Source organism: Eulemur rufifrons, chromosome 1, assembly GCF_041146395.1.
Source record: "Eulemur rufifrons isolate Redbay chromosome 1, OSU_ERuf_1, whole genome shotgun sequence".
NCBI classification, from domain to species: domain Eukaryota; kingdom Metazoa; phylum Chordata; class Mammalia; order Primates; family Lemuridae; genus Eulemur; species Eulemur rufifrons.
Genome location: NC_090983.1, coordinates 73,389,932 through 73,462,020, shown reverse-complemented (window position 1 = coordinate 73,462,020; position 72,089 = coordinate 73,389,932). Strand labels below are relative to the sequence as shown.

Below are 72,089 nucleotides of genomic sequence, written 5' to 3'. Positions count from 1 at the left end.
GCCGGGCGCGGTGGCTCACGCCTGTAATCCTAGCACTCTGGGAGGCCGAGGTGGGCGGATCGTTTGAGCTCAGGAGTTCGAGACCAGCCTGAGCAAGAGCGAGACCCCATCTCTACTAAAAATAGAAAGAAATTATATGGACAGCTAAAATATATATATAGAAAAAATTAGCCGGGCATGGTGGTGCATGCCTGTAGTCCCAGCTACTTGGGAGGCTGAGACAGGAGGATCGCTTGAGCCCAGGAGTTTGAGGTTGCTGTGAGCTAGGCTGACGCCACGGCCCTCACTCTAGCCTGGGCAACAGAGTGAGACTCTGTCTCAAAAAAAAAAAAAAAAAAAAAAAAAAAAATGACATGTCACATACATATGCAGTTATGCAGTTGAGTGGAGAATGGAAAGGGACTGTAGTACAAAAAAAATCAAGCAATGGTGTTAGGATAGGGTGGAAATTTTCTGCTCATAAATTATAGGAGAATATAACATTTAATTTGAAAGGAAAAAATACATCTTTATTTTCATTCTCTTCTAATGAAACCATAATAGTATTATTAGTACCTGTGACTTTGTCATCAATAGCAATTCAAAATATTTTCATAGAACCTCACAGCTGTTGCCGACATTTCAAATGTCCTCAATGCTGCTCAAAATTATAATTGTTAATAGTACAACCCCTAGAGCTTGGTATTTAATGTCATAATAAAGAAGCACATATATGACTATGTAATTGAGTTTGTGTATTTTAGTGTTTTGATACTGATATTTACATATAATTGGTTTCCTTTGTAATCCTATGGATTTTACTTTATGCATTTAGTAACATCATTTTGGGAAAGGGTCCATAGGTTCTGTTAGACTGCCAAAGGGATCCTGCCCCCCAAAAAGGTCAAGAACTTATGGGATATAGGGACAGTTGGGGTGAACTATGGGCCTGGAAGATCAAGTGGAAAAAGATATTCCAAAATACAGAGAAAAATATGTAAATAAAAATATATGAATAAATAAGAACAGAACAAAAATAAAATATAAATATAAAATTATGAATAGGTATATAGACAAATAAAAATAAACAAACAAAATCATTAGAGGGACGTTAAGAGACTGGAAGGACAGTCTAACACTCCCCAACTGGGACGAACAGAATCCTTCATAATAAAAGGACAAATATTCCCAATAAAGGGTGGTTGGGAACACTATGTCTAATTTGGCTTTTGGCTTTTATTGTTGCTTTATTTGTATGTTCTTCTTAAGAAAAACACAGCATTGGCAAAGCTTTGTTGGACCACAGTTTTTTGTTTTCAAGTTTTCTTTTACCGGTCCACAAATCACCCCCTGTCTAGGACACACGGATGCAGGCCAAGCCTTTGCTGTGTAGGTGGAGAAGCCGGATGAGTGTCAGGGGGGAACAGCTGGTTAAGGCTAGAGCCAGGACTGGTGCACCCCCACCCCCAGTGTCCTGGTCCTTCACCTCAGCCCCAGTGCCCTGGGAGTGGGACGTCTCAGCACAGTGGCCTGATGCTTCTACACCTGGGAGAACATCCAGTGATGCTTCCTCTGTGCTGGCAGCAGATGCAGTATGTCCTCTGTCCCGGCACCCCTTACTGCTTACTTCAGCCTCCTGCCTTATGTGGCTCTTAACATTCTTACTGGGCGAGTAACAAAGAAATGGATTTGAAAACTCTTGCATTGTTTCCTGCCGGGTGATAGGTCCCAAATGGCTGTTTATGTAGCAAACAAAGAGAACAACAACAGTGGTTGGGACTAGTGACTATATGTAAGGAAACAACAAAAGGAAGGAGGCAGGGTGTGTGTGTGTGTGTGTGTCTCTGTGTGTGGACACGCTCCATTGGTGTGTTCATAGTTCAATTTCCAGAAGATGACAGAGGAATACATGTTGTTTAAACGAATCTTGTTTAAGCCCTGGGATTATGTATTCATGTGAATTTTGGGGGGAGGAAACTGCAAATGTTGCAAGCTATTGTAATTGTGGTATTTTGTTAGCTCTTGATTAAATATATTTAAACTTCCTGGTAACACAATTGTTAATAGTGTTTACTACTTAAATATGACAGCATTTTTTCAAAGGTGTCCAGGCATCTTCAATTCATGTTTTGATAAGAGTGAAGGATTCAGAAAGTTTGCTTTTGGATATATAAAACTTGGGGCCTTCGCCAACATATGAAAACAAACAAATAAATAATAATGCTTAAATACACTGTCCATGTGCGTGAGATGGGTTTCTGTTTGCACACATCTGGGCGCCTCCTCTCTCCAGGGTGTTCTGGTCTGTTCTGTGTTATAAAGGAAATACCCAAGGCTGGGTAATTTATAAAGAAAAGAGGTTTATTTGGCTCGGGGTTCTGCAGACTGGGCAAGCACAGCATCAGCTTCTGCTTCTGGTGAGGGCTTCAGGAGGCTTCCAATCAAGGCAGAGGCGAAGGGGGAGCAGGCGTGTCATATGGTGAGAGCAGGAGCAGGAGAGAGGAGACGGTGCCAGGCTCTTTTAAACCACCAGCTCTCGCGTGAGCTGACAAAGTGAGAACTCACTCCTGACCACGGATGGGGAGGGCACCAAGCTATTCATTAGGGATCTGCCCGCATGACCCAAACACCTCCCACCAGGCTCCCTCCAACACTGGGGGTCAATTTTCAACATGAGATCTGGAGGGGACAAATATCCAAACTATTAATAAACTAAGGGGCTTAACTAGTTAGGAATTTCTTTTCCTCCGTAATACGAAGACTGGACGTAGGCTATCCAAAGCAGGAGTCCAGCTCCCAGAGACCAGTCTCATTCCATCTTTCCACACTTCCGCTCCCCCAAATGACAGCCACGCCTTTGGGTTTTTTATCTGTATTTCAGGCAACACGAAGACTGAAGGGCAAAGAAGAAAAAGCAAAAGCTGAATGTGAGGCTTTCTTAGAAGCCCTGTTGGTGGTGTCCCTTACGTCTCCTTGGCCAGGAGTCTGCAGGGAATTCTCAGAAGTGTAATGGGGCAGGCGGGTTGCCAACCAGAACAGGATTGTTCAATGCATAACGAAGAAGGGGAGATTGGATTTGGGGTATGCAAACACCAGTGCCTGGCGCAGGAGCCTTCACCATTCCCCTCTGCCTTCGTTCCTGCTGACTTCTGTTCACCGTGCTCCCCGGGAAGGCATCTGTCTGTGCCATCTCCTCCGGGAAGCCCCCTGTGAGCCCCAGGAGGGGTAAAGTGTCCATTCTTTTATGGTTGATGGTGCCCGGTAGCCATATGTCTAACATCGCATCTAACTTTCCATATTATGTGGAAATCTCTGCTTTATATAAGTGCTGCCTCACACTTGCAAGTGCCGTTAGAGTAGGGTTTGTGTGCAGTGTTTATTCCCAGCTCCTAACGCAGCACTTGGCACACAGTAGGTGCTCGGTTAAAGTTTGTTGAACTGAACTGTTGAAAACTAGTTAAACTTACTGAAATTCAGGGACCTCAGAGCACTTTTAGTTTTCTTAAAATTCTTTTTGAAATTTTTTTTCGAGGTATAGTACATACATTCATAAGTGTGTCTGTTGGATACATTTTTAGGTATTTCTAATCTTGTAAAATATGCCGGTTGTTGGTGCCAGTGTATGTGAATATTTGTGTGTGAGTGCATGTGTGTCTGTGTGTGCATGTGATTTGTATCTAAGTGTAGTTGTGAAATAAATTAGTTAGGCCAGGTATGATGGCTTGTGCCTATAATCTAAGCACTCTGGAAGGCTGAGGCGGGAGGATCACTTGAGGCCAGAAGTTCAAGAACAGCCTGGACAACATAGTGAGACCCCTATCTCTACCAAAAAAAAAAAAATTAGTGGGGTGTGGTGACACACACCTGTAGTCCTAGCTACTCTGGAGGTGGAGGCAGGAAGATCTCTTGAGCCCAGGAGTTTTAGGCTGCAGTGAGCTATGATAGCACCACTGCACTCCAACCTGGATGATAGAACAAGACCCTGTCTCAAAAAAAAAAAAACAAAACAAAACCACAAGACCACGAGGTATTTCCTATGGAGCTAACCATAGGAAACTAACCATGAACCATGAACCAAGTAGAGGTTAGGTATGGTGGTCTCAGACATAGAATTCCCGTGCTGTGACTAAGGCATAGCTTACCCCCCCATGCAGGAAGACAAATGAGGTTGTTTACCTGAAAAGTAACTCTTGCTTCTCCAGAGAAAAGTCCTGTGTTAATTCCTGGTACAGTTAAGTCTCCATTCTCTATGTCAATAGGAAAAAACAAAAAAAAAAGAGTGCAGATTATCTAAAGGTCATTGATTCCTGATTTTGAATTGAATTATAATGTATTTTGGATGTTGGCAGGAGACCAGCCTTCTGTGTGAGTAACACAAGGCTAGTGTTAATGCGAGTCAGTATTCAATGAATTAGCATTATCAGCTCTTGTCTAAGCCCTGTGAGGGGCAGGTGGTTTGTAATACATTTGTATTAAGAAGGGCCAAGGTATGTGCAGCACATTTATATCCATGGCTGTGCTCAAGTTCCACCTTGTTTTCTGACTAGATCATAAGAAAGCTGTATGTTTGACTTCGTTAGCTTTATAAATGCTTTCGCTGGGTTACATTTCAATGTTTTACTGAAATGCTTATGGGAAGAATATCTCCAGGTCAACAGAACTACTGCTAAAGTCATTGATCATTAAGGGTTAGTACAGTGGAATGGCTAGTCTAAGGTCCCACGGTCCCAAAATGTGGTCCCAAACCAGCAGCATCAGCATCACCTGGGAACCAGTAAGAAATGTGGAGTCTCAGGCCTCCCTCCAGACCTAATGAATCAGAAACTCGGAGAGTGGGGCCCGGCTATCTGTGTTTTAGCAATGCAGGATCAACTTTGAGAACCACGGCTTAAGGCTATAAAATCAGGATGTTTTCAAAGTGTCTTGCATGATGTCTCTTAGATTCAGCGCCTGGTAAAATTCTCTCCCTTGATAAACAGGCACGGAATCTTTCTCCAGACGAGTGACGTCACTGTGGTGCTTCCGTTTCTGCCTTCTCCTTCAGGAAACTGGGAGCAGTCCTATTGTTCACAGGCATTACATTTGCCTGGGCTTTTTAATTCCCCTTCCTTTCCACGAATTTTATTTGCTTGTTTTATGTAACAGCCTTCCTATGAATCTTTTATTATGGGCCTTCTCAAATCCATTTTGCTAGTAAGTGGGTTGGCAGTGTGGGGTGGGATATCATTTGAAACAAAGTGACTCACTCACAGTGATTGACAGTAGAAGTATTTGACCAAGAAATGTACTCGATAGTAGGGAAGGAGCGTGGAATTAAACATATCTTGCAGAAAACACCATGCCTGCCCTTGAATCCTTGTACATGGTAAGAAAATGCAAACAGTATAGATAGATATGAAAAGTTAAAACCTCTCTCACTCCCCCAGTGATGGCCCTCTCCCCAAAGATAATCACTAACAATTTCTTGGCTATCTTTTCAGAAAAAAAAAAAGGTTATGCATAGAGCTCACATATATATGTATATGTATTTATGCATTTCTCTTTTAACACAAAAAGGACCTAGTGTACATTCTTGTCTAAATCTTGCTTTTTTTTGGTAAAATAGCATGTGGCTCTTCTTTCTTTTTAAAGTCTACACAATATTCCTTTGTATGATTCCACTTTAATTTCTAAACCTATCTCCCATTACTAGATATTTAGGTTATCATGAACATTCTGACTTATAGTGTCTTGGCACAATTTTTTTCTTTTTAGTTTTTTTAAGAGACAGGGTCTCTCGCTGAGGCTAGAGTGCAGTGGTACCATCATAGCTCACTGCAACCTTGAACTTCTGGGCTCAGGTGGAACTACAGGCATGAGCCACCATGCCCAGCTAATTAAAAAATTTTTTTGTAGAGACAGGATCTTGCTGTTTTGGCCAGGCTGGGCTTGAATTCTTGGCCTCAAGTGATCCTCCCACCTCAGCCTGCCGGAGTGCCTGGACTACGTGCCTCTCAAAGGCATGAGTCACCATGCTTGGCCTGTGGCACACTTTTGAAATATATCTGCTTCAGGTAAATTGTTAGAAATGGAATTTTTGGATTAAAGAGTATGTACATTTAAAAGATCAATAGATACTGTTTATTATGTACCTTCCAGAAAAGATAAACTAATTTGCTTCTCAAATGAGCTTGTCTCTCTCCCCACACATTCACTATCAAGGGTTTTAGCAAATAAAAGCATTTTTACCAATTTTATAGGGGTACATATCATATTTCATTGTTTGGATTCACATTTCTTTAACTCTGATAAGGTTGAACATTTAAAAAAGATTTATTACCTAATTTTATTTCTTTTTTAGTGGACTGACGTTTAGAGATGACATTTATTTATGTTTTTCATGACCTAATGCTAAAGTTTCCATACCTGTAAATCCTTAGCATTCACCAGAGAAGCTGTTTTTTTTTTTTTTAATACAGATTTTCTGGTTATACTCGAGACTTCCTGATGCTATTTCTGTACCCTAATAGTCTACTGTGGAAGATAACGTTGCTCATGAGTCAGGTTTGGGACTATGGTCCATGAACAGCATCAACATAGCGTCCCGGGGAGCTGCCTCACACCAGCTGTATCCCCGCTGTCTTTAGCCAGACGACAGGAAATTGGTATTCAATATTGCACTGGGAGCACTATTATAATTGAAAGCCAAAATACTCTGTCAATTTTTTTTAAGCTAAACATTATTTGTAAGAAGTCATCTCATATTAGGATCCAAAATGTCTTTTTTGGTGGAAATAAAAATGGAAGATAGAGAATAAATATTTCTAGGAGAATTTCTATTTGTGAATGATGTGCCAATTAAATGTTTTCCTTTCATAATCATTAACTCATGATGCTCTCCATACTATCTTTTGAGCTAGGAAGCCCAGAGCTGAATTTTAAAACTAATCCTAGTAACTGTCTTTTGCTAGGTTTCTGGTATTTATATTTCTCCTGAATTTCTGTTGTTTTTGAGAGTGTTAAACTCATCTCCAAATCTCTCCTGTGCCTTGCATTTCCCCTTCTTTTTGACTTTGTAAAGATTAACATATCTCTAAGTATCATCCAGCAGTTGGCCTTATCCTTACCCAAGGCAAATCGAGGGTATCTCGGAGTGTCCAGCTGGGTCTCCAGACACCTCCCATTACTCAGTAATCCTGAAGCCAACACCCTTGCCAGGCAGCCCTGCCTTGCCCAGGAGAGACTGGGATGCAGGAAGGAGGAGGCTGAGATTGTGAGTTGTTGGGTGTGTTTTCTGCCTTCTAATTTATCAAAGCATGATACAGGAAAATCGAGGAAGAAAATAAACCAGCACAAAATTGCTCACATGTAGAGAAAAAGGAAACCCTATAAGAGAGGCGGAAAAAAAAGAATTAGAAAAAAAGAATTCGATCTTTTTACTATGCTGAAGACCTATCACACCACAGTGTCCATGGCCCCAAATTCTTTCAGTTGTTCATCTCCCACTTATTTTATTCTCCTTTCTACCTCACTCTGTGAGATGAGCACTTTCCATTTGTTCTTGAAATCTGTTAACAGTTAATCTATTCCCTGGCATTAGCACTTCCCCTGGGGACTTACCAATTGATTGGCCTTTTAATCTAGTTGTTAAAATTCTCCCAATACTCACTGACATGGACCAGTTTCAATTTGTGTGTTTTAAAGTGTTGACCAGGGTCATCAGGAAAGTGAAGTTCTCATAGCTACTTTGTGGAACCAGAATGGTACCCGACTATGGATTTGCTATGTGACTATGGGTTTTAGGGGAAATGAAGGGAAAAAGTATTTGCAAAAATTGCCTAGTCCACTCTAATTCTGGGTTCCATCCACTTGCCACACCTTACAACACAATGAGAACACACTTCCTAACCTTTGCAAGTTATTGAAAATGTGCATAAGTTCAGGACAGGAACCAAGGGATGAGCAGTTGCATCTTTATGATGTGTTGATGGGTCTTCAGCATTCCCAGAGTCTATGGCTAATTTCCCCAGAACAAGTTGGTGTTCTATTTGTATATCTTTACGAATTTATATCACTAGAAATAGGACTTAATAAGCAATGAGACTTTGATAGGGTAGTGCTCACTTAAGAAAGTTGTATTGTACTTTTTGTTTCCTTTCTTCAAATTAATTTGTATTTTATGCTACTATTCAGAAAAAGAAATTTCAGAGTATGAAAATAAGGAATAATTTTGAAGTGATTTTATTAAAGCATTTACATTATGAAAACATTTACTAAATATTTTTAAAACTATTCACATTTCTTAAATTCTCGTTTTCTTTCTACAATTTTGTAATAACAAGATTTCTCATCTATTAAAATCTTTCTTTGGAAAGCCAAGTTATGGTTAAAAGGTATTTCTAAAAATAGCATTTTTAATTTATTTGTGTTATACTTTTGTTTGTTTGAAAGATGTTACTCATCTTTGAGAAATCAAAATGTTTGCCTCTAGTAGAGAATATAGGTATTAATAAAATCTTCTCAAATAATATAAAATATACTTTTTGCCTTTGTGTTTCCTATTAAATTATGATTTTGTGGCAGAGCCTCCATATCTTAGCATAGGCTTGTCCCATATTGGGTTCTCAGACAATATTTGACAATGAATCAATTGCCTCTTTGGTGAGGTTAATGCATTCCGCAGTAGCATGGGGTTAGGAAGTACCCCATGAACTGAAGGGACAAAATCCCAAATGTAATGACTTTAGTTTCTCAAACTGCTGAGCAGCTCAGCCTCTTAGTGCGTGTTCCGTGGGGATCGCGGTTGTGGGCGCTGAAGCGTTTTAGCGTAGTGGGCACCTGCTGGCAGGCGAGAAGCAAAACAGCCAGTGGGTGCACTTTGTTTGCCCCCCTGTTGGGTTCGTTTTAATTCATTTTGAATCAGCTTGTAGCATTTAAAATGCAGTGATCTCACAGTAAAAATCTAGATTTCTGAGGCTTCTTAACAACTCAGCAGAGCTCACCTAACTAGCCCTCGTGGCAACTTGCGGCCGGGACTGGGGAGTGGCTGTTCCTTGGACAGGGACACACATGCTAGGTGTCATCCCTGTCTGGCGGGAAAGAGACGTAGTGGGATGCGGGCCATGGATAAATACATGGAGCCCGACAGCTTGGCGTAGGGTGTGGAGGAACCTGTGCCCTGTGGTCAGGCGGGTCCCTTTGAACTGGCCATGCCAAAGCAGCACTGGGGAAAACAGGGCCAGGCCAGACTCTGGGGCTTAGACTGGCTGCCAATCCTCAGTTCCTGGAGAGAAGGCAGACGGGAGTAGTGTCGGTTTCCCTAGGCATGGCTGCTGAAAGGACATCCCGTTAGTGTGGAGTGTGTGGAGCACATGGGTAACAGGGGGTTGCTGGAGGGAAGAAGGGGGCAAACAAAGATCAGGAAGGACAGAAGCAGAGGCTGAGATGGGATCAGCTGTGCAACAAAAGTATTGGGGGACCATCTCTGAGGGAAAGGGGGCTGGGGCTGGTGAGGGGCTGTGGGAGCTATCAGAAGGCAATGCAGGCCTCACCCTTGTGAAGGCGAGGGAGAAGGATGGAGAGAGGGAAGGATGGAGACAGACAGGGAAGGAAGGAAAGGAGGGAGCAAAGGAGGAAGGAAGGAAAGAAGGAAGGAAAAAAGGAAGGAAGGGTATCGGGTGGAAAGGTCTTACACTAAGCTGTCATTGTAAGAACGTTTGACAAAGCTAAGCTTGGGCCACAGTTGCCTGGCAGAAGAGTCCTGTATCTCTTCCAGTGGACCTGCCTCAGTATCCCTGCCACGCTCAGTCATTGGCTTGGAGCAGGCTGTGGGAAGTGTGGCCTCCATGTAGACGTCGTGATGGATTCGGGAGTGCAGCAGCCAGGGCCGTGGGTTGACTGTGCTCCCCACAGGCAGAAATCTGAGGGGCGTTTTCTGGCTGCCGCAGCTCATGCCTTGTGCCTCATAGACTCTTTCTCCACTCAAATTTAAGGAGCAGCACCTCTGTGGTTTCCGTGGGCTGCTCTTCCTGAAAGAGAACTCCGAAGGGGAAGGTTAGTGGGACAAACTATGTCTCTTCCTCACTGCAGTTAATTTGGGGTCTCTAGTGAGTGCCCATCCTCTCCCTCCTGGACTGTCCATTCCGAGCTCCTCACACCCTAGGTGAGTCCTGCTGGCTTACCTAATGATGTGACTCGTGTACCCTCTCCTGGGGGTCTGAAACCGCGGTAGTCATGCCCTTCTCAGCCTGGGATCGCTGCACGTGTTGTTCACAGTTACGGGGGGGAAAGGAAGCACCTGGGGACACACAAGTAGATCGCCAAGGTTTCACCTCCGTGTGTGAAAACAGCTCCTCCTCTTCCTGCTGATTGGGGTCAGTTAGCCCTGCCAGTATGGCATTCTGTTGGTGCCTGGGCACAGAGTCCAAGGTGCCCTGGTGGCAGCAGTAACTTGTTGTTCAGTGGGACCCTTGCTTCGTCCTTTGGCAAGAGTATGCCCCCTTGGGAACCAGGACCTCCCACCTTATAGAGCCCAGGGTTTTGTGATGGGAAGCACACAATCCCCTGGTGGGTCCCTGGGAGGGACAATGAGGTGGGCTGCTCCTGCTTCCACACCTTGGTCTTGGGGCCCGTGTGTTCTTCCTGTTCAGGACACAGCGCTACGTGGGGGACTCTGACACAGTGCATGTGCTGCATCCTGAAGGACAGCACCGCATCCTTTCAGGGCATTGCCTCCGAGCTGGTGCTGCCGCTGCACATTTGAAAGGCAATTCTAACATTCTGTGAGGCCAGCTGATGCTGAGCGGTGCCGTATGTGATACTACACTTGATCTCATGGTCTTGGGCCCAATCTTGCCTCTCTTTTCTGTGAAGTGGGTCCTGGGCAGATGCTATGCTGTGCAGAATCTCATATCTGTGGACCAGACATTTCACAAAGCTACAGATAATAGTGCTGGCTGGGGCTCTGCCAGGTGTGAGTGCCTTTATGACTGGGCACATCCAATAGAACCATAATGGGTAGTTCTGGAGTCATGGTCACTTGTTATCACATGAGCAAGCATTCTGTCTTTAGCAGGGCTCAGTAACATGCCAAGGGCTCTTTCTCAAAAGGGGTATATGTCACTATTGCGGATGGCATGGCCTTGACCCAGAATCTCAGGGGCCTATTTTGAGATTTTCTCACTGGGCCTTGTCATAAGCTCTATACTGTCTTGCATGTACCAATAAAGAAGTTAAATTATATCCTGTGAGAAGTGGGAACCATTGACAGTTTCTAACTGCAGTATTACATTATTATATCTCTGTTTTAGAAAACCAAAATACAGAAAGATTGGAAAGAAAAGAAACAGAGAGACTAGTTTAGAAGCTACTGCAATAGTCCAAGCAAAAAATAACCTGTCTGAACTGAAGCTCAGGCCATAGGCATGATAAAGAAGAAGGGGCTGATGTGAAAAATATTTGGAAAGTAGGATCTATAAAACAAGGGGAAATTGCACGTTGGGAGGAAAAAACTGCCCAGAACAATTCTGGCATTTAAGATCTGCTGAGTAGCCAGAAAGGATTTCATGTGTTGAATTTTTGATGTTGTATTTTAGAGTAAAGAGTTCCCAAGGACCATACTACTAAAAGAAACTTGAACTATGCTGAGCCAAAAATGTTAATGAGCTGTATTTAATCAGCTGGATCTTGAACTGACCCCCAAGATTAATTTTTATTGAATTAATTTTTTCTTCCAAAAATACTGAGCTGGGATAAACCAGAAATATATTGAACCAGAGTATCATGTATTGTTTTCATCTGTTTTGTTTTCTCTAACCACAGAACCTAGAGCAGTAGCAAATACATTAGGCACAGTAAATATTTATTAAATGAATTCTCCCAAATAAGCCAATAATTATTAATAATCTGGAATTCATGATACACTTTTGCCGTGAGCACTGAGTTACTGCTGGGAGATGTTGAACTTACAGTGCAATAAATATCGGAGGAGAAGTGCCTTGTTCCCAGGTCTTGGGCTAAGTGGGGACTGGTTGTAATAAGTGACGGGCAACTTAGAAGTTTTCTGATTTTGCTTGGACTTGATCTTTTTGGCTCCATCAAATCCTATAGCAGGAAGGGACCAAGAGAGATTGTCTTCTTTTCCTCTTGATTGCAAGTGAGGGTTGGGAGGTGGGAAGTAAAGATTCCTGGGCAATACTTATCCCACCGCTTTGTGACATAATTCCAGGGCCAGGGGAAGGGAAACCCTCAGCATTCTTACTCATCAAAACAGTGCAAGCCAAGGTCTTAGTATTTCCGTTTTCCCCCATGTCTGGGAGTTTATTCTAAGAAAATAGTGGGGAATAGACCATATGATGTGGTATCAAGGATGTTACTCACAGGATTATCCAGAATACAAAAATTTGGAACTATCTGAAATGGGTAATAATAAGGGTTTGAAATGGGGGGACATAGCCCTTTACAACTACCTACCTTTGGATCTGTAAGGATTAGATTTTATAGTTAAGGCAAACTGGGTTAGACAGAAACCAACTCTCGGCATATACTAGAAACACTTTTTTTTCCTCGAATTTTCTCAAGACCTGTACCCTTACATCTCATCCACAATCTTTCCGTTGACTTTAATGACTTGAGAAGAAACTAGCAGATTCAGGGCAGGAATGGGAAAACGGCCAGTCGGCAAAATGAGTCTCCCAGAGCTGGGCTTCTCTTCACCCTCTTCCTTGGGAACCCTGTGTTCACATGCTTTCTTTATCCTCCTTAAAGCCGAAATGACCACTTTTCCCTAAAGGGACACATTCTTAGCATATCCAGGATACACTGGGCAAGCCAGCTTCTTCTCAAAGGCAGTTCTTTTATTCACCCTAACTTCTAAATGACTGAAGACTTTTTAAGCCTGGCATACAAAGCCAGACTGCCTCAATTCAAATTTTGACTCTCCCACTTTCTACCTGGGTGACAGTTGACCTAGCCCTTCTCTTCCTTAACTTGCTTATCTGTAAAAATTGGAATTGAAAATAATAACGAACCTTATAGTGTAATTGACAGAATCAAACGTAAAGCATGTAGAATGATTCTTGTCATGTCATAAGCTGACATTTTCAGCCATCAACTACAAAAGGAAGGTGAGGGTAGAGTGTTTCTTTGTGGTGCTCCTGAAAGTATGATGTCCAGGTCTATTTCCTTTCCTTCTTATCCTCTTAGCACCAATGACCAGGCCAGAGTGCCTCCCACAGAAGCTATTGTGTGATATTTTCTGGTTTAAGTAATGTTGATGTGTTAGTATCTAGCTGGGTAGTCATCATTCTACTTCACCCTAGTCCTAATTGGTTCTGAAGTCACAGCTTTCAATGACTAGGTTTCATTCATTTATCATTAATTCAGAACGCCACTATCCAATACTGTAGTCACTGTCCACATGTGGCTATTAACTTAAATTTCAATTAAATGCAATTAAATTCAGTTGCACAGTTGCACATTTCAGCTGCTCAACAGCCACATGTGGTTAGTGGCTCCCAAATTGAACAGCACCGACATAGAACATTTCTATTGTTGCAGAAAGTCCTATGGGACAGTACTGACTTAGACCCTTTGTTTTGCTGCCTTTGTGTAGATGGAATCATTGTAGCATTTATCCTTACTACCTGCTATACTCCTGTGCACAGACAGGCTGGCTGGAAACTTCAGATGCCTACAACCATAAAAACGGGAATTGGAGCAACCAGTCATATCAAATCCCAGCCTTTTTAAGACTTTTGATTGAGTTCCTTTGCCTCTTGTAGGATAATTCTCTACAACGTCTACTCAGGTATTCTTTTTTTTTTTTTTCCCCACCTATACAGAAAAAGACCTTGCAGGATACAATATAACTGCCTGAATTGTATGGTTTTGATAGCAGAACTATGCTATCTTAACTTTACAAGAGTGAAATCAGGGTGAATGTATCATTCCCTTTTCTGTTTATTCCTGACTGCGTTGCTTGTATTTGTTCCTTTTGCCGTATTCCCACCTGCCTGCTTTCCGTCTGTGAACAGCATCAGAACAAGTGACCAGAAAGTCAGGGAAGATGGAAAGTTTGCCACCTTTAGAGAGGAGGTCACTTAATCAAGGCTTAGCCCTAGATGTCAGCGCACGGTCCCTGCCAACTGATGGCATCTCACTGTGCCACTGCAGATGAGGAGATTGAACTGCAGTGAAATTTTGTTGTTCAAATTCACTCAGCTCTTTGTAGCAGAGCAGGGGTTTAAATTCAAGTCTGCAGTCTGCAAAAACCTTTCTCTTCCTATCATTCCATGTTGCCTCTGAAGATGTTGTGTGTTTTCTTTCTTAAAAATTCACCCATCCCACTGGCTACATTTAGAGGAATGGTTGTGAGTGTGTTTGTCCCTGGAGAGGCCTCAGGACATTGTCTCTGTTGTTGTCATAAAAATTGAGTGCACTAGGTCAGAAAGGTAGAGCGTACTTCACCCTGGAGCATTTCAAGGGCGACTTGGGACCATCCCTTCAAGAGCATGAGAATTACTTTAGGGAAGTCATTACCAAAGAAGAGAAGAGAATCCTTTCAGGTTTAGAGCCAGAGCATTGTAGACACCAGGAAGGATGCTGTGGGAGCTTTATAGGTCGGGGCCTGCCACTTCCTTTCCCCAAAGACTCGGAAGAGGAAGGATAAAGAGAGGAGAGCTAGTGGAGTAAGTTACACTCCGATTATGTTCGAGTGCTAATAGTCCTTCTACTGAGTGGTGTGCAGAACTTTCCAGTGCTTGCCAGGGCCTGTGGAAGAACAGAATGCATTTTGGGCTGTTTCTTTCCACTAGTACCTTGCAGAAGCATAATAAAGTTTCCCAAACTTTGCTGCAAACTAGAATCAACTGGAGCATTTTTAAAATCCTAATATGAAGGTCACACCCCATACCAATGACATGGTAATGGATGAGAGCCAGCATCAGGAATTTTTAAGGATTCCCAGGTGATTCTAATGGGCCGCAAAGTTGGAAAACTCCACCCCTTTTATTTGACACGCGCTTCTCTATTTCATTTTCCCTCTCTCCTGTCATCATCCCTTCCCTTCTCCTCTCCTTTCCAGGTTTCCCCTTAGCTGTGGTTCCCCACCATGGGCCAGTGCCTGTCTGCCTGGGAAGTAGCAGCAGAGCCCTCCTTCTGCCTCGCCCTGAACAAAAACATCAGGAAACCAAGTCAAGGCAGTCTTCAGTGGTCCCTTCCCTCCAGCAAGAGACACTGTCCAGGTCTCCGTGTCCTTAGTGCCCCCGACTGCCCCACACTCCTGTCTGGGTCTGGCTGTCCCTCTGCCACCTCATCCCCAGGATGCTTTATTCCTCCTAGGTCAGAGCTTCCCAAAGCGGCATCTGCTCACTCCCAGGCATCTGCTTGAGTGAGCCTGCAGGCATCACCAGTTCTTCAGGAGATTTAAAAAATGTATGCTTTCATTTCTCTGTGTCCCAGGTTCCTCACCTGTAAAAGGGGGTAATGACAATTACCCCTACTACACGGGGGCACTGTGGGGATTGCAGAAAGCACTTAGAGGGGTTCTTGCTGACACTGGGTAGAGCCATAGGAAATTGCCATTTTTGTAGGTCAAAAAGATGGAACAGTGGCAATTTTATACTGTCCAGTCCTATAGTAAGTGCTCAATAAATGTTAATAATTGCTGCTGTTTTCCATTTTATTCAATTAGTGTATTAGATTTGAATATAATTTTATTTCTATTTGACAATTTTCATTTGGCTTTAAAGCAATACAAGGGCTTTAAGCTTAAAGAGCTTAACCCTACTTTTCTGCCTATATATATGATGCTATATTTTAGTAGCATCATAATTAGTATTAATTAGCTAACTGGGATTGGGAGAGGTTCTGTCTGTGACATTTTTTTTCCTTTTAAAGGAAAAAGCGTTTTTTTCAAATTTAAGAAATGTTGCCCTAGACCTTCCCTAATCTGCCTCACTTAATTCATCTGCCCTGTGTTTTGATCCTCACCACAAGACGCTGATCTTAGTTTGGGACCAGCCAGAAAGTCTGACCGGGAACCCAAGCATTTGCTTTCTCATAATAGAACTTGGCACTCCATAGTGCCTTCTGGAAGGCCTTTCAAAGGTCCTTTCTGGACTGGAAGGCAGGCGTTCCTGGGCAGTGCCTTGACCCAGAGGAGTAAGTGGCTGTCTTTCTAGCTCGCTGTAAGCCCATTTGGAGAATTATATTAGCTGGCGAGCACGTGCCAGGCATTGTTCAAAGTGTATTATGTGTGTTCCCTCCTTTCTGTACTCCTCATAAGCGCCCTGTGAGCTAGGGATTAATTTCTCCACTTTGCAGATGAGAACACTGAGGCACAGGGAGGTTAAGAAACCAGCCCACCAGCAGTCAGGATGCTAGGCCGGGCTGGCTGGCTGCAGAGCCCATGCTCTCAAGACTGCATCACACTGCTTTCCGGGCATTATCTTATTTTCGCCTCACAATGATGGGGAGTGGGGTGGGGGGTGGGGTGTGGGTAAAGGGGCCTGGGGGTCTGTCTGCTCCAGAGCTTGGCAGGTAATGCCCTCAGCCTCGCTCTGTTGCCTGGGGCACCTGGAGTGGCTCCTGGCTAGGCTGCTTGTGGCTGTTGGGTGTGGCTGCCTGTCGCCCTTAGAGGACCTCCTTCCCAGCACCAGGCCTCTGCCCTGCTTAGGGTGATAAGATGAACTGGTTTCTCTGAGCCTCCTTAGAATAGCTGAAATGTACTCATTATCTGATGCAGGGCCTCTCTCAGGACCTCCATTGCCCCAGGGCCCCTGGCCCTGTCTCCTCTCTGTGGGGTCCTGGGAGCTTTGCCCACAGGCAGTGCTGGGGAACACTCAGAGAGCATGGGGTTACTTGGTTAATAGCTTTCTCCAGGTCTAATTCCACTAGCCCAGTTTTGAGAAGTCCTGCCTTTGCTAGCATGCCATCTCCCCACTCCCTTTCTTCCTCCTTTCCATGAAAGTAGAATGGCAGCATGTGTTTGTATTTATTAACCTAACCTCTCCCAAAGAAAACCAAGAATGTTATTACTAATTGTAAAAATTGTTTTTGCATCCTTCTGGTCAGTGGGTGCTGATCCAGGTTTTTAGAGTGGAGCCCTCCGCAGGGAAAAGAATACAAAATTACAACCATAAAGTTAGGAACAGGAACCATAAAGTTAGGAACAGGGCCTTGGCAGGGGCCTGTGCAACCAGGTGCCCTGAAGCATATGCTTCACTATTGGCTCCATGATACATCTGCCTCTAGTAATGGTACTTTTGAATTTTTTCCTATTCATTTATTTACTTTAAAAATCGTATATATTTGTGGTGTGCAGCATGATGTTTTGAAATATGTATACATTGTGGAATGATTGAACGAGGCAAATTAACTTATCCCTCACCTCACATACTTAACATTTTTTTGTGGTGAGGACATTTAGGATCTACTCTCTTAGCAGTTTTCAAGTATGAAATCCACTGTTGTTAACTATAGTCACCATGCTGTACAATAGATCCCCAGAACTTGTTCCTCCCTTCTCAGTGACACTTTTTACCCTGTGACCAACATCTCCCCATTCACCCCTCCCCCCTCAGCCCCTGGCAACCACCATTCTACTCTGCCTCTGAGGTCAGCTATTTTAGATGCACATATAGTGAGATCACGCAGTGCTTGTCTTCTCTGTGCCTGGCTTATTTCACTTGGCATAATGTCCTCCGGGTTCATCCTTGTTGTTGCAATTGAATCTTAACATCTTTTTTTCTAATCCCTCTCATTTCCAGTGTTCTATTACTAGGATACTCATTGGGTTACTGGAATGAACCTAGAAGTTTATCTTTATAAACTTCTTTATAAAATGTAATGGATCCTGGGTTGGTCTGGCAGTTGGAGAGGAAGGAATACCAGGACAGACAACCACCTGCCCCCATGGAGGAGGAGGCACAGGATGATCTGCACAGCTAGAGGGGCAGCTGGACAGCCCCTACCAACCCCCGGCCTTGGCCTCCCTCCCTCATCAGTACCAAAAGGAAGCTGCACCTCGGGTGGGATGTAGAAGTCGAGGAATCAGATTGACATGAGCTTTCAATAAAGGGGGACTATCTTAAAGGCACCTTCCAGGGGTATTTGAGTTTTAAAAGAAAATGTTTATGAACTTAAATACATTTCTAGTTGGTGATGATGTTAGTCTGTATCATGAAGGGAGAATTTTGATAGGTGGAATACAGGTTTGGGGTAGATTTTAACCCCCATTTAAATTCCAAAATGAGGTGATTGCCTGCTCTCTCTGTTGAAGTTAAGCAAGGTTTAGAGTTGGGAGTGTTTCTGCTGACCGTGACCTAGCATGCTGTCCTAGACAGGGTGGCCGGAACACGAGGCCGCATTTGAGGCTGTAACTGCAGCTTTTAACTGTGGACAGATACCTCAAATACTCTGTGCCTCAGTTATTTCAAGTATTTTAAAAAGACGCAATTTGAATAGGTCATTGGTTCCCCAAACTATTCCCTGGAAAACTAGACTAGTTAATAGATGTTTTTAAAAAAACAAGTTCTTTGGGAGAGGTCTGTCATTGTACAAGTAAGTGTGGAGAAATGCTGGTTAAGCAAAACTGAAGAGATTTCTTCACTGCCGTCCTTTTCAGAGCCCTTCATATGCTCATGTGCACTGTGACTCGTAACACACAGCACTTCCCATGGACACCTCTGAGTAAGCCTGACTGGGGAGATGTGGGACACAACCATTTGCCAATCTAGTCCAACCCTAATAGGCTATTACTTGAGGACTTGAGAAGATTTCCATGAAAGATGTCACCCTCTCAAGGCAACTTCCTTTATCTCCCCATCCCCCACAAAAATCCAATTCTTTCTTCCTCTCAGTTCCTGTAGCATGTATATGTATGTCAATATGCATACAACAGACACACACCTATTAGAGAAAGCAGTTATCATATTATTATTATTCCTATATAGAATTAACTTATTCAACAAATCTGCTGTCAGAGACCTCCTATGTAATAGGTGCTGAGGTCTTATAGATAAATCAGATGATGTCTATAAAATGTATGACCTTAAGGAGCTCAGAATCTAGTAAAAAAAAAAAAGGCAGTCACCTTAACAGTTAGTTATAATACAAGTAGGTAATAACAGTAATTAATGAAAGCTATACATGGTATATTAATCTGCATTATGTCCCTACAGTGTAGATGTTATCAGTCCTATTTTAGAGATGAGGAAACAAAGAAAAAGTATGCCGTTACATTCCTAATATGAGTGTCGGAGTTGGGACTTGAACCCAGACCTGTAAAGTGCAAAGCCCATTGCCCTTACCATTATGAAACAAGGCCTCCACATATCATAGAAGCTAACACAGGAGCAGAGAAAGTGGTTTCTAGTTGATCTGATGGGAGAGGAGAAGATGGGAGACTTTCTAAAGGAGGTGACACATGAATGGGGCCTTAGGTAGAGAATGGAAGGTAGCCAGGGAGGACAGCAGGAGCCAAGGCACTGGATGAGAAGCAGTGTGGTGCATTAGAGACTGCATGGTGGCTCTATCAGTTGAGCCGAGATGCCAAGGGGGCAGTGGTAAGCAGGTGCCAGAGCATGGGAGCCTTGTGGACTTCCCTGTCTACCCAGCACCAGTGCTTCTCATTGCCATTGGAGCTCCCACCTCCACCTCTTTGCCCAAGGTGCATCTTAGTATTGTTTTGAAGCCAGAATTGGGGCCCAGTAACCAGTGTCATCAGAGTCTGTACAGCTTCAGTGGAATCACTTTGAATCAGGAAGTCCTGGGGCATTCCACAGCTAGCACCTGTCCCTCAGGTTGTCTGTCATCCCTGTCTCACTCCATTTCTTCCTTCTTCCAGCGAAGATGCCCTGGTTGGCAGGAAGGAATATGGACATCTGGTTGGGTTTTATTGATAATACCATCCCCAGAGGGCCTGTGTAGGGTTGGTGCAGTCATGTTTCCTGGCTCCTCTTCCTGGTGTCTTATAAGTATTGGCCTTGGTCCTAATGACAGCATGTCACCATCAAACCATGCTCACTCTTGCCTAAATGACTCAAAGATGTAACATCTCTTCCCTGTATGCTAGGCAAGTCAACATTTCCTCCCGTGTACTTAGAACCTTTGTGGGACCTTTTAAGAATAGCATTAATGATTTTACTACCAGAGTTCAAGAATTTGGAAATTAAGATGGAACCATTAACAATAGCATACATGATAGACAATATTATCTATGCCTGCCTCAAAGAGGATGATGAATGGATGAATGAGTGGACAGTTAAAACAGAAAACATGGAGGACAATTTTCTTATCCACAGAAGTTACTCAGCACTTTTTTTTCCTTAAGAAAGAAATTAATTTACATGCTAAACCAAAATTTTTTTATTATCAAGGACAACTCTCTTTTATTAACTCCTACATCCTTTTCTGCCTGAATGAATATTATGTAAGATCTTATTATATTCCATTTGCTACAATAATAGACTTCTTTAATAATCATTATTTACAGAGACTTGTAAATGAAGATGGTGCATTACAAAGGAAGAATTCCTATGTCAATGATACAGAATTGGGAGTTTATTTGATACATTCCTTTTCCTTTAAACACAGGGTGTGGAAAATCTTCCTTCATCTGAATAATTGGGCTAATTAGTTAAATGTGTTTGAAAAGTCAAGTTACATTAATGGTGGAGGTTAATTTAGCCAACCCCAATACACTTTCACAAAAATGAAACTGTGGTGGTCTTTGAGCTGTTAGGAGACATATTGTTTGTAGCTCAAGGTATTGGTTGATCAGAGATTTGGAGGATGAGTACAAGGGTAGATTTCTTTGTAAAACATATTCTTTATCAAATGAGAAACATTGGTTAAGACTTAGCAGTTGGCAGTTAAGGAACCCAGTGGTAGCCAAAGAAACAGTCACGAGAATAAACAGACCACCTACAGAATGGGAAAAAATATTTGCATACTACATATCAGATAAAGGACTGATAACAAGAATCTATTTAGAACTCAGGAAAATCAGCAAGAAAAAATCAAGCAACCCTATCAAAAAGTGGGCAAATGATATGAATAGAAACTTCTCAAAAGAAGATATAAGAATGGCTAACAAACATATCAAAAAATGCTCAACATCCCTAATCATCAGAGAAATGCAAATCAAAACCACAATGAGATATCACTTAACCCCAATGAAAATGGCCTTTATCAAAAAAACCCAAAACAACACATGTTGGCGTGGGTGTGGAGAGACAGGAACACTAATACACTGCTGGTGGGACTGCAAACTAGTGCAACTCCTGTGGAAAGCATTATGGAGGTATCTTTAATAGATTCAAATAGACCTGCCATTTGACCCAGCAATCCCATTACTGGGCATATACCCAAAGGAAAAAAGGTCATTCTGTAACAAAGACACATGTACCCGAATGTTTATAGCAGCACAATTCACAACAGCAAAGATGTGGAAACAACCCAAATGCCCATCAATACATGATTGGATTAGTAAGCTGTGGTATATGTATACCATGGAATATTACTCAGCTATAAGGAATAATGAAGATATGACATCTCTATGGTTCTCCTGGAGAGAGTTGGAACCCATTATATTAAGTGAAGTATCCCAAGAATGGAAAAACAAGCATCACATGTACTCACCAGAAAATTGGTTTCCCTGAACATCACCTAAATACACATCTGGGAACGACACCAATCGGATATCAGACTGAGGTGGGGGGTGGGGGAGGGGATGGAGGTATGCCTACACAATGAGTGCATTGCGCACCGTTTGGGGAATGGTAACGCTTGAAGGTGCTGACTCGGGAAGGGGGGGTTGGGGAAGGGAGGGATATATACCTACATGATGGGTGCAACGCGCACTACCTGGGGAACAGACACGCCTGCAGCTCTGACTTGGGGGGAAAGGCTGTGCATGGGCAACGTATGTAACCTGCAATTCTGTATCCCCCATAACAATAAGATGAAATAAAAAAAAAAAAAAAAAGGAACCCGGTGGTGTGAAAATACTGGTTTAGCCATAGGGTTTTTATGTAAGCCATTGTTTTGAAGAGAGCTCCCAGGCTGGCTCTCCTACCCTGTGAGAAATTCTGAAAAGGCTCTCCACACCTGTCAAACTGGCAATCACAGTTCTTTCTTCAACTTGAATTATTTCAAAGGCCAAATGGAAACAATACTCAAGGCCATTTGACAAAAACTTGGTCAGGATTTTTGGAGCCATGCTCAAAACCCTACTCCCTGCAAGGTAGGATGTAAGACTCAGCATGACTTGGTTCTTCTCAGCCTTGGGTGAGAATGAAGATTAGGTTAAGTGCTTGTTAGTTGTTGAAGGTGAGACATATTCTTCATATTCTCCAACCCCTCCTTGACAGCTAGGGCAGTTGAGTCTGCCTTTGAGATGAGGAGGAGAATTTGTTTGAAGAGGAAGGGCTGTGATTTGTAAGCTGCAGTAGGAAGAAGAATTCTGGACTCCTCCTGGCCCTAGGATCCATGGGACTTGGGATAATGACCACCCACCACTGTAGATGGCTCAAAAGAAAGCAGTAGTTTTGCTGTGAGCTGGGCTTCAGATGACACAAAGCAATGGAAGGAGCATTTCATGAGGAGGTTAAAGAGGTCAAGATTGCTTGTTTACATTTGGCTTTCAGACGACATGGTGAGGGGTGTCAGAAAGGGCAGAGAGCACTTAAGAATGTGGGTGAGTGTGGCAGTGCCTTAGTTACTGGCAGGGGTGATAGGGAAGAATGAACAGGACTCAAGGCCTCAAATAGAATGTTCATGCCAGCTCTGTAAAACCAAAACAACGTGGCCCAAAACACCACGCAGTGGGCCCTGCCAATAAAACTTGGTTGAAATAGTGCAGATTATCTCCATGAATTCATGGCAGGCAGTGTTTGCTTTACAAATGATTATTACTAGGACTTCTTTCTTTCTTCTAAAGTTTTGAAAACACTAGCAGATGAAAGGTAAAAATGCATCATTCCAAATACAGACGGCTACCTTGTATAGTACCAGGATCACTCTTCTTTGATCAAAAGATAGAAGGCATATGCCTAATAACCTAATGCTGGATTTGGAACTGGGTTATTTTGAACATAAGAACAGATCTGGTTGCAATTTAATCCACTTATAGCTATCATATTGTTTCTGAGTATATTTTGTACTTCCACAGTTTTGCAATATGTCTAGGATAAACATTCCTAGAAAAAATAAAAAACATGACATTCTTAAACCTATAAAAGAGTTTAATAAAAGACACAAAAAAACAAAAATTTCTCCAAACTGCTGCCCCCTTCCAAGTCAATAAAGAAATGTCAGGCTAAGGCCAGGCGCGGTGGCTCACACCTGTAATCCTAGCACTCTGGGAGGCCGAGGCGGGTGGATTGCTCAAGGTCAGGAGTTCGAGACCAGCCTGAGCAAGAGTGAGACCCTGTCTCTACTAAAAATAGAAAGAAATTATCTGGCCAACTAAAAATATATATAGAAAAAATTAGCTGGGCATGGTGGCACATACCTGTAGTCCCAGCTACTCGGGAGGCTGAGACAGTAGGATCGCTTAAGCCCAGGAGTTTGAGGTTGCTGTGAGCTAGGCTGACGCCACGGCACTCACTCTAGCCCAGGCAACAAAGCGAGACTCTGTCTCAAAAAAAAAAAAAAAAGAAATGTCAGGCTGTTACTGACATGTGCCTGGTGTTCCATCCCTGCCTGGGAGTTCTTTGACTCCACTTCTTTCTGGCTGTTTGCACTTGAAAAAATGCCTTCTCATCAGTTCTCAAGAACCTTCAGATTGATGGAAGAAGCAAGGAAGCATACAGCCAACAAGCAGAATAGCTCCTTGAGTAAATACATCGTTTTAAATTGTGAATACAGTCATGCACGCATAATGACACTTGAGGCAATGAGTGACTGCATATCCGATGGTGATGCCATAAGAGTATAGTGGCTATACCCTTTCGCCTAGGTGTGCAGTAGGCTATATCATTTAGGTTTGTGTAAGTGCACTCTGTGATGTTTGCACAACGACAAAATCACCTAATGATGCATTTCTCAGAACGTATCCCCATCGTTAAATGATGCATGACGGTATATTGCTAGGCATACACAGTCAGACATCATTTATCCTTCAGGAATTGAAGCATTTTTGATGCAACTGACCTTTAAATCAGATTGGGTAAAGGGAGAAAGGCAGTTTTCCCTATAACTCTGGCCTTGCTAAGGGGCTCCAGAAAAAGAAATGAACTTAAAAAAAAATTGGTTTTCATGCAAATAGATCCTCAATTTAGATTGGAAATGTGTGAATATATATCTCCTTGTAGGTGTGGAAATGAAACATCTGTCTCTACGAAGTCCAAAAGAGGTCATCTCTGGCTAGTTCTCTATTATGGACATTTTTAAAACCAACTTTAACCTTTTAGTTAATAAGCCTTAAAGAAATATTAATGTAAAAAACATATTTGATTATAAGGGAAAATTTAAACTGGTGGCTGGACCCCTTTGGAAGATGTTTTTTGAGTCAGAGGTCCTGGTTGCAAGGGACAGAAAGCCACTCTAACTAGCTTGGGCAAAATATTTGTTGGATGGATACTAAGGGTTCTGTAATAATTAAGGAAAGAGTTAAAAATTGTCCAGAAAAGCGAGAATTAAATATAGTTGGGGCTTTTCTGAGGGAAGTACAGAGCAGATTGGAGTCTAAGCACCCACCACAGCTTTTTTTTCATTGCTTCAGACTTATATTTTGGGTTGAAAAGTTGTAATGGAGCGGTATTCAGATTTTAGAGAAGAGAATAGATAACCTTCCCACTTGTCAGTAGGTAACATGTCAATAGGTAACTTTCCCACCTTTTGGCATTTGCAGACATAGTCACCTGAGCTACGTTTAGCTTTATTTTGCCCTTTCAGGTTACTGAGGTTATTTCAAACTCTGTATTGTTATTGTAGTGGACACCTGTGTGATTTTGCTATCCCAGCGTCTAGTCTTTCTTTTTCAGCTGACAACACCTTGATTTTCCTTTGGGGAACCAATACCTCCCCCACTCACAAACCACGTGATTTTGGTGAAGTTGACACTATGCTCTTGTGCTAGTTACATGCCAGTGACCCAGCCCTGGCTCATTGGAACGGCACATTCCTCTGGCCAATTATTGGTCCAAGGATGGACCTCCTTCCTTTCTTAGGCCTTTCTCTGGAACATTTTGGAAAGGGCCTTCTTGGGAATGCTTTGAGAGCTGCTGGTGTTCACAGTTTGGGGAGACCTGATGAGAATAAAGGCACAAGAGGGGGCAAAGCAGAGTTGAGGGATGGACATTCCTGAAAAGGAGGTTGAAAGTCCAGCTATGTCTAAACTGAACAGGTAGGTGAGACAGTAAAGTTCTCCCTGTTCCCTCCCAGTGCCAGGTTTGGTCACAGCCTGTTTGATTTGAAGTTCTGTACCTTGCAACCCATGTGTCCTGAAAGCTGTAATTATCTTCATGAGCTGAATACAGTTAGAATACAGAATTCCTAGTTAGCTCTTTTGCTCTACTTCTTCATGTTTAGGTGTATATTACTGCTTTGTAAATCACCACAAAACTTGGTGGCTAGAGGCAGTAATAATCATTTTATTATTGCTCATGGTTTTGTGGTCAGGAATGTGGGAAGGGCTGGCTAGGCTGTTCTGGGAGTATCCATGCAGTTGCAAGCAGACTGTGGCTGGAGCTGGAATAGTGGAGAGGAGATTGGACTGGAGGGTTTGGAGTCTTGCTGGGCAGCTTTCTCTCTTCATGAAGTCTCAGTAGCTCTCTGTGGACTACTTAGGCTTCCTCACAGCATGGCAGCCTCAAGGCACTCAGACTGCTTATAGAGCAGCTCCGGGCTTCAGCATGGAGTATTCCAGAGCACAAGGTGTAAGTTGTATCACCTTCTATGACCTAACTTTGGAAATCACAGTGTCATTTCCATTGCACTCTGGACAATTTTGTCAATAATGTTGGCCCAGAATCAAAATGACAGGATGTAGACCCCATATTTCAAAGGAGATGTGTCAAAGAATTTGCAGGCAAATTTTAAATTTTTAATGACATTATCTTGAGCAATTCCTAAATTGCAGGTAAGGTGCCTGTGGTCAGAATGATATATTTAAGTAGACTTAGTTTTTGGAAGACTTACCATTAGTTTATACTTTTGGAAACTGAATTAACCTTTTCAGGTCACTAAGGTACCACCAAGCCTAGTCTATAAATATTAAAAATTAAATCGAGATTTGTCATGATCTTTCAGGCTTCAGAATTCCATTTTCCTCTCATGTTAGGCATCTTTAAATTTCAATTTGAATGGCATTGAAGCATTTAGATTTGCATTAGTTCTTTGCTTCACAATTGCTGACATATTTTCTTAGTACTGAGCTTTTGTCATTTAGTACTTGTTTCTTAAGTCAATGTAGCTTCCAGAAGTGTTTGATTTCCTTCCAATGACCAGTTGAAAGGTTGGGAGTATCTCATTTTCTGGATTGTGTATGAAATAGCAGTTACAGTGTACATTTGTAAAACTTGACCTGGGTTGATTACGGTTCTATCACTTTGCCTCTGTGATGAGTATAGAAATCCTCCTTTATGCTGTCTAGTACTGTCCATGGAGTGAAAATTTAGAATGCAACTCTTCTCAACTTTCTCCCAAGTAGAGGAAGTTCAATGGATCTCAAACTAATTTTTTTTTTCTATTTCGGAATGTAGCAAGTAATCCATTGGAATAAAACCAGCAGTTGAGTAACTCATGCAAAGGTAATTTAGAGCACAAATTAAATCTGTCAGAGTGGTATTAGATTTGCAAAAGCTCATAAATAACAAATGAAAGGTCACAGAGCTGTGAAAATGAGAGTGTACTTCTTCATAAAGAGAACCGTAGTCGGAGATGGGATCTGCAGTGCATATTCAAATAGCTGCATCATAAAATGGAAACGCAATATCTTCTCTAAATGTCTAGAACAGTCCAAAGGCACAGTGGCTCCAGGGAAAAGCATCAAAATCCCACAAAAGACCCTTCATTTTATCTGGGCATGTCCAGCATCATATTTCTGAGGTTTGGGGATGAAAGCTCTGTGGACTGCTGAGCATCTATAAAGATGCATCCCCTCAGCAGAGCCCATATTTCAGTAACTGTTAGGCTAATTGCAAATGCATGTCACTCATCTTTCATTTTTTAGTTCCTAGAAAATACTAATAGAGTGAGTGGTGCTTCATGATTTACTGCAGGAATATAAGCAATCGGTGATATTAAAAAACAGTCCTGCCCATCCTGTTTTTCTCATGGAAAAGAGAGGTGGAAAAGATAGCTGTGGTTACTACAAAGCAGATAAGTTATTTTACTGTACAACATATACTGATTTTTTCTTTTTAGTGCTGCTGTGTTGGGCTTGACTGTTATAAGGGAACCAAATCCATATTTATAAAAAGCAATGTGTGGGCTTCATCAAAATTAAAAACTTTTGTGGGTCAAAAGACACCATCAAGAAGGTGAAATGATAACACAGAAGGAGAGAAAATATTTGCAAATCATTTATCTGAAAAGGGTCTAGAATCCAGAATATAGAAAAACTCTTATGCGGGCTGTCTGGAAAATATCCAGCCATATAACTGTTCTTGTTATATTAACAATGGCTGGATACTTTCCGGACACCCCTCGTAAGAGTTCTTTCTATATTATATATTTAATTTCAACAATAAAAAGACAATAACCCAATTAAAAAATGGTCAAAGGATTTGAATAGACAGTACTCTAAAGAAGATACTCGAATGGCTTATAAGCACATGAAAGGATGTTCAACATCATTAGTTAATTGGGAAATGCAAATCAAAACTGCAGTGAGATACACTTCACACTCACTAGGATAGAGATAATTTTTTATAAAAGAGAGAAAAGAAAATAAGTGTTGCAAGGATGTAGGTATTTGAACACTCATCTATTGCTGATAGGAAAGTAAAATGGTGTGGTTGTAGTGAAAAACTATTTGGCAGCTCCTCAAAAAGTTAAACATATAGTAACCAGAAATTCCACTCCTGCATATATACCCAAGAAAACTGAAAACGTGTGTCCACACAAAAACATGTACATAAATGTTAATAGCAGCATTATTCACATCACAATAGACCAAAAGTAGAAAGCACCTGAATTTCCATCATCTGATGAATGGATGAACAAGTATAGTATATCCAGAAATGAAATATTATTAAGTCATAAAAAGGAATGATGCATTGATTAATGCTATAATATGAGTGAGCCTTGACAACATTATGGTAAATGAAAGAAGCCAGAGACACAAAGGGCCACATATTATATAATTCCATTTACATGAAATGTTCTCAATAGGCAAATTCATAGAGACAGAGAGTAGATTAGTGGTTGCCAGGGGATGAGGAGAGGAGGGAAATGGGAGTGAATGCTAAGTACAGGATTTCTTTATGGGGTGATGGAAATGTTCTGGACTAGACAATAATGATGATTGCTCAATATTATGAATATACCAAAACTCACTGAATTGCATACTTGAAAATGGTGAATTTTGCACTATGTGAATCTTATCTCAATAAAAATTTTTTAAAAAGCAAAAATAATAAACCCCAAAGAAAAGGACAATGTGGTGTTTACAAGGATTAATAACAAATGCACGAGGTTCCAACTTTAAGTGCTTTTCCCAGATTTCTGTGACAGGTGCCTTCTTTCTTTTTCTTGATCAGAGGTCTATCCACACTGGGCTGACCCCTCTCTGGCTGCTGAAGTGTAGCGGAGGGAGTGAGTTCTTTGTGGAGTGAAGCTTGATCAGTGGGAAACCAGGCAGGTGAATTCTCTCTCCTCTCTCCTCTGGACCACACCTGGGTGCAGGCCTCCTCCCAATCCTCTATCTTGTGGTGTTTTGTGAATTGGTGAGCAGTATAGTAGCCTAGGATCACCATGCTTCATGTTTTCTAGCTTGACTTCTTTTTTCTCTTTGCCTTAGTTGTTTTGGGCTTGCATCTCCCAATAAGGTGTTAGCACCTTAGTCATTGGCCCAGGTTCTGCTACAATGAGCAGTAGGACTAAGAAACAAGGAAAGGGCATGGTAAGAAGGGGAGGGAGAACAGGCTGTCTTATACTGAATCTATTATTTTAGAAGAAATATTTATATTTTTGAGGTTATATTCATTGGCCTTAGGTGAAAAGCTGACTTATTTGTGCATAAAAAGGGACATTATTCTGTCAACTCATTCTTTAAAAAAAAATTTAAAAATATGGTTTTTCTCTTTATAAAATAATACATGCTCATAAAAATTTTTTGAACATGCAAATAAATATTAAAACTTTCCCTAAATCCTACATCATTTCGGTGCCTATCCTTCCAGTCCTTTTTCTGATCATACATAAACCTGGAAAAGACATACTGTTTTTTTTTTCCCCAAGAAGGAACAATTTCATAAGTGAAATGTGTTGGGAGAATTAAGATTCAATTTAAGATTCATGGTTAAAAAAGTATTTGAATCCCCCCAATTTGAAAACTTGTACTAAAAAAACTGGGCCTAAAGAATCTCCCTTGCCCTTTCCTATAGCAAGTAGAGATGGATCTCTTATAGGGAATGAAGTAGTTGCTTTGACTTCATCCTGCAGTAGGGCTGCGTGTGCGTGCACAGGACATGGGCCTTGGCGGGGACACAAGGGCATGTGCTCCTGACTGCCGTCAACATCTTTCATATGAGTAAAATCTAATTAAAGCAGATATTAAGGGTCGTGGGGTGGAACATAGGCCTGGTAGGGTAGGCTGAGGGGGTTATGGGGAGGTCATAGGAGGGCAGGACCCACCTGTTTGTGTCACTGACGAGGGATGGCAGAGAGTCACCTGGGTCTGCATGAGCCTCAGGTATGTTGAAGTGCTGTGGGGTGGGAGGTACCCTCCTCCTTTCCCCGGTGGCTTTGCCCCCGCTTTGGTGGCCATAGGGCAGATGCTGAGGTAGAGGAGACATATGAGTCCTGATTTGTCATACTTAGTAGTTTTGCAAGATTGTTGTATTTTTCTGACTTAAGGAAAGTGAGTTGTGTGTTGAACAAAGTTATTACACCATATTTACTTTCACTTAGGAAACTATACTGGTTTTGGACAAAACAATAGTAGTAAAAATATTAGGAAACACCACCTAGCATTTACTGTGCAACAGAAACTGTTCAGTGCTTTACAAACATTAACTCATTTACTCCTCATGATATACTTTTGAGGTAGGTAGTATTATGATCCCCATTTTGCAGATGAGGAAACTGAGGCACAGAGTGGTTAAGTAGCTGGTGCAAGGTTACCTAGGTAGTAAGTGTTGGAGCTAGGTTTGAAACCCAGGCAGCCTAGCTCTTACCCTCTGTGTGTGACTCACATATATTCAACACATGCAGTGAAATGAAGGCTGGTAGCTGGGCAGCCATGCTGCAAAGGTTGCAGTAAGGTTAATTTCGGATGACATTAAGTGATGCATAATGCTTAGAGCAAGTACTGTGCAGAGAGAGAGAGACCTTTAAATCAATAACTGGAAGGGATATTGTGGTTGAGAAATGCTTTAATAAAAATGTGTCACTTGCAGTGTTTGATATATGTGAAGCACTGATGTTGACTTCAAGTTGCATATTAAAAAAAAGAACTTAGGCTGGCAACTAGTTGACGTTTAATGTGAAATTATATCAAAATAAAACCAGATAGCTTTCCTCACCGCCCATTCCATGAAAAAAATCACTGTGAAAGTTTTGCTCGGTGTAAGTGTGCCTAGCTACAAATGCTGAAAGACCTAGCTTTAAATCCCCACTTAGGGAAGTTACGGGGTCTTGAGCAAGTTCTTCCTCCTCTCTGAGTGCGGCTTCCTCACCTATAAAACAGGAATAATTGAAAAGGAAAAATAAAATACATGGCTTGTTTGTATATCACACACACTCACGTGCAACTATGTTACCATACATGAAACATGTACTTAATAGTTGGTGATAGTGGTGGACAATTCACAATGGGGTCTGAGAAGTTACCAAGCTTTTTAAATGGTGAGGTGAGAAAGCTGTGGGCCCTACTCTTTTCATAGCTGGGTGGTGAGCAAGACACAGTCAGGTAAGTGTGTGCAGGAGCCGAATAAGAGTTTGAAGCTTATAGATGATACTGGGACACTGTGGAGACTTTCATATAGACGGAATGCATAGGCCAGGAAACAGAAATAACTTGTTTTGTGTGTAGACACTCAGATGTTTTCATACGGCCTTATATCAGCTGCTCCAAGGTCATCTAATGTTCAATTTTCTATACTATAGTCAGTACTGTTTGCAAAAGCTATAGGTTGAACCACATGAAGTTGACAATACACAACCATTTTTTACTCAGAAAAATGGCAGTTTTATATGGTTCGAGCTGACGCTTCTGTTAGTGACTCAAAACTTAAAAAATTTTTAAAAATTCCTTGAAAGCAACAAATGTGGTTTTAATTTTCTACTTATTTCTAGAAATAGGATATACTGTGGTTTAAAACTCTGCTTTTAAAATAGTTGTATTAGTTTCCTATCATTGCCGTAACAACTCACAACAAATTTGTGGCTTACAACAATACAGATTTATTACCTGACAGTTCTGGAAGTCAGAAGTCTAAACTCAGTCTCACTGGGCTACATTCAAGGTGTTGGCAGGGCTGGTTCCCTTTGGAGGCTTCAGGACAGGCTCCACCCATTTCCTTGCCTTTTTCTGCTCCTAGAACCCACCTGCATTCCTTGGCTCATGGTGTCTTCCTCTCATCTCTCCAACTTCTGCTTTCCTCTCCTACTGCGGACTCTGATCCTCCTGCCCCGTCTCACGACGACTTTTGTGATTCCATCGGGCTCTCCTGGATAATCCGGTGTGATCTGCCCGTCTCAAGCCCCTTAACCTAACCAAATCTACAAAGTCCCTTTTACCATGTCAGGTAACATACTCCCAGGTTCTGGGGATTATGTGACGTGGGCCATCTCTGGGGGCCATCACTCAGCCTACCATAACCGTCACCTCTTTTTTGTTCATTTTGCATTTTACAAGCTCAGCTAATTCTCTACTAAGATTTTTCTACCTAGGTTTCTAGTATGAAGAAGATTAGAAAAATTTCAAAATGATGTGCCTTCTAGCGTATTCTGGCATTGAGTAGGTCTCAGTGAGTAGGCAGGAGCTACAAAGAGAAACTTCTGGTAGGAGAGGCTAAATTTAAATTCTATAACTGAGCTCTTTATCGCCATCCTTTTTAAGGTTGATAATTAACACCTACTCTCAAGCCCAGGCTGTTTGTCCCACCACAGGGGAGGTCCGGTGGAGGTATACGCTTGCTCTCATTTCTGTGCTTAGACGTTTGCAGGTGCAATTAGATGATAAAAAAGTGGCATAATGGGGGAGGGGAAGCATATTAGGCAATTTTAACACACTATTAAAAGGAATAAAACAAAAATGCAAAATGCTGCATACGATTACAGTGGAAGAGTAAATTAAAAATTAAAGCGATGCCACATAGTTTTCTAAGTCCATTTTTTTCTTTTGCAAAAAAGTAACTGGAACAAAAGTTCTGCCATCCTTAATCCTCATCAATTTAAATTTAAATTTTGCCATGAGTTTGCTTTGCTATTTAATTTACTTTAGTATGAAGATCAGTTTCTACATTCTTAATATTATTGACAAATTTTTAAATATCACTCCAAGACACTCTCCACTCCCACCTGATCATATTTTGGGTCATAAGAGATATGGTAAGAGTATACATGATTTCAAATTAAGCTTTATTCTGCAGCATGGATCTGGATTTTTTTTTTTCTTTTTAGCAGATACAATGATGTTTCTATCATTCACCTCTTATGGCAAAACAGAGAATGAGCTGGCAAAGGGCATCAGTGGAGGACCTTCTCCGAGGTATTAGAAGAGTGTGAGGCGAATGTTCCCATCCCTTGCACAGGGGCTGCCTGGACCTTTTCTGTGGCCAGGACCTGAGGCAGGGAAAGTCCCTGCGCTGAGGAGCAGCCAGTTCTACAACCCGGGCGGGACTATACGGCACTCTGTGGCATCTCAGATCATTTACAACATATTACAATTATGAAACATCACTAGGACATGTCATGTGACAGGAAATGCTCTCTAAAAAAACCCTGTGCAATGGGCTGCAACATATTCCCCCCAAATTCCCATGTTGAAGCCCTAACCCCCAGTACCGCAGCATGTGACTGTATTTGGAGATACGGCCTTTAAGGAGGTAGCTAAGGCTAACTGAGGTCATGAAGGTGGGGCCCTGATCCAATCTGACCTGTGTCCTTACAAAAAGAGGAAGAGACACCAGGACTGTGCAGGCACGGAGGACATAGCGAGGAGGCAGCCGTCTGCAAGCCAAGGAGAGAGGCCTCAGGAGAGACCAGCTCTGCCAACAGCTTCCTCCTGGACTTCCAGCTTCCAGAACTGTGAGAAATGAATCTGTGCTGTGTAAGCCGCCCAGGCTACGGTGCTTCGTTACGGCAGCCCGAGCAAACTAATACCCCGCGTCTTTGCTATCTTTATTTTATATTTTCCTTTCCAGTCTTTTGTCTGCTACATTTGTTCACATTTATGTTTACAGTTACAAACATAAGGTTCATGCCATTTTGATCTCTGACTCTCAAACTGAGCTCTGTGCAGACTGAGTGTCGATGGGACTGTTGGCCGAGGTGCGGTCGTGTCTCCACAGGGTGCTGTGCGGATCTGTCCCTCAGCCGCAGCGTCACCTTAGCAACCTCGCCACACTGGCAGAGAAAAGCCAGGATGGATGTGAAAGGAAGCACCGTTGCGTTCATTTTTTTGTTTGTTTGTTTGTTTGTTTTGTAGAGATGGGGTCTCCCTCTTGCTCAGGCTGGTCTTGCACTCCTCCTGCCTCGGCCTCCCAGAGTGTTAGGATTACAGGCATGAGCCACCGCGCCCGGCCTCAGTTTTATACTTTCTATCATTATCATTCTGTTTTAATTAATATTGTTTCATAGTATATTCTAGTATCCAATTAGGCCATATTGATTTTTTATACTGAGTTCCTATTTCATAATATATTTACTCATTGTCTATTTGTTTTTACAAAGTAATTTTAGAATTATTTTGTTATGCTATTTACAAATCTTGTTGAATATTTGTATTAAAATCTGTAAACAAAAATATCCAAATCATGGTTTTTCAGCCAGGTTAAATATCTAAACTTGACCCCTTGCATGAGCACTAGAGATGATGGTGCTTGGAAAAATAGTAGAATAAGAAGAACAAGCTTTACAGGAAATCAAGAAGATGGCAAGCGAATAGCACACGTATAAAAATCAAGACGCATCTTTGCATTCCAAGTAAGCTGGACAATTCAACCCTATCACAGATTTTTGCTGTCCTCAATTTTGACTGCAAAGGACAGAATCAGGATAAAGGATGAAGTAGATGATTGCTTAGTGCTACCATGATACCTTGATCTTATCGGTTTTTGTTTGTACACCTTGAATCAGTCTTAGGAGGAATGCAGCAACGCCTAGTGTTTAAAAATGCAGACTCGAAAGCCACGCTGCCTGGGTAAGAGTCAGCGCCTCCCCTCACTTGCTGGACCTCAGTTTGCTCAAAATGGGGTAATAATAGTGTCCACCTCACAGAGCTGTTGGGAGAATGAATTGGCATATATAAAGGGCTTCAGTAGTACCTGGCCAACAAATACTACGTTAAGGAGATTTTGTGTTGTTGAGGCACTTTTTGGTTTTGGAGAGGTCAACTAACCTGTATTTCTTTGTTTCCCCAGACCTGAAAGTCTGCCCTGCAGAGGTTTGCATGGGCACCGCTGCCCAGCAAGGCCGCGCTCCCTGCCAGGCCAGCGCTGCCATCAGGGAGTCGCTTCTGAGCTTTTGCACCTGGCTTCTTTATTGTTGCGCTCCGACAGCCATCCCCTGGCCTTCTGGCAAAAATAGCTGGATTTCATTAACATTCAATCTCTCTTGATACCATCTCTGCTGGATATGAGAGGGACAGCTACCAGTGGAGCTTTAGCAACCTGATTAAGAACAGATCTGGGCTGCAATGTTCTAAGTGCTCTAAAATTACTGTTTATAAAGTTTCTCTCCATGTCTCCCCACATCCTGTGCCCTCAGCTCCGTGTCCCTCCCCGGCGCATCTCACCCACATGGGAGCTCAGCCAGGCCTCCGCGGCTGTCTCCAGGTGGACGCTGAGATGAGTCTCTCTTCCTGTTGCAGGTGCACGTTCTCTCCTGTCGTCCCGAGTCCCCACTCCCAGGCCCTCTGCATGAGTGACGCTTCGCTCTGCCATGGGACCTGGCCCTGCTCTGGCCTGGCTCCTGCTCCTGAGCCTGCTGTCTGATTGTCTGAGAGCCGCTCAGTCCCGAGACTTCACCGTGAAGGACATTATCTACCTCCACCCTTCAAGTAAGACTGTTCTCTTTGCTGCAGAAATGCCACTTTAATTCAAACAAGAAGTGGGCCGAAAAATGGCCAGGAGAAGGCAGCCTTTAATGCAGGGGAAACCTCCTGTGATTTAATTGGAGGATGAAGTAATTAACAAAAGATGTTTTATGCATTAACCTCATGTTTTCACAGGAAGTTAATTTCTTTTTAAAGGCAAATTATTTGGCTTGTTTTCTCTGTTCCCTACACAATCCCTCTGATCTTGAATACTCTTCCCTTGTACTCATGCCAGCCCTCAGTCAGTTATCAAAGTTTACTGCCATGTCCCGGGAGGAGGATTGTTTGTAAAAGATCAATCCTCTATAGGTAAGATAATAGTTGGTCTTCCTCTCTGAGCATCTAATTCTCAGTTTCAGCATAATTGCCTCCCACAACTTCCTATGCCCTGTGCCTTTTGGTTTCCTGTGTTTAAGAATTATCTAGGGAGCGTGTAATAATGGAGATGCCCAGATCCTTGCCCTAGAGTTTCTCGTCTGCAAATACCTCAGGCTATACCTGTGGCTGTTTGCTTTCAGTAGGAATTCCAGGCACTTCTGCAGATATTCTATGGATTACACCTTGGGAAACAGAAGTTTGACTTCCTCTTTTGATCTCCATTTCTGTATTTATCTTGTCTCTTTTTATTTTTTTATGAATCCTCTTTGTACTGCCCCTGTTGCAGTGAGAGCTGGATATATTGTGTATGTTCTGACCTTTAGCTTTTGCCCCAAGGTACATTACTCTTTTGAAATGTTCTGCTTAGCAAATATTGCTTGAGTGCCCAGTGCGTGTCAAGGATTGTGGTGGGCATGAAAGGTATTAAAGCCAAATAAAACATAGTCCTTGCTTCTGAGACTCTTCCAGGGCTGTTCCAGTCTACAAAGTGGAGGCAGCCAGTCGGACTACTTCTCTCCCACATGGTTAGAATATTTACTGCTGCATGGTTTGGCTGAGAGGTGGTACGCAGAGGGCTCAGGAGCTTGGAGTCCACCTGACCTTGGGTCAGCAACTAGCTCAGTTGCTTTGTAGCCTTTTCAATTGAAATAAGTTCCCTAACTTTGTGAAGATTAAATAAAACAACGCATGTGAAGCACTTAGCACTGAGTGTGAGATGTAGTAAATGCTCAAGGAATGTTAGGGGAATTTTTTTTAAGTGTTAATTTCCTCATTTCTGAGGTGGCAAAATAATACATACTCTGTAGCATTGTTTTATGGACCACAAAAAATATCTGTAAAATACCAAGCCCATCCCATACCAGGCAACTGAATGGCTGTTTATATTGTTACTATTGGCTCAGACAGTAAACTGGGGGTGCTGAAAATACACCACCCTAATTTTCTATTACTCCAAATATACTTTTGATAGGCGGCAAATAATTTCTTTGGATTTATTGTCACTATACCCTCTCACTAGTATAGTCTTGGTGCCCACTGGTTAATTGTATGGAAAACTTTTCTGGCTGCCTGTGTTTGTAGGACTTTTAACTTTTTAAAAATCATATGCATGAAAAGAAGATGTTTTGATACTTGTTCTATTTTCTAGATTGCATTTCATTCTATTCTCCAAATAGACATACTTCTTGATTAGACTTGGAGAAGCAAAAACCTGGATTTCAGTCCCTTAGGATGGATTGCCCAGGTTTCCAGGTTTCTTTGGTGTTCTTTGTCAGCTTCAGTGACAAACTCAATAGTAACCAGGCCACAAAACGGACCCATGCCTAAACTTCTCTGGGGCCATGATTGTACACAGGGGGTGGAAAGGAAAATTAAGGCGATTGGATTTAAGCAAACAAGAACAAAAGAAGCACACACACGACTTGTGCCTCAGTGGGGTGGGGGGTCAGTGCCCGAGGCGGTGGGCTCCTATTTGGAAAGTCAATTTCAGAATGAGGTCTTGAAGGACGACCCCTGCCAGCCAGAGGAGAATCACTTCTGCTCTTCAGAAGTTGGTGGAAAATGCCCATGTGACCACTGTTAATTAAATGGAGCGATGGCGTGATTAGAAGGAACTCAGGAGATGTAAAGAATTGGTGGGGTTTTCTGGTATGATTTTGAAGTATGGAGAAGGATAGAAGGATAGATAATAAGTAGACAATTCACCAGCAGGTCAGGGCCCAAGCTGTCGTTAGTGTCTCCGTAACTGATCATGAGGAGTGCTGTATGAATTCTTCTTAGATTGACGTTACCATGAGGAGCTCCTACCTGGGCAGACCTTTGTTTATTCTGCCCTCTTTAAATCAGTGTTACCTTCACATTTCTCTGAACTATTTCAGAAGTTTGGGTGTGTGTTTTCACACTTTGATGTTTTAAATGGCATGGTTCTCTGTCCTTGAGCACTAGACCACATTTAGATGGAGTGATCTCTACAAAGAAGCAGGTTTCTGTCGAACCCAGACGATACAGAATATAAGAGGGTAGTGTGGGATTAGTTTGATTCTGAATTATTTATATAATCACCTTAATTTGGAGATGGAGGCAAAACAGCTTTCTTTGGGTCAGTGAGTGAGCCAGATTTCATTAATATTACATATAGAAGCTGGGAACCTGCACAGGGAGAAATACGGTGGTGATGGAGGTGTGGGAAGACACACAGTTGTCTGTACCAGACAAATATAAACTCGTTTCTCATGGGCCCAAAACAGCCCTCATTGATAATACCTTGAGTGACATTGGAACTGGGGTTGGGAAAATTCACCATCCCATGACTAATCTCCTTTTGATCTCTGGTTTCCTAATCTTTGAAGTTCCTGAAACTTTAAAAGAAATAAACTTTATGGCTTTCAAACTTACAGCACTGTCCTCAATAATATTCTTTTCTATAATCCGTATGCAGGGTTTTTTTTTTTTTTTCATGTGAAAAATGATAAATTTCTTACCAGCTTGTGATTAAAATACTGAAGTCTAATAAAAATCTTTAAAACAAGAGTACTGTTAAGAGAAGTGGAGCTTCTTATTTGGTAGTCAGACATCACACGAGATGGCAAAGTTTAATATGCTAAGTGCCTGCAACCTGTTCTCCTTTTCTTTCTGCCTGGCCTCCTTTTCTTTCCTTAGAATAGAAAACTTTCCTAAGAATATTCAGTTTTCCTCTGGTGGCATGTTTCGAGTTTTTCCTTAATCATGTGCACCACATAACTGTATTCCAGCAGAGGGCTTGTTTATGCCCATGTATAAAGCCAGTAAGTTTGTTCACAATCCTGTATCATGTAAGTCTTAGAGGGTAAGGGGACTCTCTAGAAAGGTACCAGGAAATGCATATTTACTGGAAATATATTCATATTAAAATTATACTGACAATATTTTGTTGCCAAGTAGACTGAGAAGGAAGATAAATTCATTAGATGTCTAGAATTTTTATATTTGTATCCAGTTTCTAAAAACAACGCAAATTGATTTGATAAGAATAGAAAAAAGTTTGGATGCATTACACATCAGCATACCTTTCAAAAACAAGTCTGTTCTTCACCATGTTTTTGGTGACTGAAGGCCTTTGTCCAGGCAAAAGTTCCAAGAGACAGAAACAAAGACTAAATCTTTTCTGATGCCTTACAAATGAATTATGGTCGGCTGAACTACCGCTGACCATGAGAGTTAATGGACAGATTATTTTACAGGAAGTAACTGGGCACTTTGGTGTTTCTTTTTTTCTTTACAATCACCTTCTCATAAGGGACCAAGGACTTATGCCCTGAAATACAGAGTACTAAGCTTATTAACTCTGTGATCAAGAGCCAAATTAGATTCATTCACAGCTGGGGCCACAACAATTTGAAACTCTGCTTGCTCTATAATGCTTTGAAGTAACAAAGAAGAAAATAGCACATCTCTTAGAAACCTCTTTCCGTTCTTTTTAAAAACACCTCTTTATCAGATGCAGTATCAATTAGCAAGTTACTGAGGATAGTTGGTCACCTGTAGACCTTATTTTTGGCAAAATATTTCCAGAAGGAAGAATTTAACCATTTACTTGGTATTGTACTATAATTAGGCACAGAAAGCTGAGTATGTTTGCAGAGATTTGTCACTAAACAAAGTGTGATAATTCACTGACTATTTATACCTGCCAAGAGTCAGTAAGACCTCCTTTAAGCAGATATTAAAGTTGTGCACAAATAGGAGGCTGTAGATTTTAAAATCGTACTCACCAGAAATGAGATAATCTGGTTAATTGCCAATGATATGTGCTGATAAACTCATTCAGAGACAAATGATTTGAAGCAAAGCTTCATTTTGTTGTCATGATATTTTAGTTCATGCTCCTATGTAAATTTCAATAGACATTGGGTTGATTTCTGAGTCCAGGCCTACTTATGTGAGAAATAACAGGGTGTAACTTAATATGTTACTAGTCTTACAAATGATTATTTTGAAAAGTCCGTTAAATAATGTAAATTGGAGAACGCTACACCTTATTAGTGTTAGCATCTCAATAAGTTTGTTCTTAGAGCAGTTGGATTGTCAACCTTCATTCTTAATTAAGTTCTTAATTTATCTCTTTGATGGGAAAGTTTGCAGGAATAACTAATTCAATATTCCAGCCAAAAATTTTACTGGCTACAGTGACAGATGATAAAATTGGATGCCCTAGTGAATTAATCATGCAAACTGAAGTGGTACAGCTAGCTTGCAGTCATAAACCTTGGTGAATATGATGATCATTTTTTGAGAAATGCTGTTCTTTGACAAATTCTTTATAACCTTTTTTTCAAAACTTCTACTTTGATCATTCTACTTCAAATTTTACAAGCTATTTTAAAGTCCTATCTTTTAAAGTTATTTATATACTATTTTAAACTTGATAGGAAAGCTATTTTTAATGTATCCAATGAAGACAATTTCATAAAATATTTTGAATGGTTTTCCTATAATCCAATTAAAATATCTGTAAGAATATTGAATGGCTTTGGAATTTGAGGACCTGTTTTGGTTTTGGTTTGTTTTTTTGTTTTGTTTTTTTAATTCTTCAGGCATGTACAGGCATACTGGGAGATAGTGCCAGCTTGATTCCAGATTACCACAACAAAGGGAATATCGCAATAAAGCTACACAAACTTTTTGGTTTCCCAGTTCATAGGAAAGTGATATTTACACTAGACTGTAGTCTATTAAGGGTACAATAGCATTATGTCTAAAAAACAATGTACACACTTTGTTGACAATGTATACACTTTATTGCTAAATACTTACTGCTAACGATCATCTGAGCTTCAATGAGGTGTAATGTTTTTGCTGGTGGAGGGTCTTGCCTCGATGTTGATGGCTGCTGACTGATCAGGGTGCTGGTTGCTGATGGTTGGGGTGGCTGTGGCAATTTCTTAAAATAATAGTAGTTTGTCACATCAATTGACTCTTCCTTTCACAAAAGATTTCTCTGTAGCATGCAATCCTCTTTGATAGCATTTTACCCACAGTAGAACTTTTTTCAAAATTGGAGTCAATCCTCTCAAACCCTGCTGCTACTTTATCAACTAAGTTGCTGTGATATTCTAAATCCTTTGCTGTCATTCCAACAATGTTCACAGTATGTTCATCAGGAGTAGATTCCATCTTAAGAAACCACTTTCTTTGTTAATCCATAGAAAGCAACTCCTCATCCATTCAAGTTTTATCACGAAATTGCAGCAATTCAGTCCCATCTTCAGGCTCCACTCTTAATTCTAGTTCTCTTGCTATTTCCATCACATCAGCAATTACATCCTCCACAGCAGTCTTGAATCTCTTAAAGTCATCCATGAGAGTTGGAATCAACTTCTTCCAAACTCCTGTTAATGTTGATACTTTGACCTCGCATGATCACAGATGTTCTTACTGGCATCTAGAATGGTGAATCCTATCCAGAAGATTTTCAATTTTTTTTTTTGCCCAGATCCAGCAGAGGAATCACTGTGTGTGGCACCTATAGCCTTACAAAATGTATTTCTCAAATATGAAGATTTGAAAGTCAAAATTACTCCTTGCTCCATGGGCTGCAGAGTGGGCGTTGTATTAGCTGGCATGAAAATGACACTAATCTCCTTGTACATCTCCATAAGAGGTCTTGGGTGACCAGGTGCACTGTCAATGAACAATAAGATTTTGAATCTTTTTTTCTGAGTAGTAGGTCTCAACCATGGGCTTAAAATCTTCAGTAAACCAAATAGATGTAGTGTCATCTAGGCTTTGTTGTTCTATTTACAGAGCACAGGCAGAGTAGATTTAGCATGACTCTTAAGGGCTCTAGGATTTTCAAAATGCTAAATGAGCGTTGGCTGCATTAGGCCCTAACAAGAGAATCAGCCTGTCCTTTGAAGCTTTTAAGCCAGGCATTGACTTCACTCCAGCTATGAAAGTCTTAGATGGCATCTTCTTCCAGTATTAAGCTGTTTCATCTACATTGAAAATCTATTGTCCAGTGTAGCCACCTTTATCTGTGATCTTAGCTAGATCTTCTGGATAATTTGCTGCAGCTTCTATATCAGCACTTGCTGCTTCACCTTGCATTTTTATGTTATGTAGATGGCTTCTTCTTTCCTTCAACCTCATGAGCCAACCTCTGCTAGCTTCTAATTTCTTTTCTGTATCTTCCTCATGTCTCTCAGCCTTCATAGAATTGAAGAGAGTTAGGGCCTTGCTCTGGTTTAGGCTTTGGCTTAAGGCAATGTTGTGGCTGGTTTGATCTTCTATCCACACCACTCAAACTTTCTCCATAGCAGCAAGAAGGTTGTTTCACTTTATTATCATTCATGTATTCACTGAGTCACACCTATAATTTCCTTCAAGAACTTTTCCTTTGCGTTCCAACTTGGCTAGCTGTTTAGTACCAGAGGCCTAGTTTTCAGCCTATCTTGGTTCTTGGCATGCCTTCCTTACCAAGCTTTCTCATTTCTAGCTTTTTATTTAAGGTAAGAGATGTGCAACTCTTCCTTTCACTTGAACCCTTAGTGGCCATTATAGGGTTATTAATTGGCTTAATGTCAATATTGTTGTGTCTTAGGGAATAAGGAGGCCTGAAGAGAAGAAGAGAGACAGGCAATGCCTGTTAGTCCCGTAGTCAGAACACACATATTTATAGATTAAGTTCACCTTCTTATGTGGGTGTGGTTCCTGGAACTCCCAAACAATTACAATAGTAACTTCAAAGATCACTGATCACAGATCGCCATACAGATATGCTAACAATGAAAAGTTTGAAATATTGTGAAAATTACCAAAATATGACACAGAGACAAGAAATGAGCATGTGCTATTGGAAAAATGGCGCCCATAGATTTAATTAACACAGGGTTGCCACTAACCTTCAATTTGTAAAAAATGCAATATCTGCATCAAGTGCAATACGGTATGGTATGCCTGTACTCACCTAAATAGAATGTTTCAGTTCAAATGTAACCCACTTTTCTAGGCAGGTAATGTAAATATATAAATTACTTATTTGTAGTTTACAAAATACTTTACTTCTATTTTATTGTAATTATATGATAGGAGAGCATTTTTCCCCATAGTGAAATCGCCTCATGGAAATGAAGTGGTTGGATGGCCATGTCCAAGTTTTCCATCATTTTGCAAGAAGATTCACATTACTTTCTATCATTCTGTTTATGAATTTAAGTCACCAACTACTTGGAGGAACATAGAACTCTCCAATGGGCCCATAAAAAGGTCTAGTTACTTGTCTTTTCTAGACAGTTTCTGAGTTTTGATCATGCTACATTATTGCATATTGTCACAGTCAGCTCTGTGAAATATTGCAAGCAAGTCCATGGATGGGCAGCTATTCCAGGCAAGGTGAAAATCAAAGTTATATCTGGCCCATAATTCTGGCCTTAAGCAGCTGCCTTCTCCTTCATTTATTTTTGATAACGTACCTAATTGGTTCCATGTGGGCAAAGCAATTTACCCTGAGATGATTATTTCCACCAGTGGGATATGCAGGCTCAGCCATCTGCGAGGGAGAACAGTTGGCTCCTGCAGATGAACTGTTTGAGTGTCTGCAGCTTTCAAATAGGCCAGGTGATTTTACAAATTAAAAAAAAATGCACAAGTTTTGTTTATTAAAGGCAAAACTCTAAGTAGTAAAGCAAGCAAATGATTAGTGCTAAGAAGCAATTAGAAGCACATTGGTGAAGAGGACAGGGAACAACTGGGCCTGACATTGCTTGTTGGCTGTCATCCTTACGCTAAGGGAAGGGCCTGGGTGTGTGGGCCACTCACCGGAGCGTGGCTCTCACGTGACACCTCCCACCTGAGCTTAATAGAAGAGAAACGGCCCCTGAGGATAGTCCCCTCAGAAGGCAGGAAGAGGCAACTCAGGAGTGGGGAGAGAGGGGAATAGGTAAGGGGGGTTTCCTGGAGTGGCTCAGGCCTCAGGCTGCAGCTAGTAGCCTAGCTGTGTCCATGTCCCCATGTCCCCTCAGTCTCCTGCCCCGGGGAGGATGGTCATGGGCCTGAGAGGCCTCTTAGGAGGGTCACCTCTCCACAGGCAGCATATATTTTAGCAGTGAAGACTCTTCTCTTAGCTGACCCTTACTATCTCCAGGGATTCTTAACTGTGTTGGGTTTGATCAGATAAAAATACTATACCGAACTAGAGAATTTGCCACTTTTATAGATCCAAATGGTCAAACATCAGGAAATTTTTAATGATTCAATCTAATATTTATATTTAATGCTGACAAATTTATATAAGTTGACACACAGAGTAAATTATTAGAAATCCAGAGAATGCCTTTTTTAATTGAAAAATTTATTGGGATAACTATAGAGTCATATGCAGTTGTAAGAAATAATGCAGAAAGATACTATGTCCCCTTTACCCAATGGTGACACTTTGAAAAATTATGGAATAAAATCACTACCAAGATATTAGTATTGATACAGTGTTATTCGGTTTTCCCCAGTTTGACATGTATTCATTTGTGTGTATGTGATTAGTTCTGCACAATTTTATCACGTGGGTGGATTTGTGTAGTCAGTGCCCTGAAGAGTTTCAGTAGCACAAGGATCCCTCCTGTTGGCCTCACACTTCCCTCCAAGTCTCCCCCGCCACACCCCTGCCACCCCTAACCCCTGGCAGCCCCTAATCTCCATTTCTAAAATGTTTTTATTTAAAAAATGTTATATAAATGGAACCATACATCATGTATTCTTTTGGGATTGGCTTTTTTTCCCCTCCATTCAGAATAATTCCCTGGAAATTCCTCCATGTTGTTGAATGTAGTCATAGTTCATTCTATTCTATTGCTGACTAAGATGTGGTACATCATATATGGATGTACCAAGCTTAACCATGCACCCACTGAACAACATTTGGGTCGTTTCTAATTTTGGGCTATTACAAATAAAATTGCTGTGGATGTTTGTGTACAGATTTTTGCATGAATATAAGTGTTCATTTTTCAGGGATAAATGCTCAAGTGTAAAATTGCTGAGGCATATGGTAGTTGAATGTTTAGTTTAAGAAACTGCCAAGGCCAGACATGGTAGCTCATGCCTGTACCTCCAGCACTTTGGGATGCCAAGGTGGGAGGATTGCTTGAGGTCAGGAGTTCCAGACCAGCCTGAGCAACATAGCGAGACCCATTCTCTATAAAAACAAGAGTCCCAGCTACTCGGGAGGCTGAGGCAGGTGGATCACTTGAGCCCAGGAGTTTGAGGTTGCAGTGAGTTATGATGACACCACCCCACTCTAGCCCAGGCAACAGAGCGAGACCCTGTCTTAAAAATAAATGAAAATAATAAATAAATAAGAAACTGCCAAGCTATCTTGAGAATCCTTTTTTAAAAAATGAAAATGTCTAACTTCATAGGATTCTGTGCTCAGTCTGAAAACTAATCTTTTCTCTTGATCCTTTCTGTAGCCACACCATATCCTGGTGGATTTAAATGTTTCACCTGTGAAAAGGCAGCAGACAACTATGAGTGCAACCGATGGGCTCCAGACATCTACTGTCCTCGAGGTAAACTTTCAGTAGACAGACGGGGGTCCCCAGAGCTGTCCATGAATGAGTAGCCCTGTTGACATAGGTGCAAGAATAGAGAGAGGCATGCTTGCCATCTCAACTGCTCCTCTTGTCTGAGGCTACTAGATCTTTTTGTGACTTATCAAAGATATAGAGACATAAACTGATCCATACGATTGTGCCCTTTCTCTTGTATCTCTGGAGCACCACAGGAGGTAAGTGACACTTTCCCCCACACCCTCAGGCCCAGCCAAATGCAGAACAAGAGAACAGCCAGCCTGTTTGCTACTCTTTGAGGCATTAGTCAATGCACAGTAACCTCTTTCATGTAAAGTATGAATTGATGTTCATATAAAGATTCTATTTATTACATATCTTGCTAGAGACTTTCATGCCGTCTCTAGAATTTAGAATCCTAAAGGTCTTCATTGCACAAGTAAAAACTCTGAACTTTTTAAACTATTAAGTTCTCTTTGAAGGAGGAGATGGATGCCCAATTGGAGAATGAAATTTTTACCCAAAGGCCCATTTCAAAATGAGGAAGATCTGTCATATCCATACATTTTTATTCTATCAAAGGAAAAAGATAGTTATATTTGGCTATGAATCACTCTTAATTGGCTGCTTTATTTTGGAGGACAGTTGATTCATTGAAGGGAGGGTGATTAAGGATGGGGCATTTTACTGGCAGATGTTTGAGTAGTGAGATGGGTTTCACTGCTGATCTCATTCACTTGTTGAAATGACTTAACACATAACACCAAAGCCATTATTTTTCAACATGGTGCAAGAGATCTCATACTCAACCCAATGAATGGCACTCTCTTTCTCATGGAGGACTGGAAATTGGGAGAGCACGGAAACCAAAATTAAAAGGCTGATTGATGTCCATTACCCAAGCCAGTACTGTTAATACCTAATTCAGGAGTCTCCACCTAGGCTGCCCAGTAGAAACACCTGTGGAACTTTTCAAAATCACTGAAACCTGTGCCTTGCTTAGACCAGTGATTCTCAAACTTCAACATCATCATTATTCCCTAAAGGGCTTATTAATAAAACATAGATTTCTTCTACCACCCCCATTCCCCACTCCACTCAAGTTTTTGTTTCAGTGGGTCTGAGATAGGGCCTCAGAATTTGCATTTCTAAAGAGTTCCAGGTGATGAGTTAAGAACCACAGCTCTACACAAGTTGAACCAGTATCTCTGAGAGTAGAGCCCTGCATGGGTATTTTTAAATATCCCAGTTGATTGCAATGAACAAAGGCAAGAACCACTGGGAGTTTGTCTACTCACTAATACAAAGGGAAATGTGTCATTGTGTCTAGATTCCTCTTGCTTACTTTTAGGTAGAGATGCTAATGGGGTCCCCAAGAGACCACAGAGAAGAGAAAAACATGGAGACACTAAAGATTGGCTTAATCACAAGCTAGATATCCAGCCATCTGAGTAATCAAAGATAAGTTTTGTCTCTGTTGCCTTCTGTAGGCACTGCTCATTTCCAAATGAGCCAGTGTTTTCTAACAGTACCAGGGAAAAATGAATGCTCTAATGGACCTGGTTAAACCACTGCTTCTCAAGCTTGGCTGCACCTCGAAATCACCTGGTAAATTTTTTTTTTTTTTGAGACAGAGTCTCACTCTGTTGCCCAGGCTAGAGTGAGTGCCGTGGCGTCAGCCTAGCTCACAGCAACCTCAAACTCCTGAGCTCAAGGGATCCTCCTGTCTCAGCCTCCCGAGTAGCTGGGACTACAGGCATGCACCACCATGCCCGGCTAATTTTTTTTTTTTTCTATATATATTTTTAGCTGTCCATATAATTTCTTTCTATTTTTAGTAGAGATGGGGTCTCGCTCTTGCTCAGGCTGGTCTCGAACTCCTGAGCTCAAACGATCCGCCCACCTCGGCCTCCCAGAGTGCTAGGATTACAGGCGTGAGCCACCGCGCCCGGCCCACCTGGTAAATTTTTGAAAACACTAATGCCCAGGTCCTTTCCCAGAGAGTTGTATTTAAATAGAATGGCTAGGCATAAGGGTTTTTAAAAGCCCCCCAGCCCCAAGTGGTTCTCATGCAGCAAAATTTGAGAACCATTGTAAACCGTGACGCTGGACAAAATCAGGATGATTTGCTTGTATATTCAGTAGCCTGGTTCCTGCTGGGACAAAGCTGGTCAATTTGCTTTTGAAACTGTCACCACTGGTCAGAGCTAATGTACAGGAAGTGTGGCTCACTCCACTTGTGCTGCTGTAACAAGATACCTCAGACTGGGTAATTTACAAACAACAGAAATTTATTTCTCACAGTTCTGGAGCCTGGGTAGTCTAAGATAAGGTGCCAGCAGGTTCTAGTGAGGGCCAGACTCTCTGCTTTCAAGGTTGCTGTGTCCTCAAGAGGGAAGGAACACTGTCCTCACATAGCAGAAGGACAGAAGGACAGAAGAGGGTGGAAGGGAGGGAAGGGAAGGAATCCTCAGGCCCTTTTATAAAAGCTCCAATCCCATCCATGAGGGCTCCACCCTTATGACTTAGTCACCTCTTAGAGGCTCCACCTCTTAATAATCACATTGGAGATTAAGTTCCAGCATATGAATTTGGCGGTACACATTCAGGCCACAGCAAAGGGTAGCTATGCTTCTCTTACTTTTGACTTAGCTCTGTAGTACCCTAGCAGAGATAATACAGAGGAAAAGGAGGGAATGGGAACTGGTGTGGGCTTTGGGCCATCCGTCATAGGACCCCCGTCCAAGTCTGATAATATACAAGTATGTCCCTGTCACACAGAAAATACAGGTGATTGATCAGAAGCACTCTGCTTGAATGCCTCTCTGGGAAAAGAGGAAGTTCCATCTTGATGCTTTCTTTTGAGGTCAAAGTCTATCCTTTCAAAGTATCACAGAGTGATCTCTACACAATTTATCCTTTTCCTTTTTTTTTCCTTCCACTTTTATCTTTCTATCCTTAAATTTATAGGGAAAAACAGAAAGTCATGCGCTGAGATTCATGACACAAAACCACCGTGCCAGGCCCCTGAGGGGATTATGCCGTGACAGATAGGAATCTGGTTTCTTCTTTCAAGGGACAGGCAGTTTAGCTGGGCAGATAAGATCTGAACATATCAAATGTCAAAAATAGCAGGACAAAGGTAAGTGCCAAGTGAAACAGGGCATTAAGTGCGGTGGGAGTTTAAGGGAAGAAGAGCTATTTGGGGCTTGCGGTGGCCGGTGAAAGCGCTATGTGCTGGGAAACTGCAGCAGCCCTACTACACCTGGGAGAGGAGGGAGAGCCTTGAACAGGGCACACCTTCAGGGAAGCCTCACACAGGGAAGGTATGGAGACAGGATGCCCCACGCATGCTCAGTGGACAGGGAGAGACCTGACCTGAGAGTAGCAACTAGTTTGCATCAGAGAGGGACAGAAGCAAAGTAGCGGAGCCGTGTTATTTTTGTGGGACCTTGGGCATCAGGTAAGGAGTGGGAACTTAAAGCCGTAACCTGAGAAGAGGTGAAGCCACACTCAGCTTCTAGCTTAATCAGCCCCATTTCCCATGAGCTTTCTGTTCATATCTTTGGGTTTTCTCCAGATTTTTATGACAATAAAAATGAAAATAATGCCATTTTATTATTAGATTAAAATATAAAATGTGTCAGATTTTTCTCAGTTTATTACTAGTCTGAAACAGCTGTAGGACGACTAACAGGCTCAATAAAGGCAGCTCAGAAGCTGCTGTGGAAAGGCATCGTGGCTTTCTGACACATGCCTGGATTTTTGTTTTTGTGACATATTGAACTAGGTTTTAATCGTCACATCATGTGAAAATAATTGGTTGAAAGTGAGAAGATTATTTTGTGCATTTAATCTTATCTACGTGGAATAAACTCACACACCAAATTGCTTAGGGGATTCACCGAATTTCAAGAATTTTCAAAAGCTAAACTCAGTCACGTGCCGGTGCACAGACACATGGTGACATCTTAGCGAGTGATGCTTGGGGATTCGGCAGACTTGTGAGACGTCATTTGGCCAAATAAGCATCAAGAGGGCTTTGTCCTGCCTGGAATCACACGGACGGCAATGGTGGCATCGGTCAGCCGTAGCTCTAGCTAACTCAGGTTCCCTTCACTCTGGTTTGCAGACTGTGTGTGACGCCAGGGTGGTCTCCTTGTTACATCACATATGCCCCTGGTGCTCCCGCAGTCGTGGTGCCACACTCTGTCCCCAGAAGTGAGGACACACGATGCCCTCCATAGCTGATGCTCCTTGCTTCATCCCCTTGGCTTCTGTTTAGTCTGTTCCTTTGCAACAGCTTTAATTTCATCAGCCACTCGTTATAAATTTGTTCAATTTCCTGTGAACTGGAATGGAAAAGGATCTTCCAGTCACATTATGTGAGGGACCCGCTGAAGGCACTAATGAAGTAAAATAAGAATTGAACGTCACGTGCTTGGGTTCACGTCGTTTTGCCCATGACTTTTCTCTGTGCCGCAAGATTAAAAGCTCTTTGAGAGAGGGACTGTGTGAATGGTTATTAAGAGTCTGTGGAATTAAATGTCAAGTCAAAAACATTACAGTTTTTAAAAAGCCTGTTCTGTGGAAGACACCTAAGCTGAGGATGTTATGTTCCTCCTTAATTACGAAGTACAGGTGCTTCCCTCTAAGGCAAAATCTTCACGTGAAATTATTGCTGATATAAAATCAGAACAAGAGAAATCTTGCGATAGAGGACACCTATCTGTTTGGTTCCAGCTTCTGTGCTGCTCACTAGTCTTTTGTGAAAGGAAAGAACAAGCTGGACTTGTCCCTTATGGCTCTTTCTAGATCAGTTGTCTGATGGTTCCTGCTACAAGCAGGAAATATAAATGTGATCCCGGCTCAACTGAGGACACGACCACAGTTGCAAATTTTCAGGAAAGGCTTTTTCATTGTTGACTTTTTCAGACAGAGCCCAGGCTGAGACAGACAACCTATTTTGTTTTACTTAATGTAAGAATGGGGTTTTCTTTCTTTTAGGCAATTTTACATTTAGGATATAGCCCTCCAAGGCTTCTACCATTTTTACAAGGGGTTTCTATTCTGTCTCTAAATCTCATCAAGGCCTTGCAACTTCTTATAGTTTATCTTTTAATGTTTCTTCTCCACCCCAGGATAGAAAAATCAGTACCTTATCCAGTGTTGGTCTTTGGCATTTTCCTTTCTGGAGAATGTATTTGTTGATTTACAAAAGGAGTTGGTTGTATCTTATACAGCACTTCTGGCTGCTATGTATTAAGATGGCTTTGCAGATGATCTGTCTTGTCATATTACTGTCATATTGCTAAGTGGAAGTCTTAGATTTCCTCCTTTTTTAAAAGTAATTTTTAATCAAAGTTTAATATGCATGCAGGAAAGTCAACAGGTCATGAATTTTTACCAAGTGAACGCGCTATGTGTCCACCCCCCATGTGAAGCAATAGGGCCCAGAGGCCCCCAGGCCCCCAGTCATTATATTCGATTCCCAAAGATAGCAATATTGTGACCACTACCATTGAGCTTCATAAGAACATAGCCACAGAGAATGTACTTCTTGCTTCCAAACATTATTTGTGAAATTCATCCATGTTTCTATAGGTCATTTTCTCTCACTGATGTATAGTAGATCATTATATGAATATACGAGAATTCACCTATTCTACTGTTGATGGACATCTGATTGTTTCCAGCCTTTGAATATTACAAACATTCTTATACATGTCTCCTGGTACATGTATGTATGCATTTCTGCCAGTCTTTCCCAGAAGTGGGACTGCTAGGTGCGAGGCATGTAAGTGTTGGCGTTCCCGATACCGCCTAACAGTTTTCCAAAGTTACACTCTAATGAGAGCAGTGCACACAAGTACCAGTTGCTGCACAACCTTGCCCACACTTGGTATTGACAGAAACAAGAGAAACTAGAAGTTCATGGGATGATATTTTTCCAAGTGTGGAAAGTAACTGCCAACCTGGAATTCTATGCTGAGACTCTCGTCTCACTTGCCTGCACCTCCCTTCTCTCCTGGTGTCCTGCTGGCTCTGAACTCCTGCTTGTGCTCCCAATCCCCTTGACACTGATAAAGGCTCTGCCCTACTTCTCTGCCCCTTCTCAGGGCTTTCTGTTTGGTGTCTCAGCCTCTCCACCTGTGCAAGTTTTGAATCAGCCGCTGCCTCGAGGGTAGAACAGGTACAGAACGTCTGGCTCCACTCAGCAGGTTTTCCTTTCTCTGGCACCTTGTTTTTCAGATCCAGTCTGCCCTGGTAGCTCGTGCATGCCTTCGCACAGGCTTTTGTTGTTTTCATCTTACCTGGCTATTTTAATTTTCTTCTGCTGTTTCTTGGCAAGGTGATACAGGCTTCTCCATCTCAGCTGGCATTATCATTCTCAGGATTACTCTTTACTCAGAACTTTTCCAGCAATTTTTAAACCTTAAGTTCTATCAGCCTATACAAGATACATAATTTTTTTTGTATACTGACCTTCTCCAAATTGCAGTGTTTGTGTGCAAATATTTGCTGTTAATACAGTTGCTTCAGATAGGAAGCATCCATTTGCTACTTTTACCTACTCACGTTTATTTTAACCACTGTCCACAGCGAAGTCCTGTTTGGCCTCACTGCCTTAACATCCTTTCTCAACTACCTTTTTGGGCTTTGCCTGGTAATAAGTACAGCGCTTTCTGTATTTCAGTGACTTGCTTTAAAAGAGAGGTTTCTTAAGTGACGGTGTCAGTTGTCCTTAAGAAATGTGAATTAAAAAAAAAAACAAAAAAACAGGAAAGTATCTAGCAGCTTCCTCCAGAGGTACTGACTGCAGGGTAAAGGATACCAGTTATGACTCAATCGGGTTGATGAATATTTATTTATTTTTAATTTCTGCCTTGAGGATTTTCTTACATGGCACAAGAGATGAAAACATGTCTTTTTAAGGGCTCTATGGAGAGTAATTGATAAAAGCAGGAAAGCCAAGAGAATAATCTGATGCTTGGATGCCAGAGACCATGTAATAATTCCTAATTAGGGTGAGATTTAAATAATTCAGTCTATCTGCGGCTCAATTTGTAGTTCATCCTTTTCTTAAGCCTATTTTCTTTCATCTTACATTCTTTTTTCTTTCACTTTCACTTTTACTGAACTTTGAATTGATGTGTAATATACATACTGAATAGTTATCAGTGTGATGGATTTTCCAGATTGAACACACCACATAAGCAGCACCTGGATTAAGAAACTGCTTCCAGCAGCTCAGAGGCTCCTGCATGCCTGTTTTAGTCACTTTCTCCACCGCCAAGAGACACTGTTATGGGCGGACTTACGTCCGCCTCCAAATTCATATGTTGAAGTCCTGACCCCCAGTACCTCAGAACGTGTTTCTATTTGCAGATAGGGTCTTTACAGAGATAATTAAGGTTAAATGAGGTCATTCAGGTGGGCCCTAATCCAATCTGACTGGTGTCTTTATAAGAAAAGACTGGACACAGACAGGCATAGAGGGAAGATGATATGAAGACACAGGGAGAAGATGGCTCAAGGAGACAGGTCTCAGAAGAATCCAGCCTTGCCAACACCTTGATTTCAAATTTATAGCCTCCAGAAATGTGAGCAAACTTTCGCTGAAGTCATTCATTCTGTGGTAAGATTTTATGGCAGCCCTACCAAACTAATATAGTAACCCTCCTGATTTCCAATAGCATAGATTGGGTTCCTTATAGAAATGGAATCATAAAGTATATACTCTTTTGTGTCTGACTTCTTTCAATATTATGTGAGATTCATCCATTTTATTAGATATAGTTGTAAGTCATTTATTCATTCTCCTTGCTTGCTGTGTGAGTATATGCCACAATTTATTCATTCTATCAGTAATTGACATTTTTGGAGTTTGTACAAATAGTTCTTCTATGAACATTCTAATACTTATCATTTCTGTTAGATATATATCTGGGGTGGCACTTCTGATTCATGGAATATACATCGGTTTGCTTTTAGTAGATTCTGGCAAATAATTTTCCAAAGTAGTTACTATATGAAAAATTGCACTGCTGGTATAAGTGTATTAAGTATTATTTTACTTTCAAATTTGATGAGACCATTCAAAATACAGAATGGAAAAGATGTTAGAGACATCATAGAAGTAAATTAACATGTTTTAATTTGGTTCAACTTTGAGAGGAAGAGGTCAGCTAGATATATCCTTCCTACCCATCCATCTCTGTTGATAATACATTAAATGCCTACTATATTGTGCAAGTCCCTGTGTTATAATTTGGGAGGAATGCGGACACCAATACCAATTGAGAGGAATTATAACACCAACAAGAATGGACCTTATTCTCAAGAAGATTATAATCTAAAACAATAGATCTCAACCAGGAGCAATTTCCCCTACCCCACCCAAAAGATATTTGTCAGTATCTGGAGACATTTTTGATTATCTTATTGGGGGTGATATTAGCTTCTAGTGATGAGGGCATGGATGCTGCTAAATATTCTACAATGCAAAGAACAGTTCCTTCAAACAGAATTATCTAGCCTAAAATGTCAGAAGCACTAAGAAATCTCACTTCTGGAAAGATGGAGCAGATGTATTTCTATTCCTCCTGCTAAGTAAAGCTAAAAATCCTGAACATTATATATTTAAAAAACAAACAAAACAAAGTAAAAATAAAAAGATTTTGAAAGGTGGAGAGAAAATGACAGACTAGCTAGGGACTTCAGGACCCAAGGAACAACACAGTGGTGAATTCACTGGGTTTTCTTTCTGCCTCATATGTTCTAGACTTGGAGCTGAAGAAGTCAACAACTTGAAAATATCACAGGCACTGACAAAATAAACCTCAACAAAAGTTTGCTCTCTCAAGCCAAAGGACCAGGAAATGGGCAGCCTAGAAAAACAGAAAACTTTTAGACAATAACTGCCTAAAAGTTTATGTGGTGTCTGCCTGATGTCTACTCCAGCCAAACACCACAGAAAAAATTGTAGTCCCACTCATACTAGCAAAGGCTGAATGCAGAGCCTTGACTTCTATCCTCAACAGGCTGTAATGAGGTGCCCCGACCTTCCTGCTGGGATGGTATCAGAGAAGGACAAGGAAGGGGACTTTTTTCCCCTCCAGGTAGTAATGATGGCTCCCCACAATATCATAGGAGACCATGTGGTGGGGCCTGGAATTCCACCTCCACCAACAACAATGAGATGCCTCTATCCCACTCCCCCAGGTTGTGTCAAAGGAGAATTAATGGGGAGTCAAGACTTTACCACCACCTATTGGTAATGAGGCTATAATGTGCCCTTGCCACCTCATGGCATCAATAGAGGCCACATAGCATTGATGAAGCATTCTTACCACTCTCAAGCAGACAGTATAAGTTCCAGAGTGTCACAACATAATACCAGTATGTCCAGGTTTCAATAAGAAATCACTTGTCATACCAGGAAGATCTCAAACTGAGTGAAAAATGACAATCAATAAATATAAACATTGAGATAAATAGGGATTCTAGAATTATTTGACAAGGATTTTAAAGCAGCCATAATAGAAATGCTTTAATAAGTAACTACAAACACATCTGAAACAAATGAAAGAGTTTTATTAAAGAAATAGAAAATATAAAAAAGAACCAAATAGAAATTTTAGAACTATCAAATACTATACCTGAAATAAAAATCTCAATAGATGGGCTCAAACAGCAAAATGGAAAGAACAGAGGGAAGAATCAATGAACTGGAAGATAGAATAGAAATTATCCAATCTGAGCAACAGAGAGAAAATAGGCTGAAAAAAATTTCTGAACAGAGCCCCAGGGATCTGTGGACTATAACAAATGAGTCTCAGGAGAACAATAGAAAGAAAATGGGGCTGAAAAAAGTACTCAAAGAAACAATGGCTAAAAACTTTTCAAGTTTCGCAAAAGATAATAACTTTCAGATTTAGGAATCTGAGCAAACTCCAAAGAGGATAAAACTAAAGCAATCCACACAAAAACACATAATAGTTAAATTTTTAAAAACTAAAACCAAAGAAGAAGTCTTGAAATAGCAAGAGAAAAAACACCTTACAGGGGAAAATTAGTTGGATGACAGCAAAGTTTTCATCAGAAACTATGGAGGCCAGAAGTGAGTGGTATGATATTTTTCAACAGTTGGCAGGGGGAAAAAAGCTATCAGTGAAGAATCCTATATCTAGAAAAATATCTTCAGAAATGTAGAGGACATTAAGACATCCTCAGCTGAAGGAAAACTGAATTTGTCATCAGCCAACCTACCTTTAAAGAATAGCTAAAGGAAGATCTCTGTGCAGAGAGGAAATGATAAATGAAGGAAACTTGGAACATCAGAAAGAAAGAAAGAGCATAGTAAACAAAAATATGCCCTTTACAATACAACAGATAGTCCTTATCCCCTTGAGTTTTCTAAGTTATGTGTGACAGCTGAAGCTAAAATTATAATGCTACCTGATGTGGTTTTAAATGTATTGTAGAGGATTATTTAAGACAATTATATTATAAATGAGAGAGGGCAGCAAGATTTAAAGAGAGGTAAGGTTTCTATACTTCACTTTAACTGGTAAAATTATGATGCCTATGCATATAATTTAATACTTCATAGCAAAAAAAAAAAGCAATGCAAAAGGACATACTCAAAAGCACTGTAGATAAATCACATGAAATTCTAAAAATTGTTTATGTAACACATAGGAATGCAGGAAAAAATAAAACAGAGAATCAAATGAAAAAGAACAAACAGAAAACAAAAAAACTGGCATAATTAAGTCCTACCATATCAGTAATTACCTTAAATATAAATGGTATAAATACACCAATTAAAAGAAATGGATTGGCAAAATGTGCTAAAAAAGCATAACCCAAGTATATATCATCTATAAGAAATTTACATCAAAATAATGATGTAGGCAAAATAAAAGGAAAAGAATGGACAAAGATATCATACAAACATTAATCCAAAGACATTAGAGCAAACAAAGTTACCAGAGGAAGAGAGTAATATTATATAATGACAAAAGAGCCAATCCACCAGAAATATGTAGCAATCTTATGTGTGGAAGCACCATATAACAGAGCTGAAAGATATATGAAACAGAATGGTATAAATGAAAGGAGAAATAAATAAATCTACAATTATAGTTGGAGACTTAAGCACTGCTCTTTCAACAACTGATAGAACAACTAAAAAGAAAATAAGCAAAGATATAGAAGACCTTAACACCACCGCTGACCAACAAAATCTAATTGACATTTGCAGAACCCTCCATCCAACAACAGCAGAATGAACATTCTTTTTAATCACCCATGGAACACATACCAAGGTAAACTATATCCTGGGCCATAAAGCAAACCTTAAAAAAAATTTGAAAAAATTGAAAGCATACAAGACTGTTTTCTGATGCAATGAAATTAAAGTAGAAATTAGGACAGAAAGATCACTAAACACTTGGAAACTAAAAAACACACATCGAAATAATCCATGGATCAAAACTGAAGTCTTTAAGGGAAATTTAAAAAGGCAATTAACTGAATGAAGATGAAAGTAAGACATATCAAAATTTATGAGACACAGCAAAAGCAGCACTGAGACAGCAATTTATAGCACTAAATGCACACTTTAGAAAAGAGTAAAATCAATTCTCTAAGAAGTTCCCATCTCAAGAATCTAGAAAAAGAAGAGTAAAAACAAACAAACCGGCCGGGCGCGGTGGCTCACGCCTGTAATCCTAGCACTCTGGGAGGCCGAGGTGGGCGGATCGTTTGAGCTCAGGAGTTCGAGACCAGCCTGAGCAAGAGCGAGACCCCATCTCTACTAAAAATAGAAAGAAATTATATGGACAGCTAAAAATATATATAGAAAAAATTAGCCGGGCATGGTGGTGCATGCCTGTAGTCCCAGCTACTTGGGAGGCTGAGATAGGAGGATCGCTTGAGCTCAGGAGTTTGAGGTTGCTGTGAGCTAGGCTGACGCCACGGCACTCACTCTAGCCTGGGCAACAGAGTGAGACTCTGTCTCAAAAAAAAAAAAAAAAAAAAAAAAACCAACAACAAAATAAAAGAAAGCAAAACTAAGCAAAAGGAAGGACATAATAAATATAAGAGCAAAAATCAATGGAGAATATATATATCAAAACATTGTTATATGCCATAAATAAATACAATTTTTATTTGTCAATTAAAAATCAATGAAGAAAAACATTAGAATAATAAAGGATGAAAGGAAAATAAGGGAATTCTGTGAAAAACTTTTCAACATAAATTTGATGACACAAAGTACCACAATTCACTGAAAATGAAATAGATAATTTAAATAGCTCTGTAACTATTAAGAAAATTAAATTTATAACTTAAAAACTCCCATAAAAGAACTCTCCAGGCCCAGAGGATTTCACTGGAGAATTCTACCAAATTTTGAAAGAGAAATTAACACCAATTCTACACAAAATCTTCCAGAAAATAGAAGGAAACACTTCCCAATTCATTTTAAGAAGCTAAAGTTACCCTGATACCAAAACCAGATCAAGACAATACCAAACAGATAAACAAACAAACCAAAACCCCCAAAATACAAAATTCCAATCTATTATTCTTTAGAATACAGACACTAAAATTCTCAACAAAATATTAGCAAATAGAATTTAGCAATATATAAAAAGAATTATCCACCGTGACAAAGTGGGGCTTATTCCATGGATGCAAGACTGGTTTAAAGTTTGAAAATCAATGTAATCCACAATATTAACAGGCTAAAGAAGAAAAATCACATATTCATATCAACCAGTGCAAAAAAGAAAAAAAAGAAAGAAAGTGTTTCGTAAAATTTCACACCATTCATGATTAAAACCTCTCAGAAAAATAGGAATAGAGAGGAACTTCCTAAAATAAAGAACATCTATTAAAAAAAGCTAACGTTATGCTTAATGGTGAAAGACTGAATGCTTTCCTGCAAAGATGAAGAACAAGGCAAAATGTCTGCTTTCACCACTTTTATTTAATGTAGTTCTGTATGTTCTAGCCAGTGCAATAAGATAAGAAAAGGAAATGAAAGGCATTCTGATTGAAAAGGAAGAAATAAGACTGTCTCTTTTCAGAGATGACATGATTTCTATGTAGAAAATCCCAACAGATCTAAAAAAAGAAAATCCAGAACTAATAAATGAGTTCAGCAAGGTCATAAGATATAAGATAAACACACAGAACTCAATTGTATTTATATATGCTATCAATTAATATATGGACACTGACATTACAAATATACCATTTATAATTTCTCAGAAAAATTAAATACTTAGAGGTAAATCTAACAAAACATGTATAGGACTTATGTGCTGAAAATTATAAAACATCAAAGAAATAAATGAAAATCTAAATAAATGAGAAGACTGACCATTTTCATGGATTAAAAGACTCAACATAGTAAAATGTCAGTTCCCCATGGATTGATATGTGGGTTTGACACAATTCCTGTCAAAATTTCAGCAATATTTTCTATAGATATAAACAAGATTATTCTACAATTTATATGGAAAGGTAAGAAACTGGAATAGCTAAAACAATTGTGAAAAAGAAGAATAAAGTGGGAGGTATCAATCTACTCTATTTCAAGATTTAATATATAACTATAGTAATCAAGATTGTGGTACTGGCAGAGGGATAGACACACAGATCAATGGAACAGAGCAGATAAATAGACTCTTAAAAATATCCCCTATTTTTGACAAGGGTGTAAAAGCAATTCAATGTAGGAAAGATGGGCTTTTCCACAAATGGTGGTAGAGGAATTGGACATTCATGGGCAAAAAATGAACCTCGATCCATGTCTCCTTTTACAAAAGTTAACTCGAAATGAATCACAGTCTTAAATGTGAAACGTGAAACTATGTAACATTCAGAAAAAGACACAGGAGAAAATCTTAATAATCAAGGTTCAGGCAGAGTTCTTAGACTTGATACCAAAAGCATGACCCATAAAAGAAAAAAGGAATAAATTGGACTTAATCAAAATATAAAACTTTTCCTTTGCGTAGGACCCTGCCAAGAGAATGAAGAAAGAAACTACGAAACAGAAGAAAATATTTGCATATTACATAATTCACAAAGGCCTGCTATCTAGAATATATAAATAATTCTCAAAACTCACCAATAGAAACAATACACATAATTTAAAAATGGGAAAAAATGTAAACAGATATTTCACCAAAGAAAATAAACAGATGTCAAATAAACACACGAAAAGATAGTCAACATCATTAGCCATTAAGGAAAGGCAAGTTAAAAACATGACTTATCACTATTTATCTTTCAGAATGGCTAAAATAAAAAATAGGTACAGTGCCAAATGATGATAAGGATCAGGAAAAACTATATCACTCATACATTATTAGAGGGAATGTAAAATGGTGCAGACATTCTGGAAAACATTTTGACAGTTTCTTAGACGATTAATTATGTAACTACCATATAACATAGCAATTTCACTTCTGAGCATTTATCCCAGAGAAATAAAAACTTATGTTCACATAGATACCTCTATACAAATGTTTATAGCAGCTTTATTAATGATGTTCCCACAATGGAAACAACCTAGATATCCTTTCAGTGAGTAAATGGTTAAACCAGCTTTGGTACATCCATAATGTGTAATACTGCTCAGCAATAAAAATGAACAAACCATTGAAACATGCAATAAGCCAGTGAATCTCCATTGAATCAGACTGAGAGAAAATGCCCAATTCCAGAATATTACATGCTGTATGATTCCATTTATATAACATGCTCAAAATGACAAAATTATAGAAATGGAACACTAAGATTAGTGGTTGCCAAAGGTTAAGGAAGAGGTGAGGGCAGGAGGGAATTGGGTGTGACTGTCAAAGGTCAACATGAGGGAGTCCTGTGGCTACGGAATGTTCTGTATCTTGACTACATTAATGTTGATATCTTGATTGCGATATCGTACTATAGTTTTACAGTATGTTACCATTCGGGAAACAGGAAAAGATACAGGGGCTCTTTCTATTATTTCTTAAAAACGCATGTGAATATACAATTATCTAAAAATAAAAGATTTAATTCAAACAAATAAAGAAAAATATACCTTAAAAAAAAGTCAATCATGCCAAGCTTGAAAAACTCTGACCTAGAAGGAAAGTGAGATATACAAAATAAGGAAGTTAAGAAAGGCTGTGGCAACATGGAGAAAAGACAAGATCAAAGCCTATGTGGCTGGGAGGAAAATCAGGGAAAGTTTCATGGAATTTGTCACATTTGGATTGAGCCTTGAAGAACATCAGGTGTCCAAATACAGAAGATAGGAAAAAGTATCCAGACCAAGTTGAGGATGCATTAAATTTGTCACTGTGAAGAATGGTCAAAAAGTTGTGGTCTGGTGTCTCGAGGTATGTATTAATAGTAGGCGATGATGAGATAGTTTGGGGCCTTCATCAGGGAGAACCTTGAGTTATAAGGGCTGAGTTTCAAATGCCAAGCCCTGAGTTATAAATGTAAATGATGGTTCTACCAGGAAGCACAGTTACTCCGAATCACTGACACACAGCTTCAGTAGCAGAGAGAGAGCAAGAGCTTACCTACTGGCCACCCAGCTAGGCCAGACAAACCCAGCAATTCAGCAGTCAGCACTCCTTGACAATTCGGTGTCATTCATGCTTCCATAGGTGGTGAGTGGCATGATCTGACCTTTGTTTCAGTAATATATCTGCTGGTTGTCCCACCCTTGCATTTGAAAGGAGAGATTTCAGAGAAAAAGAAACAGGAAACGATGAGGTCCTGAATTGAGGAAATGGAAAACAGAATAGAAAAAAACTAGGTGGATAATGGAGACGTTTCAGAGCACTTGGAGGCTCCACATTGGGGAGAAAAGTCTGAGCCGATTCTAAATTTCTAGTCCAAAGTTCTGGAGAAGATGGAGGTGCCACACTGCATGCAGGAGGCCCCTTCCTGAGACAGGCGCACGTGAAGAGAGACAGGTGCAAGGGGGAGGGAGATGACGCGCTTGGTTTGAGACATGTTAGGTGCACAGTGATGCTGGCCGCGTCTGGGAGGCGGTTGGTAATTTGGTTCTATAGCTCAGACTGAAGATGTGGCATCACGGGTTTGATGAGGACACTTGAGTGAGAAGGGAGCTAGGACAGAACATGGGAGAATATCGACATTTGGGTTAGGAAAAGTGTTGGACGGGAAGAAAATAGAGATGTAGGAGAAAATCTCGAAAAGCACAGAACTCTGAAGTCCAAGGTGGAGAATCCCCCAGGGGAGATTACAGATAGTAGAATCCAGAGCCACAGAGATCCTACAGGGCCAGACATGGGAAAAAGGCACGGAATGTGACACCGAGGGGAATAGTTATTGCACGGCAGGAGCCTGGCGGAAGCGAAGAGCAGAGTGCACTAAGGAATTGGTGCAGGGAGCATGCAGGAAGCTGTCACTAGCCTTTTATTTTCAAATATATTAATAATTTGTAATATTATTATTAAAGTTATTTTCTTCTCGTTAATTTTGCACCTGAAAAATTTTCCTCTAGCATCACTTTAATCATTATATAGTTTATAAAGAAACTAAAACTAGTAGAGCCACAAAGAATAATTGAGTGGTGAGAAAACCTTTGGCCAGAGAGTTGGGCATTTTTAATGACTCATTTTAATTCAAATCACTTTATGTATATTTTGTCTAACTACAGTTTTTTTTATTTGAAACTGAGCATTGGTGGGTAAATGAATATTTGCAGTTTAGCTTCAGATTATTTTAAAATTTCAGAACTAGGTTATGGACTGTGTGTGTCTGTGTGTATGTGAATTTCATGAAAATTATATTTTCCAGTGGTTGATTAAGCTCTCCTTCCCATTTCTGATTTTAGTTGAATGCTTGTGAGTCTCACAGTAAAAGACGTTTGTTTCACAGCTTCTGGGAATACCATGCAGTTGCAGAATATGAGATTTTAGAGGCTGAAACTAACCTGGTAGAAATTCAAATTCATCCTTTATCTTTTAGATAAAAGCCTTTGAAATCCTTTTAGTGTGAGGTTATCAGCAGGCTCCATTCTCATATAACCTCATTACTAACCCAGGGATTATTCAAAATGCATGGAGAACAATGCTCTGTGGCTGAAACTCGGTTTTTATTGCTACTACAGTCCAGCGATAAGCCACATGTGGCCCACCTGATTCTACCTGGGAAATTCCTCCCGCTTGCCCCAATACACCCTTGGAGATCACAAGATCACAACACATATTAAAGGCTCTCATGAACTGCACACTAAAGAAACCTGTTCAACTTTATTTGAGCATTTCCAAAACTTATTTAACCACAGAACCTTTTTCCACATCAACATTTCATAACTCACCTTGGGGTTTTATAAGATAAGAGGTGGAATGAATTCTTTTGAGAGACTTCAGCTTCAGCACTGAGGTCTGTGCTGCTGGAAGGGATGGCAGTGTTCGCAATATATTAATATCTTTGTTTTATGGATTGGACTTGGTGAAGTTTTATAAGAAAACATTCTTACCCAGCGTCATCACTGATCTCCTTTCTCCCTCCAGAATGGCAAGAATTGGCTTATTAGGTACTAGGGTTTTGAAGATTTTCCTGAAAAAATGTTTTCATCAGTTGTTGCCTCTACTTTTAATCAATGGAATAAGTTCCCCATTAATAGATTCATAAGAGACTTTGTTATGGACAGAAAAGTCTGAACAAAAAAGTAGTCATATTAAGTTCACCAATTGTTATTTTAAGGCTCACTTAAAACAAGATAATTCACTGCTAGACAAACCTAATTTCCCAGACTGAAGTTATGTAGTGATTTACTTATTCCATAAGCCTATGATTTTATCTGCTCAGATTTACATTGGGAGCAATAAAACCTCTGGCATCTGCTCCTCGTTGTCCGCAGGAAGAGGAGACAGGAGATAAGAACATTCCTGATTTTATTGCTTTCTAGAACATCTGAAGTTGGGGTAGGGGTGGGAAAGATATGCCTGTCATGGCCATAAAGGTCCAAGGGTGTGTTAGCAAAGAAGTAAACCAGTCCTCTTTGGAAGACGTGGTAAATCTCTCAGGCCTCTGGCCTTCGTTCGTCCAAAAAAAAAATATATATATATATGTGTATATATATATATATATATACACATATATATATATGTCAGAGGAGAGCTGCTGGCTCCTCTTCATCAGAAAAACAATCACTCCGACATTAAATAATTTGGGATTCCACAGGATCCTGAGCAAGATGAGGACTGCTGCAACGTGATCCCAGCTGACAAAATTCTGGCTGCGGTGCAGCGTGGGGACAGCACTGACACAGACTCTCCAGCCACACTCCCTCACAGCATCACCACTGGGGAAGTTGCTGACCTTAGTAAGACTCGATCAGAGGCTTCCTGTCAGTGGGGGTGTCTAGGGAGACAGTCACAACCTGAGATGTGTCAATGTGGTCTGTATTCGCTCATTCTCAGGACCTAAAGTTCTTAAGCTTTCTTCTTTGGACGTTCGTACTTTGGTTCAAAGCTGCCAAAACTGTGAAAGAATCTGGTGGGAGGAATTTTTATTGCCCAATAAATAATATCATAGGAGGTCATAATTCCATATTAGTCCCTAAATATCCAAAATGTATAAGGCATGCAAAGTGGGGTTCACAATACGGATGAAAAACAGCTCAGTGACATTTCTTAAGAATTATGCATTTTCTATTTTAATGTGAAAGTAGGGCAGGAACATTCTCCTAAATCCCAGGCTTAGAAAGCTGAATGCTGCCTGGAGGCCTTAAAGAATTACATTGACAAAGCCATTTTTCTTTGGTTTTTAAATTACAAATAAAAAATTCCCCAAGGAATTTTGGAAGAAATTTCAAGCTTTCAGACTGGTAAGATGCAGAGGGACCTCTGGAATCTCCCATCGTTGGCTGTATCTGTCATCCGAGAAAGACACTGAAATCATGCCAGGGAGAAGGGAAGCTCCTCAGTTTTGGAAAATTTTCATTGTTGGGTTAGTTGTCTTCTGTAATGCACTCTAGCACCCAGCTGAGCTCACTGGCAAGAAGTTCTTTATTTTGGTTAGTCATTTTGTCCTGACACAACGAATCCATTTTTAATTGTTCTGTCCTTTTGACTAGCTGGTACACACACACCACACATACACACACACACACACACACACACACACCAGCCTCTGCTATAGTCTTTTATCTCCTACAAAACAACTGTTACCTAACTTCTTTTAACCCTGTGTTCTTTGAACTTCTTTATCCACTCATCTTCCTGAAAATTGCTCTGGTTCTCACTGCCTAAATCATCCCTCCAGATCGCTTACCCCCTAAAAATAAAAATCACTACAGTGGCAAAATTCGTTGAAAGGCAAGGAGTGATACCATTCCATCTTGGTTTACGGGGATCCCGCTGAGCAAAGAGATCAATATTCTTTGAAGGCTGTCCGGCTACCACGGCAAAGGGAATCTCTCCAAGGAGAACTTTGAGAACGGACATAAACTCGATGCAATGTACATCCTATGTGCTGTTAGGTCTCTCCAGGAATTAGAGTGTCGAGATTCCTGTTGTTTTCCTTCTAGGCAGGCTGGGCTAACATTTCCCATCTTAAGTCAAACATATTTTCTCTGTTGACAGAGACCAGATACTGCTACACTCAGCACACGATGGAAGTCACAGGAAACAGTATCTCTGTCACCAAACGCTGCGTCCCGCTGGAGGAGTGCTTATCCACCGGCTGCAGAGACTCAGAGCACGAAGGCCACAAGGTGTGGGCAACAAAGCAAGTGACGGGTACAGCATAGTCAGCCTCCCTGCTCTCCAGACATCTGCCAGCGCTCACGGGCAGCGTCCTCCCCGCCTCCCCCGTGCAGGCTGCCGGCGACTGCCAGCATACCCCTGTGAAACGATGCTTCCTCTCCTGTTTGCTCTCAAAGAATACAAATTTATGCCAGAGCGTAGGACAACTGGTATAAATTGTGTAAACACATACCAAGAGGGTATTAAAAATTATTGAAGCCTTTTCTTCACTCAGAAGAAAGTAATAAAGCTAACAGAAGGAAGAGGAGCAAGGGACCAGTTATGTCCGTCACAGGAAGCTCTGCAGATGCACCAACAATTCACCCGCCAGAGCAGGGCCGGGGCGGTTTAGCCGTGATAACTTTCTGTGAGGTGGGGGCTCGTGTCTTGACTGGGATGTCGGTTTGGGGAGGGTCTCCATTGGCTCTGGAATCATTTGTGGGTGACGAGAGACCACCTTCTTGTGGGTTTGCACCCTTTAAACTGCATTTGGGGCCTGTATGCAGAAGCACTCAGTGAAAAATGGACTTTGGCAGCAGCTTGGAAGGGGCGTTTAAAGACCCAGAGAAAGGCAGCCTGGCCCATGGCTGGAGCACGGAATGTCCCCGACTCTCCTGCTGGTGGTTCAGGGTTGGCTGTACGCGTGACCTTGGCCTCTGTCCAGCATCTTCCTGTTTCTCCCGTTAGGCCACCTTCCTGGTGGTTTGGGGCAGGGCCCACTTTCAATACCCTAGAACAGCCCTGTCAGTAAGAGCTTCTTTTTCTTAAGAAGGCAGACACCTCATTTTCTGGCAACTTCTCTAATACTCTAAGAATTAAATTTTAAAATATAATCTGCCTGCTTGCTCCTGGCTTGAAATGGGTAAAACCAAGGGCTTTATCTGGCCCTCCACAAGGCGGGCTTAGCTCTCAAGCACTGCTGTGGCTCCTGTACCAAGGAGAAAGTGGAGGATCAGAGAGGTTATGTCCTGTGCTCAGCTCACACTGCTAGCAAGTGACAGGGACAGAATCCTAATTCACTTCTGACTTCCAGTCTCTCTCTTCAGCATTATACGGTCTCCCCAGCCCAAGTCTACTGTAAAGACTCAAGTGTCTGCAGGTTAATGACTGTGTAGGATATTAACTATCCCATGACTATGAATCACCTGGGGAGCTTGATAAAAATGCAGATTCTAATTCTCTCAGGCTGGGGCAAGGTTTGAGATTCTGCATTTCCAACTCCCAGCTGATATGGAAGCTGCTGGCCTGTACTTTGTATAGCCGTGACCTAAAATAACTTCTGTCACTAACCCTGTGGATTTATTTCTTCCTTGTGATCCAGGAGTAAAGCAGTATAAAGCACGAATAATGGCATAAATGAAAAAAAAAACCCTTCCAACTTTAACTGACCCAATGAGAATGGAGATAATTATGCCGATAGTTCTAATGCAAGTAAATATTCAAGTTTAAATTACCTGGGTTGTTGCCACTCTGACTGTGAAAACTTGGCAAATGAAAGTTCACCCAATTAATAGTTTCTTCAAGTAGTCAGAAAGAGTTTCTTTGAAAAGGAAGGGCAGGTTTCATTATCCCCATTTCACAGTGGAGTAGCTGAGGCCTAGGAAGGCCGCGGATCCCTGAAAGAACCACATGGCGGGGTGTCAAAAACAGAACCCCGATCCCTTGCAGTTTAGGCTGGTGAGTTTTCGTTTTAGGTTGCTTCTAGGTGAAATATTACCCCCATTCTTCCTAAATGTAGGGTTGGTGTCTCCTTTGTAGTACAGGTAATTTTCAGTCGAGTCTTGCTGTGAGAAAGACAATTCCTTTAAAACCCCCTGCCTCCTTCCAAGACCTACCGGCTTCTCCTCACCCTTCTTTTTCTCTTTCTTTCTTTCAGGTCTGCACTTCCTGTTGTGAAGGAAATATCTGTAACTTGCCACTCCCCCGAAATGAAACCGATGCCACATTTGCCACAACGTCCCCTATAAATCAAACAAATGGGCAGCCACACTGCATGTCAGTGATAATGTCCTGCTTGTGGGTGTGGTTAGGACTCACATTGTAGCAGCTCACCGGCGCCACGTGTAGTAGCGACCATGGGACCTTGACGGTCCACAGTCATGCATGAGTCATTGGCCTGACGGTTCACGTGTGAGACACAACACTCTCAGACGTCGTCACGGCCGAGCTTTGCTATCACCATGAGGAACAAGCATTGCTTCTGTGTAGTCATTTTGAGTCTAACCAACACCCCATCAAAGCCAGCCTGCCCCCAGTACAGACCCTGAGTTCTATGCCACAAACCTTTCTTGTCACTCCAAGAAATAGATCTGCATTTACTTATTGAAATCTGGGGTTCTTAATTTGGAAGAATACATACATGAGATGCAGGAAGTTCTGAGACCCTCTGAAATGTTTGGGATCTATTATATGGACACCCATAGATGTGTGTTTTTCTGGACAAAGGTAAAAAACCACAGATTTAAATACAATCATGAATTCACTTATTCCTTTAGAATGTTAAAACTTTGATTTCAAGATGAATGGACTATTTTCTTGGAAATTCTGGCCAAGTCCCTGGAGGAGTAGTAAGCAATTTGTCCAATTAATTTTCTCAATATCCTTTTCCCAGTGCTGGAAATCATATTCCCTTTACTCCGTGTGGAAGATAAGGTGTATTTGTGGGGTGGCTGGAGAAGGACTTTCCCCAACTTAACGGAGCTGTTATCCCTCCATATAATGGGTGAGATTGGCCTTGGCTTGGCACCTAATAATGCTGTGAGATCTTGGATTCCACCTGGGCCAGTGGTGTCCAGACCCAAAGCAGGGTGCGGTTGTTTTCTCCAGACGTGGGGTTCTATTCAGGCACAACTAATCTAGACTGAGAGAGGATTTCAGTGACAGGAAGATGTGTAGAGGTTAGTCCTAGATCATTTTGTGAGCCCACTAAATGGCTCAACCAGCTTCATCCTTTGTCTGCAGTTTACACTGTCAAAAAGCCCCCTCCCCAAATCCCTAGTGACTTTAGGGAGAAGGTTCTGTATTAATTTGTATCTAGATTGATAGGGTAAAAAGGCACAATATGCTAGGCTGAGAAGAAGGTGGACCTGTGAGGTGATGGCAAGACTAGTAAGGAGACCCAGCAGGAAGTTTTTGTTTCTTTTAGATACTGCTTTGCAAGCAGATGGCAAAATTTTCACCATCCTTCCTATATTTTTGGCACCCCAAGTTACAATTTTTCTTCTTCCTTGTGAATCATTTTAAACAGTATTTATTTTTGTATGGCATAACTAGAAACTAAAATATATTCTAAAAAAAAAAGTCTTTATTCTGAACAAAATGATCAAATTAGAATACTTATTTTTCAACAGTGGTAGAGCTTGTAATATATGTTTGTGGAAAGCTGTCTATGATACTTGCACCAGTGTTGAAAAACGTTATTAATAACATGTTGGGAGCAAGAGTAATGTCTTTGCCTCAAGGATTTTTCTCGTGGTTTCCTCAGTGGTGTTGTCCCAGAAGTATTCGGGTGGTGACCATCACTGGTCTGAGTTTCTGTGCAGGGTTATGGGGCATGTTTTCATGAAACTGAGTGGAGCCATGGCTGATAAAGCGGACAATGTTGTCAGGGTCCATCTGTCCTGCACAGAAATATGTCTCTGGCTCATAAAGTGAGAACCCCTCAGGGACCAAATATGAACCGACAGCAGTAACTCTGCTACAAAATAATCCCAATTTGCATCAAATGGCCTTAATTCAGAGTTTCCTAGGCTTATCAATATGTTGCATATACTTGGGGTGGGGAGAGTAGAGGGAAAGAAAGCAAGACATGTATTAAGCACCTCCTATGTGCCAGGCACTATGCTAAGCACTTTACGTAAGTTAAGTCATATAATCCCTGCAAGAGCCCTCTAAGGAATATCACTAGTATTTATACTTTACAAATGAAGATACTGAGACTCAAAGAAGTTCAATGACATGATGCCTTTTCCTTCAGATTTAGGTTATATGAGATGAGGTAGGATGGCAAAGCAAAGGAAGGTGGAATTATCCCCCTAGGAAAACTTGCAGGCCTGACTTCATGGGAATTTACTCATCTTATCACGTGGAGTTTATCTCACCCTGCTTCTGTAGGATACCATTTGTGTGTGTACAAATGAAGGTTTTTCTTTGGCGAATGGGGGTATGGCTTCTTCATTCATCCCTCTTGCCAAAAGAGGAGACAGTTGGTTTTGCATCCTAAGATGCTATAAGACAATGACAATTTGATGTTGTACATATCTATAAGTACCATTTTTTATGCATGGTTACACTCCACTAACATCTTCCAAGTACTGCATGTGATTTGAGTAAGAAATGAGAACGTGACCACGCCAAAGCCTCCCTGGCTGGTGAACAGAAATCAGGTCCACAGTGGTGCAGATTCATCCCCCACCCAGGGAGTTCTTGCAGACTCCGTACAGATGTCGCTGCATGCATCCCATGTGCCTGTTAGAATGGCTTGTGTTTAAGTCCCTTGAAAGTGGTTTGCTCACTACCCCCAGCCTCAAGGAGCCAAGAAAGGGCCATTCATGTGGAAGGTCCAAGACTGGTCAGCCATCTGACTTTTCTACCACATTAAACTTCCCATTAAATCTCACCATTGGTGATGGCTTAAAGTGTAAAGAGCCATGATGTGTATATTAACCTATGTGCCACATATTTATTTTTAGACTCTCTACAGCATTCATGTCAATGTGGGATTAATACCTAAACTTTGTAAATATTGTATATTTTGTAAATCAATGAATAAAGGTTTTAAGTGTATCTCACCAGGCTCCTCCCTGCAAACGTCCACGTCAATCAATGATTCACGCACCCAGGTTACGTACAAGGCATTGAGCTAAGCACCACAGGAAACTTCCTTCCGGAGCTCGCTTTCTAGTTGTACAGACAAGAGATACATGCATGAGAAGACACAAGACAATTCTCCCATGCCAAATGATTCAAACAGATGGTTTAAGTGCGGCAGAAGGAAAGATTACCAGGCTTTTCAATCAGGTCTACGGTTTCCCTAGAACATTTATTTGTTAAATCAGGAAGTATAAAAATATTATATGTATGTGTATGTGTATAAATATACCACACCATTAACTCTTTATTTTTAAATCTTACTCTATTCTTAGAGTGAATTATGTTAACGATCATACGCTAGAAAACATTTTCTCTTGATGGTTTCTTCTGCAACAGGAAACAAATATTGGAATAGTATACATGTCATTTTTATCTATATAATGAATTTATTATATATTTCTTAGTAAAATAATACACATTGCTAGCAACCTTGAAAAACTCCAGCTTGTTTGTGATTCCTGGTTATTCTTTCATGCCCTATATTTTGAAATTTCTAGGGAAATATTTCCCCCAAAGTTAGAGGTTTTCTATTACATTCTGAATCAGTGATGTAATGTAGTTAATGTTCCTTAAAAGTGTTGTATTTATATGAAGATAGCTCGTATCCCTAACCTGCATAAACAGCACTATGTGTTCAACATAAACAGCACTGCAGGTGCACTATGATTTGAGAAAATTTGATTTTGAAAACATGGACTTACATGTTTACCTAATGTGGGGGTTTAAAAAGGATCCTTCACTTTACGAATGCATTTCATATCTTTTTCCTAACACATTGATAAGATTTTATTTACAAACAAAATTTAGGGCACACCAGGTATGTAAAAGTCAGACAAAAGTGGTGCTTTGGTGGCTACAATATAGTATCTTTTATCTGAAATATTTAGGGAGTGTGCACAAATGGTTTTAATGAATTTCCTATAACTTACCTACTAAGAGTCAAATACATGAAAATGCTTTCAGAATCTTTTATTAATCCTCTTCGTGACTGGGGGAACTTGGCCTTGGAGATTCAGACGTGTTTCTAAGATTGCACAGCAACTTGGGGCAGGACTAAGACATGACTATGAAGCATCATGACTTTAACTTGTCATACTCTCCACTAGAGTCTACTGAAAACAGGTCTATGATTTTTTTAAAACATAAAAATTTCTAACATAATTTGGGTTTACAAAACCAATGCGGATTTTCAAAATGTCTTTCAAATCAAACCTTCATTTTCAGCTGTTTCTCTCTTTACCTAATTTTTAAAATTATGGTCTCTCTCATTAGCAATTACTACTGTCTTGCTATTATTACCTTTGGCAAATTTTAAGTCCATTTCAATTGCTGGAATTAGATGGGGATGGTGAGCAGAGGGACTCTGTGTAGCTATATTTTAAACTGGGTAGAGACCTACAATCTAGAAGCTAAGAAATGTTTTCTCAGGGGTCTTCTTTTCTGTTCTTCTAATAGCAACTCTCATTTTTGTATATGATTTTATTTTCAAAGCTCTTTCATGTACCTTGCTTCAGTTGATCAACATGACCCCATTTACAGCTTTCATCGTTAAAGCTTTGGAGGGGTTTAGGGAGGCCCTATTGGTAGTTTAAACTACAAGGACTTTGATTCCTGATCCAGGACTCTGTTCCATACACACTTGTCACCAGGATGTCAGGCTTGATGGCCTCATTCTTCTCTGGCACTTTTACTAAAACACCACTTCTCAGGACACAGAGTTAGGGTGAATGGAACCTTAGAAAACATCTAGTCCCACCCCTTTGTTTTATGCAGGAGGAAAAAGTACCCCAGAGAACCCAGATCATTTGTCTCTGAGAATGCCACATTGCTTGCATTAAAGAAAAGAGAAAACTCATCAAAATGTCCCTTCTTTGATGTTTGGAGTAATTAAGACATGGGTGATGGAAAACAACTTAGAGGCCTCCCCTTCCTTTCCTCTCACTGTGGGGTTGGCAGCGCCATGAGGGCCGTAATGGCAGGGAAAGGCAGAGAACAGAATTTGGAGAGGGCAGATTTTGCCAGAAAGTTTAATGGTGACATAGAATGTTCATTCTAACTTGAGAAGAAAAGTATTCTGGAGAAAAATAACATTTTCAGAATCATGGC

General features: G+C 40.8%; 1 protein-coding gene across 1 annotated transcript; it reads left to right on the top strand.

The window, feature by feature from the left end:
• The first annotated feature begins 35,235 nt into the window (after positions 1-35,235).
• On the top strand, positions 35,236-67,155 carry LYPD6 (LY6/PLAUR domain containing 6). The gene is made up of 4 exons (XM_069472872.1): positions 35,236-35,353; positions 45,208-45,306; positions 64,950-65,080; positions 66,988-67,155. Exons 1-4 carry the CDS (start codon positions 35,236-35,238, stop codon positions 67,153-67,155), a joined length of 516 nt encoding a protein of 171 aa, XP_069328973.1.
• Positions 67,156-72,089: the final 4,934 nt, after the last annotated feature.

Excerpts from the sequence above, each read along its gene's own strand:
- LYPD6 (XM_069472872.1), top strand. The coding sequence starts at position 35,236 with ATGGGACCTGGCCCTGCTCTGGCCTGGCTCCTGCTCCTGAGCCTGCTG. Across the intron at positions 35,354-45,207 it reads TATCTACCTCCACCCTTCAA|CCACACCATATCCTGGTGGA; the intron begins GTAAGACTGTTC and ends TCCTTTCTGTAG. Across the intron at positions 45,307-64,949 it reads AGACATCTACTGTCCTCGAG|AGACCAGATACTGCTACACT; the intron begins GTAAACTTTCAG and ends CTCTGTTGACAG.